This window comes from Psittacula echo, assembly GCF_963264785.1.
Source record: "Psittacula echo genome assembly, chromosome: 4".
In the NCBI taxonomy this organism is placed as follows: domain Eukaryota; kingdom Metazoa; phylum Chordata; class Aves; order Psittaciformes; family Psittacidae; genus Psittacula; species Psittacula echo.
The window spans coordinates 29447559-29498590 of record NC_137738.1 but is presented as its reverse complement, the minus strand read 5'-3'; the positions used below and the strand labels follow the sequence as shown (position 1 = coordinate 29498590).

Here is a 51032-nt window from a genome sequence, read left to right as displayed (position 1 = left end):
CAGTTTTTCATTGTTAATTGCCCTGTTACTGCTCTCTCTCCATTCTTACTCTAGTATATTAGGGAAAAAAAACCCACCAAATGAACCTTCTGGTGTCTCGTAGCCCCTTTGCCTAACGTTAATCGTTCTGGGTTTTAATTGCCTTTTTAATTAAGGCTGCTACAACCCTATTGGTTTAGAGTCTTTCATCATGCTCAGTACTTTTTATCATGCAATGCAGTGCACACTGGTTTGCAGGGACAGCCTCTTATAGAGGCTGTAGGGACAGAACAGAGCATGTAACGCTGTCTGCTCTAAGAACCTGGGCAGGGAATAAGGAGATGTTAGTTAATTTCTTAGCTGCCTCACACTTTGAGTTTAATTTAGTCACCTCATCACTGTCTCAGTGCTCTGCCTGTAAAATATCCTCTCTCTTATCAGCTAGCTGCACAATTTACCCAAAATACTCAGTCTCCTTGTGTCTTGGTTTAATCATCCTACCATTAATCAGCAGGTTCTTTGGCATGTGCCCTCCCTCACACAGGGACAAAACAGCCCTCCCCTGCCTCAGCACTAGCACTTTCAGAATTTGCAGGATGCCAGGATGGCTTCCTTCTCTTGCTGCCCATATCAGCTACCTGCCCTTACCTGAAATCCTTATGTACTGCGCAGAGCCTGAGAACAGATGGAGTGATGTAGATACCTGTCCATACCTAAACCTTCCCCTTCCTCTACACGTTTCTTCATATCCTTTGTGTGACCCATGATGCGACTACAAGCTCTGTGCTGCAGAGAGAAAACCTGTCTTGTCCCTGCTGAGTGTTGCAGTTGTACCACCCTAAGCAAAGCAGTCATACACCATTAATGCCTAGCTAGTCTAGAGAACACCTATTATAGGAGGGTTCAGTGAATCATTGTTACTTCACTGTATGTGACTCATGTCTCTGACCCTGTGTTAACATAAAGTTCAGGTTTGTGTTAATAGGAGTTGTGTTTGAACAGTTGTAAGTGAACTCCCTTGACACTGCAGTCATTAAAAATAACATTATTTCATTTCCAGGAGTGCACAGATTTTAGCTTTCATATCCTAGCCAAATTCTAACTGCATGTTTACTTTTTGCATCTCAAAATTGTTTATGTCATTTTTACAGGCAACTATAGTTTCACTTCCTACCCTAAACCCTATGGGGATGCTCATATGCTGTATATAGAATGGAGTTTTTATTTGGAAAACATGTTGAGAAGAAAAGACAGCGTATAATGTTCAAGTATAAGAGTATTTCTTATTAGTAATTGATATATTCCTCCAACTGTTTCTGAGAGAAACTGGTATTTATAAAATGCTCTGAGTTTCTCTGATGAAATGTGAGCTGCAAGAATAGTCACTGCTTTTAATCACAAATGCACCTGATGTGTCATAATTACTCTGGCTCTAGATACAATAGATTTCACAATTAATTCAAAACCCATAACCAGCTATATGACTACAAAGTAATTAGTTCAGTAAAAGCAAGATGGTCTTCTTGTAAAACAAGTGAATATACTTCATTTATTTCAGCTTCTTCAGGAAAACCTCTCCAGGAAGAAATTCACTACTTAAGTTCTTCACTGGCAGCCAGGAGCTTCTCCACAGTCACTGAGCCAGGAGCTGACTCAAGCACAGCACTCAAGGCATCGGTATCAGATCAGCCCTTCCCACAGTGAACCCCCTGGCAAGGCCCTGAGGAGCAACTGGTCACAAATTGGAGCCCACAGGTTCCCCCTGCTTCATGGGGACAATCCCAGTGAGGAGAAATGGAGCAGCTGCACGGAAGAATTTGAGGAATAATTCATAAATAACTTTAAAAACATTATTAGCATTTCAAAGTTAGTTTCCAGAGAAATCCTACCACTCTGATAGGGCACCCAGCAAGGTTTATGCCTGTGAGTCTAGCTCTCAGAAGATGTTTACCCAACAAAAGTGTCAGGAATCAGACAAGTCCAAAATGCCAACTTTTCAGTGGCTGTTGTTATTCCCTGGAGCCATTCATATTCAGTTTTCTCTGAGCAAGAAATAATCACAGGGTAATGTTACATAAATAACTGTAATATCAGTTCTTTCTCTTTCCCTTAAATGCATACAGGATCAGGTAGGAAGAGTTTCCAAGCCCAGACAAACTTTTTTTCAGGCAGCAGAATACCAGGATACAAAATGTAAGTGAGGTTTATCCATTCATCACAGATAGTTTTTCTGAAGTTGTGTAGACAGTACGTGTTTTATCATATCTTATGCAATCATGCTGTGTAAGAACTTACTGAAAGTAATCACCAAGCTCCCTAGGTTTCTCACTGAGAATCACTACTGAAGTACAAACCTTAAACTTTCCTTACCAAGAAAAAAAAGCGGGATGAGGAATATATCATTATAGGCAAGCTGCTCTCTTACTATAAATTAAGTTTAGCTCTAGGTAGAGCTGTCTATATAGACCCTTATAACAGTCTTCCAGTACCTAAAGGGAGCCTACAAGAAAGCTAAAGGAACTTTTTATAAGGGCCTGTAGGGATAGGACAAGGGGGGATGGCTTTTAACTGAAAGAGGGGAGATTTAGATTAGACCTTAGGAAAAAATTCTTTACTATGAGGAGTGTGAGGCACTGGCACAGGTTGCCCAGAGAAGCTGTGGCTGCCCCATCCTTGGCAGTGTTCAAGGCCAGGTCAGATGGGACTTCGAGCAACCTCGTCCTGTGGAAGGTGTTCCTGCCTGTGGTAGGGGATTGGAACTGGATGAGCTTTAAGGTCCCTTCCAGCACAAACCAGTCTGTGATTTTACGGTTCTATGCTGAACCATAGGCTCAGTGACTATAAAGCGACAGGTGTTCATAGTGCTTTGGCTCATCAGACTTGGTGCTGCAGAGTAGAAATGAAGGAATTGTGCTAGTTTCACAGGGAGACAACATCTAACAATGTACTTGCAGGTCTTACCAGCTCAGGCACGAAGCCGTCTAAAAATCACCATATTGATTCTACACCCAAGTTTAACACCTATATACATGCTGCAGGACTCACAAATCAATCCTTGTGATGTTGTCCAAGATGGCAAACCCAGATGACATATGAAGAGCTTTAGTTCTGGTTTTAAAGCCTATTTCTGAACTGCTGGGACAGATAGATGACAGCAGGACACGTTAAGTAAAATTTTTGAACTCCACAGTTTTGGAGAGAATAGCCAAGTTTATTAATATTTCTTAGAATGTTTAATAACATCCCCAGGCACTTTTAGAAGCTTTTAACATGTGATTATTTTTAGATTCCTGTCAGTGGTTCATTAGTGTCATTAATTTCTTTCTTAACCCTTGAATTTCACAATATTCACATTTACTGATACATGCATACTAAACGTTTTCAGCTATCTCCTTTCTACTTTTTCTTGATAGTGAAAACTTTGCTTTCCAAGTGTTTTTTTTTTTTTTCTTTTCATTAGTTTTTTCTTTGAAAGAGCGTTTTAAAAAAACTGTTCAATACAACAATATTTATTAGAAAATTATAACCCTTGCAGGCTTTTGAAGCACCCTGTAGAGTTTAAAGGAGAGTTGCATCTTCTGGAGAATGAAGTCTCAAGAGTATTGCCAAAGGATATTCATAACAGTTCAGAGGTTTCAATAGTAAATTTTAGTAGAACATGTCTCTAATTCTCTAAAAATTTTAATAAGGCCTCTTGGGACAATCTTAGCTCACTCTGTTGATGGATTTGTGTGCTCCATTTCCTTGAAAATTTATGGTCTGAAGGCTAGATTGTTACATGTCCAAGACCCTTCCCTTTGTATTATTTAGGCAATATTAATTGGCCTTAGCATGAGCATGTAAGCAAAAAAAGGTATCAGGCACTACTTGTGTTTGACAAGACACAAATGATGTATCTAAGAGCACATATGGATGAGGCTTTCAAAGCCAAGGGAAGGAACCACTTCTTTGGTTTCAGTGGGTATAGAGCCAGGCTGTTTCCAGAAGGAAAAGGTTCTTTTCAACTTTTCCACCTTTGAGTGATCTCTCTTTTGGCTGCTTCCTGTCCTTTGCATGTTCTTTGCTCATCTATTTTTAAACAACCAGACAGACACACTATTATAGTTCAATTTGTTCTTCAATTGATTTTTTAGATTGACATATGATTTGCTCCCACTACTGTTTGCAGTGACAGGTCTTTGGAGCCAGGAGCTCTTGATAAAAGAAATTTCGTTGTTTCATTGTCTGGAAGCCAGCAGGGACAGGCAGGCCAGGTCACCTGAGCTCCTTGTGCTGGAAATTATAGCTCTACTTACATGACAATTGTCATGAAAGTCCACTGTATATGTCCTAATTAGATTTGAAATATCTAAACTCACCATTATATGGTACAAAATGTGCTAAAATGGGAGATGCTGCCTCACCTACCTTATGTAAAGGATATTATCTTTTTCTCTTTATACCAGAGTTTGAAGTTAACAGTTTAATTAGGTTAAAGTTTCAAGTACAGACAGAATTCATTTGGGCTGAGGTGTGATTTTTACACTTCATTCCTGACTAACAAGGGGAACTATTTTTTTCTGAAAAAACAGATGTCCTGAAGGGAAAATATTTCCACTGCATTATGTTTCAGTTGGTTTAAACGTAAATCTAGCAGTGGCTGAATCCCTAAAAATGAACAGTATACGGTGGAGAGGGGGTGCAGCTCTGCTCTTCTCAGTGATGGGGCACCCACATCTAAGATACAGGTGGGATAAACCATCTATGTTGATTTTGTTTACTCAAATCAAGTCTGGGTAATGATCTGACCTTGTGCCTCTGTACTGCCCACTGCCTTCATGCCCTGTCACTACCCAGAGAGCAAATTAGTGGCCATATCTGAGCTAATCAAATGTTAGAAGTGGACTGGAAGAAGAGGAAGAAAGGATCATGGAGGCTTCCCAGCACTGTGGCTGTTACTATGGAAGTGCACATCACCAGGAGACATGGTGGGAGAGCTGAAGTTGCCAGGGGATACAACAGCTCCTTCATGTCTCTCTCCTCCTCATCTCTCCACCCTGTTCACACACTGCATGTTGTAGGTGTACCCAGAGGGCATTAAAGCACAGCAATGTCTTACTAACTAGATGAAATATCAGCATGATGTCAACAGCTTCTTTAAGATTCACGTTTTACTTTTCAGTTTCTCTTACAAAAAACAAGCCTCAATTTGGAGACAGCTATCACAAGCGCTCAAGTAGAAAACCGAACCTTGTACAGTGATGGTGTTATTGTGATATTACAGACAATGAAACAAAAAAACCCAACCCAGCATCTGGTGAATTAGCATCTTTCCTGCAAAAGCACAACCATGTAAATATCTTTTATACTAATGATCTTTTTTCTTACTTTCTTCCTTTCTATGGTAAGACCACAGAGCAAAAGAAAAATTACAATTGCTGAAATTCCACTGCTGTTTATATGGAGTAAATAGCACTTCATATATACAAGCATCTTTTGTAAAATATGAAATAGAGACACAGTAAAATTCTGTACTATCCTTAGCTACAGATGAATCATTTTCCTCCCAAATTTACAGTATGCAGCATACATACAGAAAAGCAAATGAGACAGATTATGCTACAGGAACAAGAGGAAACTAGGCAACAGCTACATCAACTATTATATTATGTTTAATAGCTAATATAAACACATACTCTCCTGAAAGCATGCCAGAGGGTCATAATTTTCACAAGAAGACTACACTGAAGCTATACACTACATAAGGACTATAGTCTGCAGAAATGCTAAAACGCACTGGAAGGAGTGACATTTAAGTCTAATTACAGACAGATTTTCAAACTCAGCAGATAATGTAATTTCCTCTGTAGTTTAGTGAAGCTATATTTAAAATAGTTTTCTTGATTATTCTACTTTCATAACCAAAACCATTTCAATATAAAATGATGAAGTGAAAATTCAGTTTTCTGCTTTAATATCAAGCAGAAGAAATACATCTTAGGAAGCTCATTTGAGGGCTAGAGGAGAGTTATTTTCCTGCTGCAAGGCATCGTGCCATTTGTCAACAACTTAAGATACAAAAGAAGTACCCTGGGAGCAACCTTATGAAAGTATATTGCACAATTGCACATAAAATGCTGTGATATATATTTTCATAAATATTTAATGCTTTTAGGATGGTTACATTCAGATTTTCTTTCAATCTGAACTTCCCAGAAGACAGGCAGGATTTATGCAATGCTGTGGTAATAGTACATTTTGTTCTCCTAAGATAATGTCTATCTATCTATCACAAAATATGAATGGGAATGTCTAAGCAGACAGAGCCGCTGGCTAAAAATTCTGGAGTGCCCACCTTCAAGTTTCTTAATTGGTTTAGAGAACTAACCACAAGCCACTTGGCTTTCCTAAGCTGTTACAGGTCCTTCTGTGTAATGCTGTGTGATGTATAATTTCAGGTCTGTCATCCCCTTGCCTGTGGAAAGTCCTACATGGGCCACATATGAGAGAAGGCTGCTTGCCTGCAGCTGGGGTGTCCCTGGGGTATGTTTCATATTTCTATCACAACCTGGACATCACAGTAAGTCACTAAGGGCCAGTTCTGCAAAACGTGTTATCCTGGAAATTAAGAACTTCACACTAGAAGGATTTTTCATCCATTTATATTTAAACTGAAAGCAACTGCTCTTTCTTGCTCCAGAGAGGAGCCTTCAACACTGGAGCAAAGGGAAATGCAGCACCCAGGAGCCTCAGTTCTGAGTGGTGAGAGCCACAGAGGGAGCTTCAAGCCTTCGCCAGGCCTTGCCCAGGAGCCAGCAATACTGCTAAGATGAGCAGGGACTCACACAGACAGGAATTGCCCTTAGTGAAGCCATGCTGGCTGTCACCAACCACCTCCTTGTTTTTCATGTGCCTTAGCATGCCTTCCAGGAGGATCTGCTCCAAGATTTTGCCAGGCACAGAGGTGAGACTGACTGGTCTGTAATTCCCCGGGTCATCCATTTTCCCCTTCTTGAAAATGGGGGTTATATTTGCCTTTTTCCAGTAGTCGGGAACTTCACCTGACTGCCATGATTTTTCAAATATGATGGCCAGTGGCTTAGCAACTTCATTCGCCAGCTCCTTCAGGACCCATGGGTGGATTTCATCAGGTCCCATGGACTTGTGCACATTCAAGATGACCGTCTCCTACTGTGGGCCTAAGGTCTTCATTCTCACAGCCCCTGCATTTGCTTTCCAGGACTTGAGCAGCACAGCTACATTGAGTCATTGAGAACCTCAGCCTCCAAATCAAGGTCAGCCAGTTCTCCTAATAGCTTCCGGAGAGGGCCCACATTATCCCTGGTCTATCTTTTGTTAGAGACATACCTATAGAAGCCCTTCCTGTTATCTTTCGCATCCCTTGCCAGACTAAATTCTAAGTGGCACTTAGCTTTCCTGACCTGATCCCTAGTTTCCTGGACAATATCCCTGTATTCTTCCCAGGCCACCTGTCCTCACTTTCACCTTCTGTAAGCTTCTTTTTTTCCATCTGAGTATTCTTAGCAACTGCTTATCAACCCGTGGAGGCCTCCTGGCCTTCTTGCCCCATTTCCTTCTTTTCGGGACACAATGATCCTGAGCATTGGTTATTGCCATAACAGCAAAAAAACCCCTCGATTTTGGTGGTGAGGGTGGTGGAGGGTGTGTTGCTGTTTTTACTCGCTTCATGCATTTCTCAAAGTACGGGGCAAAAAAACCTGTTAGATTTTTAACTGAGGCTTTTCCTGATAGACCTATGTTTTAAGCCATTTCTTTAACAGACTGCAGCCAGATATTTTTTGTATTTGGTTCTCAGCACACATGCCCTCATGAACATCTGGTAAACATTACAAGAGTGCACAATGCACTCTGTCAGAAGTGGGTGAAACAATAATAGTATTGTATTATATTAAAATTAATATTAAAAATTAATCAACACAGTAGCGTAAAAACTCACAGTAAAGTTGTCTTACTTCACAGAATGTTTTCTCTTGTCCTGTAATGTTTTCTATCTAGGTGTATCGTTTCGGGGAAGGTGTAGAATTTGGCCTTGCTGAAATTGTAAGTTTCTTAAAATATCCCACATGACTCAAGATTTCCAAAGGTATCTTGGGCCAAGTGACAAAACTGTCCTTTTGTACTTCTGATACGTTTGTTAGGTTGATTGAAAGTCAGTGGGTGATAGCAGGATTCAAATTCAGTTATGATTGATGAGTCAGATGACACAGTTGACAAAAAGTAGGACACTGCAGCTTGTATTCCCTCTAAGCAGATAAAAATAAAGGACTAAATTTTCAAAATATTCAGGTCACTGAAGCAGGCTTTGGTATCATTACAGCATGTGCATGTGGCAAGGGTACCCATGGGCTGTTCCAGACGTTGGTTCAGTGAGGCAATGAACTGGACTTCTTAAAATTTAACTCTGCTGAGGCAGAAGGGTTGCATGGAAAATGAACCTGCCCAAGTAGCATGGCTAGGTGGGGGTATCACAAATTAGATGGTTTTGCTTGTTTCCTCGTCTACGAATAGCAACTCCTGCTTACTTCATTGCAGTATTGTGGGCCTTCAGCAATGATGAATAAACACCATGGGTAAGGGTTTCTGGTACAATGTTTTTATAGGGTATAAATACATACATGTGCGTGTTTATATGTGTGTGTGTACACACTATATATGTATAGGGTTTGTGCTGCGCTTCCAGTGAAGAGGTATTAGGCCTCAGAGCTATCAGGACTGGCCACAGAAAGAGATGCATTTGTTCTGCAGGAATGATGAAGGAAGTGTGCCTGTTTCAAGGCTCACTCCCACCATGTGCTAGCTATAAAGCGTGTGCCCAGGGAAGAGGGTTCCCTGGCTTCTCCATCCCACAAGAACAGTTGTAGGAAATTACTGGAGCTTGTGCAGAGTACAGATGAACATTTGTCCTGGGTTCAGCAGTAGCACTCATTTTTTCTCCTTCTTAGGAGAAAAAAAGGAGACTGCTACTGCTGAACCCACGATAACATTAAACTCCTTCAAACTGTAGGATCCATCCAGCACAGGAAATATCAAAGGTCAGATGCAAGGGTTTTTTTCAGGCATAGCCAAGGATCTCTGTTGTATGTATTAGAGACTGGCGATGATCTAACGATCTGTAAGATGGGTCTCTTTTTAGAATTTAAATTCTTTAGGAGTCTATAGACCTGAAAAACAAAGTTGCCGTACATCCTAGCTATCAGCTATGGCTGCAGCAGGAAGGAGAGATTCTTTCCCAGAGCTGCAACCCTGCTTCTTCCAGGTTCCCTTACTTCTTGGGCTGCATCTAGGCAGCATCTGAAAGTCACCCTAAGAACCTGCCTTGTAACACCTGTATGATCCACACACAGGCAGCCACATCCAGCACCAGACTTTCCTGTTGTAGCAAAGTAACTTGCCTGGATGTGATGTGCAGCTGCCACACGGTCTCATATGGGCCAGGATGGTCTCCGGCATCCGGAAGTTCACTGTTACAAATGGCAACAGCTTCAAAAACATCACCAGCCATCTGAGCCCAACTGTCCAATGCAAAGTAAAAGAGCAGTCAGTGTCAGGACCAGGCTCCAGCACACTGACTCAAATGCATGAAGTCCAAGTGCACACACACACTGTTCAGTCTGAACTGATTACACAGGTCAGGAAGGCCTTGGCAAGCAGTGCTGCACTGCATACACACACTGGAGTTGGCAAAATAGAGGCAAAGGGAGCTGAAGCTGAAAACTGTTTTGTCAAGTTAATGTGACCTTTCCATGAATAGGCAAAAGGGTGTGTTAGCTGTCAGTGAAAACGTCACCACTGCTGGTTTACATATACATACCCCACTGTAACACAAGTCCAACCCAGCCTGTTGCATAAAATTGATTCTATGAGTACACAAATTCTAAGGCAATGCAGACTGAATTAAAACAGGCAAAAGGACCTACCAGCAATCCCCAATAGCAGCATCAAACTAAGAGACTGGGGCTGGACCTCAATTCACCAAAACTAGGTATCACACAAATACTGCCTAACTAATGAAAAAAGTAAATACAGAGATGCCATTCAGTGTGTAGCCCTTTCTGGGGCTGTTTGTTTTGAAAGTGACCCAGAGAAAGCTGGTGGGCTTTGCTGGCACTATCATTTCCTGAGTGCCCAAGAAGCAGCACAACGCTCTGAGACAAAACCAAGAGTGGTCCCAGAGGTGGCAAGATCAGGAAGGAGGCTTGGACACCTGCAGCTGTTTGGGTCCACCTCAGCTACTGCATTCTTTTCTCTCTCTCCATAACCATCTCTAACACCAGGCTGTCAAGAAGGGTGAAGAGGTAGTAAAAATTCTACAGGGTGGAAGGAAGGGATACAAAGTATCTTGTGAACTCTTATTTTCAGTACAAATTATTAAGTATCTTAGCTGGTCTTCCTTTTTTCAGCATCTTGAACAAGAGGTTAAAAGGAGTGATTCTGATGGCTGAATGCCACAGGATTTAGGAAGGCAAGGTCATTTTATTTAAAACACTGAATTTTATTTAATGTAACACTCTAATAAGGTCATGTTGACATCCTGTATGCTCTCAGCTATTACATTCCTTCAGCATTAACGCAATCCTACAAATCACGGGTAATTACATTTCTACAAAGATATGGCACAACTTAGAATGTAACAAAGAAAAGTTTGAGGAAGCACACTATATACATAATTATATAAAAACATATATGTATATACGACTGTATTTATGCACATATATGCAGCTCTCATCCTCACTGCACATGTACCTCTGAGAGTGACCAAGTTCCTTTTCATTTCGGGCAATGCCATTGGGTAAACCTGATGGCAAGTGTACATAAAATTACTTTTTCCATGGCATACAATTCTTATCCTATTAAAACAGTTATCTATCAGTTATTCCACTCAGACATTGAGATTGTTGGTTACATATGAATACCTACTGCAGCTCTAAGGAAAATTACATTTATGCTGAACAAGGCATGACTCACTCGAGAAAGAAATTGTGCCTGACCATGCATATAATCTTTCTTCATTTTAAATACTACTACTCCATGATGTAAACATTCCCCTAAATATAGCCCTCAAACCAGACACATTCATTCTTTTGCTACCACAGATCAGTGGTCTTAACCTCTGTGGACAGTGTTGCACCATTAAGTTAATAGCATAAAATGATTTTTTGAGAAAGCCACTAAATCTCAAGCTTTCTCTCCTCATCTCAAGTAGAATGCAGCCAGGCAGGATGTTGGAAATGGCACCAACACAGACTTCACTGACTCTTTCTTCCACAGCAATATTTCTACTGTCACCAGTTTGCTTGGTCATAAATTTTAAAGACCTAAATATGTCTGTAATCCTACTGCATCTCCATCCTCCTGCTACATTAAGATGGGAACGAATCCCCTCTTCAAAGATTACATTTTTCTATAAAGTCAGGCTGTGTTGTTTTGATTTTCATAGCATTCACATTATTTGACCCGAATCTAGATGATTCCCTTTAGCTGAAATAGAACACCTTACCCATCAGAAACAGAGCATATGGCAACCCATCTGACTGCTTCTCAGCTTAACTACATTTGTGTTGGTGTCTGTGAGGATGTGATTCTCATAACTCCACATCCTGCTTGCCCACACAGGGGGCACTACATTCAATCAGAGCCACTAGACTGCCTTATACTAACTTCTGCAAAAGTTCACAAATGGAGTGTTCAGAAACAACAATGTATTTTCTTCTGAAACAGGAAATGTATGGTGGTCCAGCCTTCATTTAACACATACAGCAAATTATGAAGGATTCTACTTCTCAGTTTCATTAAAAAAATATTAACGGGAACAGTTAAATGTGTCAGGATCTTTAATGCAAGTGAATTCAGAGAGTCTTACATTTATGGCTATCTTCCTTCATGTACGTATAATTTAGGACAGATAATTCAGACTTCAGACTTGCTATAACCACTGAATTTATACTCACGCCAAACTTGAAGAAAAATCCTGAAAGACACATCGGTTCCCTATTGATATTCAGCTGTCACGGTGACACAGCTATGATACTATTTCATGTTCTCCGCATATAACTGTTTACTGTCCTGGATCATCCCACTCCTCCCCACCACCACTTCCTCCTCCTCTGTTCACTGTACCATGAGCTCATGCTACAGAGCAGAACAGGTTTGTCTGGACAAGTATTGCTTAGTAACTGATTTTGTTTACCCTGCTTCTCAGGACTTAAGGTTATTCAGCGAAATTGTACTTTTGTTTGAGAGGAGCAACATTTTCTTCTAAGACTGATGTCAAAATGTTTGTTATTTTGCCATGAAACTACTTTTTTTGCAACAAACAAGCAAACAAGAAAAAAACAAAACAAACAAAAAAAAAAAACAACCAAAAACCAAAACTAACCAAACTTACAGTCAACTTGAAACTTTCTGTATATTTGAGTCACTTTCTGGTTTTCTTTTTGGTGATGAAAACATTTTATAGTCTTGATATCAGTAACAGTGTCAAACGTGGGAGTTTCCTCACATCCTCCACTCAGGGTCTAGAGCTCAGTGATCAGAGCAGCAGAGTCCCAGCGTCAAATCTCCTCTTTGCCATATGCTGCTCAGCATATGCCAGTCTCTGGGCACTGTTATGAGCCATTCTTGCTTTTCATTTGAGCTACTGTTTTTTGTCTAATGTCATTTCTATTCACTGAACAAAAGTGGTCCCCCTCTCTGGTCACTGCTGCCACCAGGCTGACATCTTCCTCCAGCCTGCCACCATCTCCTTGTCTTCCCATGTTTGGAGCACTACAGCATTTCACTAGAAATGTGTCAGTAATAAAATATTTTCAGTTAACCAAAAAGCTCAGTGAAGAATAGGCTGCCACAAACACAACACGAAACTTCTTTATTTCAATTTCACCTCTCCTAACAGAAAATGTCAGTGATTCACACAGCTCTGAGAAATGCCTACATTTCTTTTGTATGAGACAGGATTTTCTCAGCCTCTGGACTACACTAGAGAAGCTGCCAGCCCAGTGATTTGATAAGGGAGTTGTCCTGTCTCCCCGGGCAACAGAGTTAGAGAGACTAGTTACTTCCTTTACACTTTTCAAGTACCCCAGCACATAAACATGGTTACTCTCTCAGTTCCACGGATGAATTAGTGTCTGTCTTCTTTTCTACACTTGTAGATAGGCAGCTTGTACTTGCATTTTCTGTAGTTCAGAGGGGAGTTTGGTGCAATAGAGAGCACCAGTAGCTACCAAGAGTGGGTTTCTTTACTCTGCTAACAGCTGGACCTCTCCAGCAGTAAGGAGCCCAGTAATCACTGAAGGTAGCTAGTAGATGAATGATGGCATGATGTGGTACACTTTATTAACTGGATTCACATTTTATTAAGAGGGATGATCACAGTAGAATGAGACAATGCTGGCTAAAATTCACTGTCCAGACGTTTGCTTTGGAATCAAGAATGTGAACGCTTTGGTGACACAGCTGTACTGCTCTGCCATTGTTTCCCCTGGCTCATGCCTCCAAACCTGAGGGGGAAAAATCGAGTTATAAGAGCAGTGCAAGTTCCGTTCAGCAGAGTCCTACTTTTCTCTCTAGCCCAGCAAACCTCCAAGTGTGAAAGACTTCTAAAAATAGAGAATGAGTGATTCATAAAAACGGAAAACTGAAGGCGGCCAGTAAATAAAACTGTCCAGCTGCCCAGCCACAGTTTCCTATCAAGCACTGAAGGGAGGTGTGTTCTGAGGCAAACATTTTCTAACCTTTAAATAAATATTTGGCTTTAAGGTTGTGAAAATATTGTTTTATAGCAAATATATGCCCATTCCCTATCATGAATGTAACTGTACATACCAGATGTTGTCATAAATTAGATAGTATTATGAAACCTATTTTATCTGGCATACCGAGTACATTTGATCAAAATGGAACCCCGTATATCATACATATTGTTTTTAATGGCTTTTATATTATAGATGGAGGTACTCAGTCGTTTGGAATTTGAGGGGACAAGTGATTAAGTAATTGGATGGAATTAACCAAGCATACCCAATTGAGGTTCCTTGACCTCTTTTTCTGTAACGATGCTTAAATGCATGCTGCCTTAGTGTGATGCAATAAAACATTTGTTTGGAATACTCCCTTCAAAAGTGTGCCTGCATTACTTTTTTTTTTTTTTTTTCCAGACAGTATCCATTATTCATTGTCATTGCTATTGATTTAGATTGTCTTTTTCCTACACATCACTGGTTTATAGCAAAAAAAACATTTTAGAAGTACACTGATGCTGATGAAAGGTGCTGAGGGGACATGACATCTTTGCCTATGTCTATCCTCCTGTCAATTAACTTCATGATATACAGCATGGATTTTCTTCAGCTGGTTGTTTCAAGCCCCTCCCCTAATTTCACTGTGCTGCACCTCTGTTCAGTGCTACAATTTATATGTATAAATACTTTGGAACCACTTACCTCGCAACAGTTCAGATGTTCAGCCATGGGGGAAAAGTGTCTTCCTACCAAAATACCTAAGTGGACAGGGTATCCCCTCCTCATATGTGTGATCGAATGTGCATGCAAAAGGTGCGCACGCACACACATGACAGATGTGCATCTGTAGGCCAGAACACACATGTCCCCTTGGCACAGCACTGAGAGTCTGCTTGCTCAGCCTGTCTCATACACACCTCCCACATCCCCCAAGCGCGCTATTTGACCAAGCATTTAAGCAGCTGCTTTTTGCATGCATGAACACATTTATATTTTGATCGTGAAACAAGGGGAATGGGGAGGCGTTAAGCCCCTGGAACAACTCAGCTGTAGCTGACTGCAGGGAATGGGCCAGGGACTGGATGAGCTGTTCTGCCAGGCCAGATCCATCCCACAGCCTAATGTAGCTGTTGTATGAAAGGAAATGTTAACACATTGGTTTTAATTTTCTAGCATGAAAAATTGTTTTGTGCCTTTTGTTTTTCTGTCCTTTTCCCATGATAGTCCCTACAGTGTACCTCACAGCTTAACGTAGGTTATGAGATATGATTTACTGTGTCCGAACTCACTGGCTCAGCCTCAGTAAGTTTCTAATTTACAAGCCACTACTTTGTTTCTGTGATTGTACAAGTTGCCATCAGCTGAGAAGTGAAAGGGAAGTGGCAGAGCCCTGCAGGATGTGGCTGGGGAATCTCCTCTCTCTCTTTTACCCAAGGAAGCTGCCTTTAGTCAATTTAAGGGCCACTTTGGGAAGCTACAATTTTCACTGCTCTTTTTCATGTGGTAGTGGAACTTCTCTGCAGGTTAACTGTATGATTGCTGGCCAGAGTTTGAGATGGATGAAGAAAGAAGCGTTTGAAGTGGAATTGGAGAAGATCACTGGTTTGGACCACACAGGGCTGGCTGGACAGTGCATTTGAATTCATTGTGGACACTGCCCTGAGCACTAAAAAAAAGTAAAGTATCATTAAAAGTAAGTATCTCTAGGAGCCCAGCACAGACGCAAAGACTCATTTAGCCTGGATGAGATTTCTGGTGGCCACCTGGTTCTAACTTTCCTCCCAAACAGGCCTCATTTTGAAGTTATGCCCCAGAGGAACGTGAAGGAATACATTAATGCCTGCCATCAGGATTCCTCCTTAAATGCATTACATCCCAGATCCGAAATTCAGCCCCATACATCACACCACTGCGTCTGTGGTGTTACCTTCTTCTGCTTCACCCAGCACCTTCAGAAATGTGAAAAATAAAAACAAAAGGATCAGTGGAAGGAATTACTGTTCGGGGGTTTCTCTCGGAGGAGGGAGCAGCGAGGCAAGGCAGTCTCCAGACACTTTTGTCTTAAGGGGCAGTCTCTGTCGGCTTCATTGAACGCTAGTTGGGCCCAGTCACGCATGGCTGGGTGACAAGAAACGTAAAGATGAGCGAAAACGCCGTTCTAACGTAGGCGTTGTGGCCGGTCGGTTGGCGGCAGCAGGCTGTCCCTCAGCCGCGGGTACCTGCGCCGCGCGGCCACGTGAGCGCCACATCAGCGCCGCTCCGCGCCTCAAGGCGGCCGCAGAGGCACAGGGCAGCCGGTGGCCGTATCGGCCGCGCTCCCCCCGTGTCCCCCTCAACCCCCCGGCCCAGGGCGCAGCCGGCCCCCGGCTCGGTAAGATGCTGCAGTCGCTGGCGGGCAGCTCCTGCGTGCGTCTGGTGGAGCAGCACCGCTCCGCTTGGTGCTTCGCTCTGCTGGTGCTGGGTTACTTGCTCTACCTGGTGTTCGGCGCCGTGGTGTTCTCTTCGGTGGAGCTGCCCTACGAGGACCTGCTGCGCCAGGAGCTGGGCAAGCTGAAGCAGCGCTTCCTGGAGGAGCACGCCTGCCTCTCGGAGCAGCAGCTGGAGCAGTTCTTGCTGCGGGTGCTGGAGGCCAGCAACTACGGCGTCTCGGTGCTCAGCAACGCCTCGGGCAACTGGAACTGGGACTTCACCTCCTCACTCTTCTTCGCCAGCACCGTCCTCTCCACCACCGGTAAGCGAACGGCAGGCAAACGGAGGCCTTCCGGGGAGGCCCAGACCCCCTCAGGGCCACCGGGGAGGCGATGGGGCTGGTGTGGGGCAGCCTTTCTCAGCAGCGGGGCCTGTGACTGAGGGGTCGGGCCTGCCGCCCCCCTCGCGCCCGAAGGCCGCGGGGATGGTGCGGGGCAGGCGGTTGGATGCTGGAGTACACGTTACTTCCCCAACTCCGTTGTGTGCGGGGAGCATTTTATGTAAGGTGCATCACCCGCATTTTAAACCCACATTGTTCAGTTTTAAGAGCCAGGTTGCCAGCTTCACCCCCTCTCCCCCCGAAAATGTTGGTGCTTTTGAAAATGCCCATCTCTTTCTTTGAACTTCTAAATGCTTTTAGGGGTGTCTTCTCAAGCTCTTGGTCTCCTTTTGTGTTTCTTTCAGCCTCATCTGGGGGACACACTGCTGACCTGGGTGTGATAATGAAGTTTATATTTCAGTTTCATATTGTACTGTCAATTTTGGTTGAATATTTGCACGTCAAAGATTAAAAGATAATGCTTGCTTGTTTTCAAATACAATTTTCACTGGTATTGCAAAAAGCTCAAAACATTCGTTTGGCCAATGTGCAGATGAGGCCCTTCGTGACACGGTTTAGTGGTGGACTTGGTAGTCCTGGGGTAACGGTTAGACATCTTTTCCAACCTAGTTGATGCTATGATTTTTACAGCAGCCTCATGTCACATAAGATTGTAGTGACCAACCTTCTTGTAAAGGATAAGTGAAGGCATTTATGCTGGGAAGCTGGCTGAGGTGATTTGAATGTGGCTCGCTGAAATAAATAGCAAAGGCTTGTCGAATAAGAAAAGCTTTAAAAGAATCACCCTAAAAGTAGTGCACCCAGAGGGCTTTGAATCTTGGCAGTACATTGATACTAAAAAATGCAGTGCTTTTTTTTTTTTTTCCTTTTTTTCCACTGCCCCCAAGTGAACAGGGGACTATTTCTATTATGGGAAATATAATCAGCTGATATCAATAATGAGACTTAATAATTAACTTGCTTGATCTTATTTTGGTGCTTCCTGACTGATTTCAAACAGGCAATGCTTGTCCTAAAAATAGTTGTCATTGAGTGTACAGATCAGGTTGTCTGGTTGTTATAAGGAGGTTGTTGTGGGGTTTGGTTTTTTTTTTTTTTTTCTTTTTAAAGTAAAATAGGGTTGTGTGTGTCCCTGGATCGCCTCCTATCCCCCATCTTAATAACTAGAGTTAAAGTTTACAAGAAGAGAGAAAGTGACATGCTTGTGAAAACTGCATGCTTTCAGTGAATAAATTCCTAAGCATTAATCAATACATAGTAGTAACACTATTGGTAGGAAAAGCATAGAATTGTGATAGTACATCAGCACTTAATTTTTTTTCTTCATTTTCTTTTTCTTTCGGTAAAACTATAAAACACTTTAAGCTTCAGATGCCATGCTGACCTTATGGTACCTGTTTCCATTCATAATCAATTACACTGTCTGGTACTACAAAACGTAAATTATTTTGTCCAGGAGCTTATTTTGCATTAGAATTAATTTTTCTATAAAACAATAACCCACATTTAAAAAAAAAAAATCTAATCCACAATCCCTGCAGTTTATTATTTTTAGATCTGGCAATATTGATTTCAGAGATGAATCAATCAAAAAACCTTCATGATCAGGACAGTGGGATTGGAACTGAGTTGGCAGCATTTTAGTACTGCCTGCTCAGACCCAGATACAGGGTGTTTGGATTCAGTAGTACAGTTCAGGCAAATATCTCTCTTTCCCATTGCACATCTGGTTAAGGGCAAGGCATAATCTGGCCCTGCATGTTTAGCTGATTTGATCACTGAGGCCCTACAAGGAAAATACTGAAAACACAAGGTACCATTGTCCAAATTGAATGCCTGTTAGAAAACTCAAATAGCACACATTAAGGAAGCACAGAGGGCTGAAATGCATGTGTTGCCATTATTTCTGTGAATTCCAGAAACTGAAGTTCATCTAGTTATCATTGATGTAACAGGCCAGGCATCAAATGGTGCATTTCCTTCTGTATCCAATACTCTTTGTGTTGGGCCCCATTTAATAAAATACATGTTTCATGTAGTGGCCTTTAGCTTTACTTGTTTCCTACTTAATATAAATAAGAACTTGTACAAGTATAAATCCAGACCAATATAGTACGTCCAGCACTTGCTCAAATATTTCCTCGAGTGCACGGATTTCTGGCAAGGTGCGTTTTTCCTCCCTAATTTACTCTGCACCTGCACAATAAATCTTTCAACGCTTTTGAAACGGTCATTAAAATGAAAGGTGAGCAAGAAGCAGAACCTGCCTGGTCATCTCAAAGACCTGTTTGGAAGTGCTTGAAGTTCAAAAACCGCTGTATTATTACAAACTATACACCTGAAATGCCCTCTCTTTGCCAAGTACAGTAAGGTCAAATGCAGAAGAGAGAACCCTGGTGCTGGTGGTACCAACTGAGGGTTGCTTTTGTGCATAAGTGAAATTTCAGGGAACACTGGATTTGTTCCTTATGTTCAGCTGACAGTGTTTGTCATTGATCGTGTAAATAAATGCACACCTCCCCTTACACAGAGCATGAGGCTTGTTTCATAGCCTTTTAGTTTTCTATATAAAGTATGCGGGGAAAGTGTTTAATTTTAGCACCCCCACTCCACTTCTTGTTCCCTTCCATCCTCATTATATTATTTGGCTTCTTACTCACTAGAGAAAATCCTTTAATAAAATGGTAAAGCTCATTAAGAATTTGGAAAAAATAATAAAATGGAGGGAGTTTGTGGAATAAACATAGTAAGGCAAATTGTTGTTTGAAAGCAATTTATATTGCTGTACACATGGACTGTCACAGGACTGTCACAAGCTGCCTGAAGGACGGGCAAACAAAGGACAGTGAAATAGACTGTCTGACTGAAATAGGGTGAAGCTTCAGCAGATTATAGCAGTGACTGGCAGCAGGTTTCTCTTCTAACAACTTTATGTCTTCCTATGCAACTTAAGCAGTCATGCAGAAAGCCACATGAGCAGTGTGTAAGAGGAAGCAATTTGGTCATTATTCATTGACAACATAAACACTAAGAATATACAGTTGTGTGCATTAAATAGCATCTGTCTTGGAAACTCTGTAATTATGATCTTATGCAGATCTGTGATCATCAGTTGTCTTGGTGTTAGATGTCATGAGTGATCTTGCTGAAGCAGTTTTTTCTGGTTGATTTTCTTGTGAGGCCATCTGCACAAATATGTGTTTCATTTCTAATAATAAAAATGAAGTAATTTTCTGTGCTTTCTCTCCCAGGTATTGTGTTTTTGCTGTTCTTGGCATGCAGGTAGGCTCTACGATCTTATCCTGTGTTGGTGCAATATGGGCATACTGCATCATGAATTGTAAGCAGGATGGAGTAAAAAAGTAATTGATATTGCTTTGTGTTGAAAGATATGAAGAGTAAAGTGGCTTCCGTTTGTTGAAGGAAAGGAGATGACTATTTAGGACCTTTGCCCCGTATTTTTATTTTTGTTTTTGGAGCCTTCTCTGTATAACGCTATCCAGTGGCATTTTATGCAAAAGGACTGTCAGTCTTATTCTGACTGTCTAGCTTTAAGTATTTTTGCCTCCATCACAAACATCCCTGTGGATTTCATTTAACGCTTGGAAAGCAGAAGGATGCTGAGAAAGAGCTTCTTTATATCATTCTCTGTTGTGACAGAGTTGGCAAGATACACATTACAGGAAAGCTAGGATAGCTTTGTCCTGATCTAGGGATAAGCAGAGCAAGGGTGACAAAAGGTTGCATATTTTATGATGGCAATGCATGTTTTTCATTTTTTGGTTAAGATCAGGCTGGACTCTCATCTGAGCCACATGAGTTAAAACAGTAAAAGAAGGGAGGAGAGCTTTAGTATTCAGCTGCTTCTGAAGCCCGTAATGTGGTTGTATACAAGGTGATTAGTGCGTATCAGTTCTTCTGCAGAATTTAGCCTGTATCAGTTTCTGTATTGGCATTGAGGATGGGTGTATTATGCTGCATTGCAAAGCATGGCACTCAAGATCCATGATGTACTGAATTCAGGTGCTGCATTCTGAAAAGAGTAAGGAACATCTGTGCGGTAGTTGTAGCTAAATACTGACAGTGGCTGTTACCTTGAAACTGCTTGGTAGAAGGACTAGCAAAGAAACAACATGGCCTTCATGGAAAGTTTTGCATTCAAGTTAAATAGCTTATATGGTCCTACTGGCAAATGGCATGAGGAATTAATGTTTTTACTGAATTAATAATTAATTGAATTCATAAGGGCATTCTTTGTTAGGTCTCCTTCTCATAAGCCTTGCTACTGATGAGTTGCAAGTGGAAGTAAACTGTGGCTATATTTATGAAAGCTAACAGGCTGGGAGATTGTGTTGGAGTCAGTAGATCACTACAGAAGAAGGTGCAACCTCTATGAGGAGATCAGGGCGAAAGAAGCCTGTCAGTCTCCATCATTTTTTCCACATCCTTCTGTCAAGAAGTGGACTTTCTTGTTTTTCAGCTCCCTCAGGGGAACAGACCCCATACCCAGTGCATAGTTAGTGTGGAGTACAGATTTTAACAAATCCATGGGAGATTAGGGAATGCTATGAAAGCTTGTGATGTCTTTGTAGCACTCTGTTGTAAGATTCATATGCTGTTACATTAGAGCCCTCAGGTGGAAGAGACTAATTGGGTCTTTCCTACCTTATGGAAGAATGTGAATTTAATACATTTCATAATTCATACCAAATGTATGTCAAGACACCCATTTTAGATTTCTCTGACGCCTCCCATATGAAAGCGTACAAACTTAATGATTGTTTAAACCCAGATCAGTCTCACTAGTAGTCACCTCTGACTCCAGCAGAATACTGAAGCTTCCTTGTACTACTGCTCTGACTGTAGCACTCAGATTATTTAAATAGGTGTGATAAATTACAGCTCTTCATCAGGGTGGGGATGCCAAACTTTGGGAAGGAACTTTGTTTCTCTTTTGAGTGTTGTTTGTTGCTTAGCAATGAAATTGCAGGAAAAGGTAATTTGCTCGGGATGATCTGGGAGACAAAGTGAGGTTGTACTGAGCTGTGCAGCAGAGTGGTTTTTATACTAGAGTTCTTCTAAGAAAAGCAAAGGAAACGAAGAGTAAGGTTGAGAAAGATGCCAGAGGAGAAGGATTGCATTCAATAAGCCAACTGTTTGTGCACTGATTTAGGATGTGAGAAGCCATATTCTTTTCCTCCTCTGGCTGGAGGGGTTTGAAGCCGCAGAGCAGTTGAATGCTACAGCATGTTCTGGGACACGGTAATTGTAGCTGCTGCCTGCTTCCAGATAGATCAGTAGACTGTCGTGGAACCAGGTGTCCCATCTCTCCAATTAAGTAGTATAAACACAAAGTGAAAGAGTAATTGTGTCTGCTGGTGTGTCTGGTTTCCTCTCTTCTTGTGTTTTATACACCACAGAGCAGCTTCACACTTACTGCTGCCATATTCTAGTCTGGCCCCAGGTAAGATGCTGTCCCTGAGGTGTGGGAGGTTTCATTTGAATTCTGCTTAATGCCATTCTCAGCGCAAGGATTTGAACTATGGTTTTCTGTGGTCTTTAGAAAGGGAAGGAAAGATGACTTCCATCTAGGGAAGCTGCAAGAGGAGGTAAGATGAATATGGATAGACTAATACTGAGAAAGTAGATTGGATGCTTACGATCTCCATGTCTAAAAATACAAAAATATGGGAACATTCAATGAAAGAAAAAAAAAAAAAATAGGAAAGAAGGGAATTAACAAGTTTTGTTTTTTTTTAAAAAAAATAAAAATACAACTACAACAAAAAACCCAAACACAAAAAAGCCCCACAAACCAAAAATCTCTTGTATGAATATCTCCGAAATACCTGTATTTGTCAAAAGTACTAGTAGTAAACTTTTTGGGAAGGATATTAGGCTCTCTGCTTTGGCGTGCAAGCCACAATTTAGTTACAAGTTAGAGCCAATAGACTGGTCACATTACCTCTTGTGTGTCCAGGACAAAGAGACAAAGTTCTTGTTTTCTCCACTGTAGTAATGGAGAGCAGATCTGGGTCTGTCCTGTCTTGTGTTCCAGGCAGGGTGGCAGTTCTGGATTTTTCATGAGATTACAGCAGTCAGCTGTGCCAAACTCCTGCTTGTACTTGCTGAAACAAAGGGTAGCAAGAGTAGCTCTAATCCAATGTTTATGCTTTATGGGCCAATGAGTAGTAAAAACCATCCCCTGGCAGAAAGCAGAGAAGCTATGGAGTAGCATGACTGTACTACTGTTTGGAGCAGTGCTGGCTGCTGACGGATGGGGTGTCTCTTACAAGCTCTGTCTCCGCTGTGTATCCTGCTGTTCCACCTGCCTTGCTAAATTACCAGTGATGAGGAGCCAACCCAGCGGCTTTTGACAGGTGAAGGACTACAATGGCTGCCTCTGTAATCCTTGTATGTCAGGTCCAGGGCCATTCCTCCTCTGCTGAAATACCTGGGAGGGGGGGAGGGAGGAAGTATTCACAAACAAATCCATTGAACTTCGTATGATACACAGAGTGTAACTGGGGTCAGGGCTGAGTTACTGGTGTTCTACCCTGGGCTTCTTAACTGACTCATTTTTGTAAATGTCACCTTTGCTATTTCTTTGGGGGTTTTTTTGGCTGAATTTAGCTATGTTAAAATTATTTGCTGTTTGTCATAGATGGATTATGTGGCCTCCCATTGCTGTATTATTATTTCTAATTAGTACTCCATTTGGCTGTATTTTGTTCTCTGATATTTACATCTTTATTGAAAGGAGAAGAGTAATCTCCAAAAAAATTGCCTTTCATTAAAAAGTTTCTGTTTGTAATCCTTTTGCAAAGCTGGAATTTTTATTACCATTCTACTGACACCTCAAAATCAAATCCTAAGCTAAAAGTTATGTACACTTTCAGAGGGGGACTTCTAAAATTAACAATCAATTCCTGCAGTTCCTGAATATTGCTGAGCAGGATTTTCATTTTATGTGGATGTAGTTTAAAGTAAGTCTCCTTTAAAGTCTGTAGTTTCTCCTGTTTCATTTACTTGTTGGCTGGTTCTTGTTCTTTCTTTAACTGTCCCACTGTGTCATCGTTTTAATAATCTGTGGGATTTTTGGGCAGAAGAACATCATCATCTACGGAGAAATGTCTACTTTAGCCATTGCTCCAGGTTAATTATTAAGTAGGCCGCAAGCTGCTAAACCATATGAAGACCAGGACATTTCTTGGCATATGCAGAAGTGGAATTTTAGCAATTTGAGAAAAAATAGGATACATATGAGAGTTCTGATGCCTTCAGGATTAAAGAATAGCAATAGGAAGTTTCTTGGGAATTAGCTACCTCAATTCGTACTCTCTTTGGATCTAACTCAGTTGCTTGAAAGTTATGATCTTTGTACAAAATTTTACCAAAGTCCTGGAGTAGTTACTGATGGTGACCCAGAAGACCCTAAGATAATGTGTCAGTTTGCTTTTTCACTTAAGAACCTAGCTGAAACCTTAAAGAGGTTGTTTTTCTTATGAGGACAAATCAGTGATGTAGTAGTCCTGGTTAGGACTAGGTCTGAAAGGAATGAACGGAGCAAAGCTTTTCAGGTGACTTTTCAGAGAAGTATCAGAGGGGTTTTTGCAAGAACATATGGATTTCATCTTTCCTGGGAAGAAAAAAGATACACATTCATCTCCGAAAACAGAGTGTGAACACTTCCTTGAAGGAAAAGCACATACGAATCTAAGTGATACACCAGCTGTCACCAGACCCCAGACATTTACTAGCTGATGCTTCCTAGGTAGTACCATAGTCTCTACTCTGAACTGATTCTGTGCCAGTGGCTTAAGCAGTTTCACAGCATCTTTGAGGAACTGGAGGAATGCAGATACAGAAGCAAGGAGATCACTTAAGCAGTATTCCCTGACAGTAGGTGAGGGAGGAGGTTGGGCTTGGAAAACAAGTTTTGCCAGTGGAACAAGCCAACCCGGTAGTCTGTGGAGTACTGTACTGCTTGTGTTCCAGAAAGTGAGGCTGTGCCCTCTGGCAAAGTTGCATACTATTTTCCAGTAGGAACTTCAACAGCAGTTTTCCATCTTTCTCCTGAAAATTGTGAGTCCAAATTGTTATGCTCACAGGCTTTCTCTATCTTTTTGCTGTCCTCTAATACAAAGTGAAAACTTCTGGAGTAGCCAGAATTTCTGTACAGAATGTTTTCAAGCATAATTTAATGCCATTGCAAATGCAGCTATTGAGAGATCTGGTATCATGAGAATGGGGTTTTGTCACCTCTTTTGCTCCTTGTGTGTTTCGTGTTCCACACACTGAATGTATTTTCTGAAGGAATCTTTTTCTCAACTTTACTGAAAATATTTTATGTAGAGGTCAAATATTCTTCATTCAGTGTTTACAGTAAAGGCACTGCATTTAGTTGGTATAACTGTATGCCATTAAAATAGCAAAGAAGTTACACATTTACTTCAGTGTGTTTCCTGCAGTGCTGGTAAAAGCTGTGTACCAAGCTTTTCATATAGAAATACGCAGTGAGACTAAAAGGATAAACACGTGCTCTGTTAGGGAAAGAATAATAGTCTGCCCTACAGAAAACTGTACAATTATAAAGCCTGCTGGGAATTCCATCACAAGTGCACATCTGCTTTTGCATCTTTTCTGTAGTAATGTGCCTAAAGGTGACTCACGAGTATCCTGAAGCTAAGCTAAACACAGAATTGTAGGGAAAAGTCTCATGCATCCAAGGGAAAAGGAAGCAGCCAGCTCAACAAGGATTGTAAAATTTACTGTTGTTTCAGAAAGTTCTTTTCCATTTTTTTTTTCTTACACACAGGGATTAAATACAAACTAAACCTATAATTATTTTAAAATGTGAGAAGATTTCTCTGCATTAAGAGGCAAAAGTAATCCTTCTGAAGATTTCAGATAATGGCAGCTCTGGCTGGAATGGGGCTTATGCATGGTTTTTTTTTTTTTATTTTAAAGCCTGTACTGTGTTGACTCTTACACTTAGCTTTTTACTTTCTTCATTACTTTAAACCTACACAGCATGCTATGAACTCATAGTTTGCTCAGTTGAGCTTTTAAAATGTGATTGGCAGGCTTAGAAATTGCAACACGTGGTAGTAGTGCTAAAGTCCAGAGGAAAGCTGGAGTAGGTATTCTGTTTTGTTTACAATATAGTTTGAAAATGGATTTATTACTTTAGAGTCATTGAATGCAAAGGCAAGGCAAAAATTCTGATTTTGCCTCCTCCCCAACAGAATGGAATTGTACTATACATGACTTTAAAGAAAGTTGTAGAGAATAAAAACCCACGTGTTCAGAAAGTAGCAAAGTGGTCAGAGATCTATTGAAAAATCAAATAGCTTGGATGTTTAACTCTTGGGGACTTCATTGTACAATCCTAAATATAATCACTTCATGAAAATTTTAGTGAAAATTGCTCATTGTGTTTAAGGTTAATGTAAGAAGGCCATGAAATCTCTACTCTGTGTTATTTAAGTAGCTTTTTACTCTTTGCAGCTGTCTGTTGTACAAGAATGGCATAGACCTTTCCCTTTGAAGCCTACAGCCTAAAGGAAATCAGAAAACCCTAAAGCAAACCAGAGAACTTCCATCTCATATGAAGAGTTCTGGAAGCTCTAGGCTGTGTAATTTACTAATGGGCAATTAAATGTTAAACATTTCACAGCATGTCTTGTTACTTATTTTCATGGCTATATTTTTATTTAGTATTGGAATGCTGACTCAGCAGTATAGCAAAAATGACTAGCAGAGCAAAAATGCCCAGCATAGCAAAAATGCCCAAAGATATATCATTGTGTTACTATTTGAAAGTCTTAGCTACTGTAAACTCTGAGTGATGCACAAAAATAAATGCAAAATGCTGTAAATCTTATGAATGATTAATAGTTCTCAACAAAGCTCTCTTATGTGAGGGTAAGAGATAGTTTAATTTACCTGTGTGCATTTGCATGTCTGTTGAGAAATCCAGGCCCTCAGTCTGTCCACTGCTGCAAACAGTAACAAACCATGGGCCATGATGTCGCACTGTGTGAATTGACAATTCATGTCGATAACAAAAGAATAAATATAAGGGCAGATGCCTGCCTCTAGTTCATGATTAAAGTTGTTATGCATTTACATTCTGCATAGCTATAGTGAAAAGATAAATCTTGATCTTTCAGTTATATCTTTTAGCACAGCTATTTGTACTAAGTGAAGCCAGCTGAATGTTCAGGTCAAGTGGAATTTTGTATACTGCTTCAAGGAAAATGGCATTTACACTAAAAGTTATTGGTAGACATGAAGCTCATCCAAAGCAAAAGATAAAAACTCTCTTAACATCTCAAACAGAAGTTTGAGTTCCCGGTTTTAGCCTTGCATTATACCACAATCTTATCACCATTTCCATTACAACTTCTAATCTTTCATGTTTCTGAACCACCTTTTATCAGTAGATCCTGCACCATGTGCATACCATGTGCTTTACTGATTAGAGCACTTCTGTTATGTTCTGCATCTTGTGAGAATAGAGTCATATTTCCGTATGTATTTTGCAAAAGGATGAGCTAAGACAAAGAGGAAAAACAGTTGTAAAAGATCACGTAAGAGGTATTAGCATGGTTGAGATTAGGAGCTTGTGAATTTTGTCTTTCAGATCTTTACTTCTGCTGCTAGGCCACATTCCCATACAGTAAGCTGATTTCCTATCCTGTGGATGTACTTCAGCTTTTTTGCTTTAGTAATAGTTTTTTGCTTAGTTATATTAAAGGAAATTGCAGCTACTTGAATAGGAACTCACAGAAGCGGTATCGAAGTGTGCAGTACACTTTTCTGTATCTTTCCTTTGGTGGAGAAACGTTGTACTCCCTTCTATGAAGTTGTTCAGTTGTGTATTGTGTGCAGAAAACAAGCTAAACATCAGTTAATGCAGCCCACATGACTTACCAAATGTGTGAGTAACTTTTATGGGAAGAAAGTTTGCTCAGGTTGATGTAAAGCAAAATGGGATGAGTGTACTTAACAGCTTTGCCAGTGGAAGGAAGATGTCTTGGACTCCAGCTTCCCACCCTACGATCCAAACTTGTTCTCTGTGCTTGGACTGTTGCCCACTGGACCACAACAGTAAGCCAAGTCATTTTGTCTGACTGGAAGAAACATATTCACTTTCTGTAAGATTAGTTTGCTCTAAGTTATTGCAGTCAGGTAAACTACAACCAATGCAAGAGGGGATAGACCCACTTGGAGAAAAGGATCTTCTTTCTCAGCAGTGGCTCAGGTGTTACATTAGACATTTCATGTAACAACTTGGTGAAAGCACAGAAAGGGTCAGAAATGCATGGCCAAATTAACAGCAGATGTAAGAAAGGAACTGGTAACCTAAGAATGTGTTTCCTGTAATGATAATGTATCTGACAGTTGCTGACTGCCCCTTGAAAAGCAGCATTATTCCAAGCAAGATTAAACTGACAGCTAGCAAAACTGAAAGAACTTTACAAGACTCTTCTTTGTTAATACAGATGCCACCACTAAAATACTTCTGTCTGATATACCTCAGGTACATGGATCTCAAGGAGAACTTTATTTTTTCCCACTGGGTAGCTATTGTTATGTGATAAATTGCATTGTCTTTGCAACTAGTATGAAAGTAATGCAGTCATGCTGTTGTGTTTAGTTTCTGTAACTAGTTTACAAATTCCGATCACTGACAATTACAAGAAACTGGATGCTTTCGTAGGGCCAGACACTTGCAAAGAAATTTCTCCCTTGAAAAGATGAAACTATCAATTTACACATTGCTCTTCAATGCTAGGCCTTTATTTTGGAATTACCAACTGTTATACATTCCCCCTTCATTTATGCTAAGGTCTGAGAGATCCCGCTTACAGCATCCTGCTTTCCTTAGAGAGTCACAGGTTGCATCAATCCAGCCTTTTTCATGTTCGCCAAAGTTTGCAAATGCAAGCGTTGGCAGGAAGGTGCTGAACATGGGAAACCTTTGTAGGATTTGGTCTTCAGCCTGGGTGATAGCTAGGTGTTTCTAATATGTGTGCTACCTGAACGTAATGGGATTTAAGGACATGGGACTTAAAAATCACTGGTCAGTTTTGATGTTTTTTACTGACATGGTGGGTCCAGGATTCTGATTTGGCAGTTGAAGTATTTTTTGTGAATTGTACTACTGATTTAATGTTGCCTGCTTTCTGTATATGCAGGGCTAACTTATTCTGTCCCTGAGATGTCAGAATGACATATTTTCACTAGGAAAATTATCCCATAGTTGTAGGAATGTCTGGAAACAGCAAATACCACATCAAGAGACATTCTCTAACCAACTGGAGAGGCTTGCAGTGTCAAAACAAATGGCTGTTAATCTAAACAGGCAATATAGTTTTTTATAAACCATGCATCATTTAAATTGTTTTGTCTGTGTCTTCACATTGCTGGTTAAATGTCTTGTATCTGTAGATTGCCTTTCTAAATGCTACATTACTATTTATTTCTAAATAACCTCTTCTAAATAGGCAAAAAAGTCTGCATTTCATCCTCTTATGAACATAAATGGTATGTGCAACTACAGTGCTGTTCTTTTCCTTTCCCTTTATTTATTGGTGGGACATACAGTAGTGGTTATCCTTGGTATCCTGATTCCAGCAGAACTAATCAATGTTATGGTTACCACAGCTAGTGTTTGCTATGTGGATGTCCTAAACATGTGAATGATTCAATAGGACTAATGTATCTATAAAATTTGCTTATGATTCAGTAAGCTGGTTCTCATAACAGTTGAAGTATTTCCCTATTGGGCCTTGTAAGTTAAGGTTTTATTTTGAGCATGAAACTGTGAGTATATTCAGCTAGACTATATTCAGATGGCAGAGTGCCATCAAGCATCACATTTTGGACTGTGATTTAAAGTCCAGAATAAACCATCTTACCTGAAAAAAGTATCTCACTTTAGGTCTTGTGTAAGTATTGTCTCAATTTCTCCTTGTTATTATTTTCAAGTTAGAAATGAATACTCCAGGTGGAATATACTGCATGTGAAAGTGCAGACTGATGCACTGAGCTCTGTGGGGTTTTGTTAAGTTGCTTTAGTAATTTTTTGCTATTTGTGTTAAATTGATTGCCTTCTATTTTGTTTTATGTGCTGTTGAATTCTTTGTGTTTCTGAGAAATAGCTATTAAAACAGAAAACAGAAATAGGATTCATTTGTATGCAAATGCATTATGATTGTCTGATTGATTTACTGAAATATCTCATGAAGGTAGGTAAGGACTGTGTCTTCTTCTGCCAAACAAGAGAGCTGATGCTAGTAATTTCCCAGAGTTCCGCATGTAAAATCAATAACTAGATTAGAAGTATAAATTCCTATTCCACTGCTGTATCTAGTAGATAACATTTTCTTCCATGTGAGGTTGCATTTTAATGCAAAGATGCTGCTTAGAGATTTGATTTTAACGCCACAGCATGAAATGGCCTAATTTTTTAATACTGTATGATAATTCCTTACTGCCAACAATACTAGTTTCATTCACTGTTTTCATGTTCTGTTCTTTCTGATGGTGCAATAAAGCAATTTTTGTTTCAGAAGTAGAGGTGGGAAGCATACTAATTTGCAGCTGGTTCTTTCTTTTTGTTCCCAGATGGTAGGAAGAACAACTGTGGCTCATTTCAGTGCAAGAAATGGTAACTTAGTGAGACTAGATAGGTATTCTTCACTAATTTGATACTTACTGCAGTGCTTTAATGTTGTTCATCTGCAACACATTCAAAGTTTTTGACATATCCCAGTGTGCAGTGGGATAGTAACAGATGCAAATTACCAATTTTTAAAAACCTCTTCCCAGTGAACTGCACCAGGCTTCAAGCAGAATATCATACTGCACAGGTGCTGGGCTCAGCAGCAGCTGGCACATCCCTGTGGTACACCATGCATAAACAAGGTCTTTCAAGTGCAAGGCTCAAGTAGTTGGTAGAACTTTAAAACCTGTTACAAGAAAATTAGAGGGGATGGGGAAAGGAAAGGTTGCAGTGTGAAATGAAACCATGGTTCCAGACCTTTTCCAGAAAGAAAAAAACATCTCCTACCAGTCTCTTCAGAAGCTGTGTATCTTCTCAGCTTTATTGCCAGTTAGATGTTAAATGTGTTTTGGCTTCTAAAATGAGTTTTCGTTCCAGGTAGACACTGCCATATCTAAAGACAAAATGTGGAAGTATTAGTGTTGTGTAAGACATATCCCCTCTATGCTGCAGACAAGGTGAAAGTCTTGTCATGTTTTTTACCACATTAACATGAGAAATTAAAAGATCACTGTCACGGACAAGCTACTGGCTAACTGTAGTTGGCAGCATTGTTTTCTCTTTCCTGGTGTTGCTTCAAAAACATTGTCCTTGTTAAGATTTATTTTTTTCTACTTTGAGTATTTCAGGATGTAATTTCCAGGAAGAACTGCAAAAATGCTTGTATGCCTTTCAATACTTTGAAGTTGGTGTTGAAGTTCTTAATGAACTGTTTCTTTGACTATATGTTAATCTTGGTGATCAATGGCCTTAAAAATCCGTTATTGTGGGAATGCTGCTGCACGTGTGCTGCTGAGCTTAACAGTGCAAAACCCCTTAATAAAAGACCTGCACAAAACCTCATCGTATTTTCTAACATTTTTGAGGACTGCAAACATTCATAATAAAGTAGTGTGGTGGTGGGGCTTCTACTTGATACAGATTTTTGACCATCTGTTGCCTAGCAGGCAAGTAAACCAATAAAAGAATAATTGGAATTTTCCTGGCTGAATTCTGAGAAGAGCCCTCAGGAAATCTCACCTTACTTTTGACCTGTTGGTTGCATTTTATTCAGCAGACTTTCATAATTTTCTTTTTTTCTCTATGGAAAAATGAATATGAGATAACAGGAAAAATAACTGTTGAAACAACATATAGGTTTCTTATGCTAAATCTTTGCTAGAAGTAGGTCTAAAGATGTGATCGGGTTTTTGGATATGTATTTCTAGAAATGTGCTGTTATTGAGACATCTGTGGGGGGAAAAATATCCCAACACCAGATGGATCCTGCTTTGATTGCATTTTAGCCTTTTCAGGGTCTTAAATCCAGGATAGCACTAAGCAGAACCAATTTCTAGTATAAAGACTTTGGGTTTAAAAATAAAAACCCTGTCAAATTTAAGAAAACAAAGTAAAAAACCCAAACCCAAACAACAAACCCAGAAATGCCTGTCTGTCTCTTGATAGAGGTAAAGCCTGAATGCTTTTACCACAGAGATTTAGCAGGCCTGTGTCTGCAGAAAGCGCTCACAGTATCACACAGTATCACAGTATCACAGTATGTTAGAGATTGGAAGGGACCTCAAAAGATCATCTAGTCCAATCCCCCTGCCAGAGCAGGAACACCTAAATAAGGTTACATAGGAATGTGTCCAGGCGGGTTTTGAATGTCTCCAGAGAAGGAGACTCCACAACCTCCCTGGGCAGCCTGTTCCAATGTTCTGTCACCCTCACTGAGAAGAAGTTTCTTCTCAAGTTTAAGTGGAACCTCTTGTGTTCCAGTTTGTACCCATTACCCCTTGTCTTATCATAGTTTGCCACTGAGAAGAGCCTGGCTCCATCCTCATGACACTCCCCCTTTATATATTTATATACACTAATAAGGTCACCCCGCAGTCTCCTCTTCTCCAAACTATAGAGACCCAGCTCCCTCAGCCTTTCCTCATAAGGGAGATGCTCCAGTCCCCTAATCATCTTAGTTGCCCTGCGCTGGACTCTCTCCAGCAGGTCCCTGTCCTTCTTGAACTGAGGGGCCCAGAACTGGACACAATATTCCAGATGCGGTCTCACCAGGGCAGAGTAGAGGGGAAGGAGGACCTCTCTCGACCTACTGACCACCCCCCTTCTAATACACCCCAGGATGCCATTGGCCTTCTTGGCCACAAGGGCACAGTGTTGGCTCATGGTCATCCTGCCATCCACTAGGACCCCCAGGTCCCTCTCCCCTACACTACTCTCTAACAGGTTGTTCCCCAACCTATATTGGAACCTGGGGTTGTTCCTGCCCAGATGCAGGACTCTACACTTTCCCTTGTTATATTTCATCAAGTTTCTCCCTGCCCAACTCTCCAGCCTGTCCAGGTCCCGCTGGATGGCAGCACAGCCTTCTGGCGTGTCAGCCACTCCTCCCATCTTAGTGTCATCAGCAAACTTGCTGACAGTACACTCAATTCCCTCATCTAAATCATTGATGAATATATTAAATAATACTGGTCCCAATACTGACCCTTGAGGCACTCCACCAGATACAGGCCTCCAACTAGACTCCGCCCCATAGACTACAACTCTCTGGCTTCTGTCCTTCAGCCAGTTTGCAGTCCACCTCACTACCTGATCATCCAGGCCACACTTCCTCAATTTAGCTATGAGGATGCTGTGGGAGACTGTGTCAAATGCTTTGCTGAAGTCAAGGTAGACCACGTCCACCGCTCTGCCATCATCCATCCACAATGTTATTTCCTCATAAAAGGCTATGAGGTTGGTCAAGCATGACTTCCCCTTGGTAAAGCCATGTTGACTGCCCCTCATAACCCTCTTATCCTTGACATGCCTTAAGATGGCATCAAGGATAAGGTGTTCCATCACTTTCCCAGGGATGGAGGTGAGGCTGACCGGTCTATAGTTACCCGGGTCCTCCTTCTTGCCTTTTTTGAAGACTGGAGTGACATTTGCTTTCCTCCAGTCCTCAGGCACCTCTCCCGTTTCCCAAGACTTGGTAAAGATGATGGAGAGTGGTCTAGCAATGACTTCCGCCAGTTCCCTCAGCACCCGCGGGTGCATCCCATCTGGACCCATGGATTTATGGATGTCCAGATTGCTCAACTGGTCCCTAACCCATTCCTCGTCGACTAAGGCAAACTGCTCCCTTGACCTGACTTCATCTGAGGTCTCAGGAGTACAGGGCTCTTCAGGACTGCCTCCGGCAGAGTAGACAGAGACAAAGAAGGCATTCAATAACTCTGCCATCTCTGTATCTTCTGTCACCAGGGCACCCATCCCGTTCACCAGTGGGCCAACCTTGCCTCTGGTGTTAGTTTTATCAGCTATGTATTTGAAAAAGCTCCTTCTGCTGTCCTTGACCCCTCTTGCCAGATTTAATTCTAAGGAGGCCTTAGCCATCCTAGCTGCCTTCCTACATCCTCTAGCAGCAGCCTTATACTCCTCCCGAGTGGCCAGCCCCTCCTTCCATGACCTGTAAACTCTCCTCTTCCACTTGAGCATACCCAGCAGTTCCTTATTTAGCCACGCAGGTCTCCTGGCCCTCTTCCTTGACTTCCTACGTGTCGGGATGCTCTGCTCTTGAGCTCGGAATAAGCAATTCTTGAATGTCAACCAACTATCCTGAGCCCCTTTACCTTCAAGCAGCCTTGCCCATGGGATTTCCCCTAGCAATTGCTTGAATAGGCCAAAGTTTGCCCTGCTAAAGTCCAGGGTTGCAATTCTACTTGCTATTGTACTGGTCCTACCACACAAGATCCTGAATTCCACCATCTCGTGGTCGCATATATATTCTTTGTTCCTGCACTCAGCACTGTGTGAAGTATATGGCAGGGCATAAAGTCTTTTTTTAATGACATGTCACTTCAAAAAACATGGCTGAAGTTGTCAGGGCTCTGTGGGAGCACAGGTCTAGCCCACAAGATCCTCATGTCAGGATGAAGGTTTAGCATGTCACAAGAAAAAGGAGTTTCTTAATGGACACTTTGATGGGAGCTGTGTGGCTTACAGCTAAGGTTTGAAAACTCAGCTCTCATAGGATAAGTGGGAAAGCTTTGCCAGCTGAGTGTGTGGAGAACTGTCTTCCTGTAGATAGCATGTCCTGTCTAAAGGCTTATTTAGTAGTCCTCAAATGGAATATGTGCCTTTACCTGGAGTCCTGCCACCCTTGTCTCACGCATGGCAGGTCCCGTTATGGTGATAAGCAATGCGTGCTTTCACGTAGTCTGTGGTGGAAGGGTCTAACTGTTGATGATGATCTTGGGTTGATGATCTCTGTTTTACTCGTACATCATGTATCCAGGCAAGATTAGCAAGATCTGGTGTCAGGCAGTATGACGTCAAAGAATGCTATCATTTTCCACTTAAAGTTACTATTTTTGGGTTGTATTTCTCTCTGATACTTTTGTTGAGAAGAGATAGTGTTTCACCAAACAATAATCATCTCCGATGTGGGAGGGACATGCTAATTTCTGTACTTACTCTTTACATTTGGCTCCTGTGCAGTGGATTCCATCTATTGTTACACTGCTCTAGTACAACTCATCCTCCTATTCTGCAGTATCTGTACTGAGCACTTCCTTATAACCCCCCCATAGGGATCTTAACTGCTGGCATAGGAATGACTTCATCGTTAGCATCACGGCAATACAGTTGGAATGTTTTTCACTTCATTAAATAGTAACTGTGGGTAAATACTGTTTAAAACAGCAGTTGCTGGCCTGCTAGCCATTCCATATGCCCATCAGACTGTAGTCTTTGCATCTGGTGTGCATTGCCTTGCATGGTGGTGTAAACAAGACATGGGTGAACTTTCTGATGAAAGGAAGCATAAAATGTCTGGATCGGAATTAGAAAGTATTTCTTTGATTTGGCCCAGGGTTATATCTAGTTTCCCTTTACTTCATGGAACATCCTTGCATGTTCTCAAGTGACCTGTACTTCAGGTAGCCTCATAGAGTGTTAATAATGTTGTCATTCATATTATTGAGTCCTGACAGCAATTCAGAAACTGTAAGTGAAAGTCTTTCCTACAAAAAATCTGGAGCCCTTCAGAGAAGTGAAAATGCTTCACATATTGGGAACCGTGCTTTTAAGGCACTCTAGCATTGCCCTGCTGAACACAAGTGCAGGAGCTAATGCTTGAGAAGTGCTGTTAACTTCAGCTTCAAACTCTGAAGTATGCCAGCTTTCCTGGCCCTACATTAGTGTTTTGGTTCAGATGAAGAGTGCACTGCTGAAATAAATCTTCAGGTTATTCCCACTTCCCACTTTTGGTTCAAACTTGTGGAGCAGTTTGGAGTGTGCAGCCTGGAATTCTTTTCAGTTCAACAACCTGAAACAGTCACTCTATAAGAGCAGTGGAACACACCTCAACTATGACTGGGCATCCAGTCTTTGCGATCAAAGTAGAGCAAATCTGAAATAAACCCTAGCTTCCCTAAATATAATGATGAATTTAGGTCCGTACTACGAAGTATGCCACTCTACAGATCCACATCTAATATTCTGCAATAGTAATGTAAACAAGGTGACAATGCAATTCTATTAATTTTGTTTTCTTCTTTTTTTCCTGTTGCTATATTTTGCATTCCAATAGTCAGAATAATACGTTCTGGACAGGATTTGCAGATACTTGATCCTTTAAGTAATATGATCAAATGTTGCTTTTTTTCATTACATTCACATGAGATTTTTAGAATAAGATCTCATCTCCTGTTGAAACCAAACTATTTGGATGTTTTAAAGGACTAGGTTTGCCGACAAGCCCAACGAGAGAAAAACGTTTTCTTCATCATGATATCTTGTAATTTCTCCTGTTGCCTCTGTGGGACATGAAGAGTGTCAAAAATGATCACATTGTATAAAATGGAAAGTCATGTTCTTTAAATATCCAATTTACAAGGGTCCAAAAAATGACAACAGAAATGAAATGACAACAGGGTACTTGCACTGCTCTATGTTTTGTCACTCAAATTTGATTGAAAAATGTTTTTAACATGCATTTTTATGAGACTGTTTGTGGGTCACGAGAGCAGCTAACTTCAAGAATATGGGTTTTTTTTCTAGTTTGAAAAGACATGTCTATATTTTCATCTCGACGTGAAAGAAAACATTTCTAAGTCATATGAAAGTATGTCAGAATTGAAGAAAGGAATAGAAGATTTGTGCTTTGTTGTAATTTTTGCTGGATATTAAAGGTGACAGTGTACCTCCTGCTGCATAGTTGAATAAAAAATGGGATTGGAAAGACTTACCCAGTCCACAACATCAATATTCCAGCCTCCTGTATCTCACATTTATATATAAAAGTGTGCAGCAACCTTAATATAGTACAGGGTACAGAAATATCTCCTCAAACAGATAATTCTCCAGCATCAGCAGCTAGGTTGGAACAAAAAGGTACAGAGCTACTGAAGAGAGTCCAGCAAAGGGCTACTAAGGTGATGAAGGAACTGGAGTGTCTCTCCTGTGAGGGGTGGGAGAGACTGGGACTGTTCAGCCTGGAGAAGAGAAGGCTTGGGGGGGAGCTCATCAGTGTATATGAATATTTGAAAGGGTGGGTTTAGTAGAGGTGATGCAGGTGGTGTATGGATGCTGTTGTGCCACACACTGTCCAGTATCATCTCATTCTTTTCCACCTTTCCATTTGTGTTCACTGGCTGCCTTGCATTTTATACTGAAGTTGTATGTTTTGAGGACAAGGAAATATGTTATCCTGGTTTGATAGCACAGTAAGTATACGATAACTAAAAAGAAAACAAACAATTTGATAGTTTGGTTCTAAATATTTATTGATGTATTAAGTTTTAAATTATTATTACATTATTACTTACATTAGTTCTTAAATACTGATTTTTTTGTATATATTTTTATATGGGTAATTATTTATTTCTATAGAAGTGCTTTTCCACCAGAAGTGCCACCTGAACATAGGTCTAGGTCAGTAACAGCTTTTGCTTGCTTTTCATGTGGGGATCCCAAATGGAGTTGAGATTGGGTTTACTGCAAGAAGGGGATAACTTTTCGGAGTGCTAAGAATGTACTCAGTAGGAAATTAGAATCATTACTCCTGCTTCCAGTATGAGATGTTTGTTTTGTTTCTTTATTTATGATTAACAGTCGCCATGCTTTCTGAATGTGGATGTGTTACATGTCAGCATGTAGCTATATCCACTGTCACACCAGTTATTTAAGGCTGCCCCGGATCGTGTTAGTCATAACAGGAACTAAATATCAGTGTTTTGCCTGCACTGATACAAATCCTTGGACAGTTTAAACAATACCAGATATAAGACCATAAAGCAGGCTGATTATCTCAATATATTCACATAAATAGCGTGGAGATATCTGTTGTCCTCATACAAACATTTTGCCCGGTTTCATTCTTCAGTGCTCCTTTTTCCCAGCATAGGCGGATGCAGTTTCTAGCTTGGTTTATTTGGGCAGGTGAAATACTGCTTCCTGTGCAGGACCAGATGTGGCAGGCTTTATATGCTTTGCAAGATGTAAATGTTCTGATGTGCAGCTGTTCTGGTAGAAATTGGTTTTTAAACCGTTTTTAACATGGCAGCCAAAATATCCATGCCATTGGCTTGATTCTTGGGTTCAGATGTTGCTGACAGCCAGCCAAATTACTTATACAACCTTATTACTAAACTAAGTTCAAAGCCATTTTAGCCTTTCTTGGTGGAGCAGGTGACATTTGTGAGCTGATCATAAGAACCTGGTCCTTTACAAGGCAACTCCAAATACAGCTAGTAGGACACTGACTATGAGAAATTAGCAGTCTTTGGCTTTGAGAACTAGTGGCAGCAAAGGACAGTCTGAGAAGGAACTGAAACCATGTACCATTAGTAGATACTTGCAAATCAGTGTGCTGGAATCTCTGCTGGGTTTTGTTTGTTTAGGGGAGGAAGTCCCCACTAGTTATTTGCAAATATCTGGTAGGGCAGATACTAGAAATTGGCAAAACAAAACAATTCTATTCTGAGAAGTGATTATGTGAGAAATCATTATAGCAAAAAACTAGTACTCATGGTTAATTTAATTGTCTAAATATGTTTCTACAACTTCTATTCTAGTGAGGTTTGAGGGACATATTATTATTGAAGGGAGCTGGAATAGCACCATACTAAATCACCTCAGCTGGAAGTTTAAATCACCCTTATTGGTGCTGTGTGAGAATGAACCTAATGAATAGGTTATTTAGTGGTAAAACTGGTTTAAGAGGTTTCTGCCACACCCTTCATCACCTCCCTCAGTATGTGCTGTGCTGTAAGCTTTCATTATTGAAATGAACTAGGTCTCCAACAAATCTGCTCCTCATCACTTTCCCTCTTTGTTGTTGTTGCTTTGTTTGTTTTTTGTTTGGGTTGGTGTTTGTTTGTTTGTTTGTTTGTTTTTTTAAACCCAGATGATTTCATCAGTTCAGTTTACAGTTGCCTCTTCCTTCCTCCTTTCCAATGCACACAAACCCAGTTCCACTAGCTCAACTGAGGAGGTAGCAAAATGTAACATCAGAATGTACTTCCCCGACTTAAAAGTGCCTGACAGTGGGTTTTTTTCCTCCTCCTTTATGCCATATAGGGAAGCTTATCTCAGCTTGGCTGGAATTCAAAGTTCTCAGGTCTGTTTAACAAAACTGTGTGGGTGAACTTTTAATTTGCACCCCTTTTTAACTTATAACTGTTTTAATATCTGTTTTTAATGGTATTGCTGTGTCTCAGACCTCTGACTGAGTTCTGAAAAGTCTTTTCTAGCAGCACAGTGCAACTGTGTTGCACATTTTTAGCTATGGACCAGTTTGTATGTCTGTCTACAGTCCTTTACGTTCCTTTTTCTCTCTGCTGTAGGGAAGAAACGCGTATGTGCAACAGTGTGCTAACAGGCTGGTTTAACTACCTGCCTATCAGCTACTTTAAAACTGGTCCTTCCCAGAGCACACCCTAGAAGCAGAAATAGCAAAATACCTTTTCTGAAATCATTTGATTCTGAGCAGATGCTTTGGCATGTGTAGGCATCCTGCATTATATAGCATATATTTTTATACTTGTCTTATTGTATGATAGGTGACCTTTTGCCTGCAAATGTGTGGCCTGGTCAGCTGCTATACTTGACATAAACTTCCTAATCAGCTACTTCAATCATAATGTTGTTAGTCTGAACTCTATATGGCAAGTTTCCAATTACTTTGGTTGCTGCTATGCTCTTCCTTGCAGTAGGAAAAAGTACTGAGACTTCCTTGTGATCTCTTACGACACGGATCTACCATCACCTGACAGTTCCTTTTTATCTTAAAAGATCATAGACCAGTTATGAAGAGGGATGTATGTCACTGTTAAACACGGCAGAAAATGTCAAAGGTTTATAAAAATAAATGTATAAATTATGTAATTATTGTCATTGACCTTCACTGTTGTCATCATCATATACCACTGAGTCATGTTACTCTTGGGGTGAATGAAAGATTTTTGCATGACTTTAATACATAGCACATGATTCACTTCATCTGTGGGGCATTTTGAGATTATGAGCAGCCTTAAAGGGCTGGCTTCTCTTCAGAGACACTGACTCGAACCAGCAAAGAGATCAGCAGCTTGTCATGTTATGCTGCTGCACTGGGGTTGTGTGACTCTGCCATCTGAATGGGTTTGTTGGGGAAGACACTGGGTGTGCTGAAGATAACCCCTTCCACACCCTGAAAAGCTTGGTGGTGCCGCATAGGGCTGATGGTGTTGTAACAAGGTCATCTGGGGCTAGGGGGACCAGAGGGAGCAATGGCTTGACAAAATCTGTGAGAGAGGGAGAACAGCATGTGGCAGGAGAAAACTGACAACACAAAACCATTGACTGTTTAATTCATGAAGGGACAGAAGTGAGCTTTAATGCTGTGGATGGTGGTTCACCTTCATGGGACCAGCCCATGAGAACAATCATAGACAGCAAATACTGTGGGAGTTGAGCAGATACTCAGCTGAGGGGCAAGAGAAGGAGCCAGTACTGCAGCCTGCGTACTTCCGGGCTTCATCACCATAGTGTAAGAGAGGCTGTCTGTGGGGAAACTTTTCCAGTGCCATGGCATCTCTGATTGTCTGTTACCTCACCTGATGCCTGATCCACTTACACATTCAAACATTCAGTCTTCAAAGGAGCCTCTGGGAACTTCTGTGTGGAAGTCCAGGCTGGATTATCAGAACACAGAACTGTGGCACCTCTGCACTGTGGCACTAAATGCTCAATTCAGGGTCCCAAAATACTTGTAAGGCCACTGTCTCTTAACAGAGAAGACCAATTAATGAGCTACAGGAAGGACGGAACTATGAAGAGACAAAGCAGCAACGATATCAAACTTCTTATATTGGTCAAAGCAGTATCTGAGAAAAGATGAAAGGAGAGAACACCCTGTGCCAACAAGTACCAAGCTAACACAGGGTGGAAGACTATTGTGAAATACTAGTATGCAATGCTGGGTTTGACATAGGCTGTTATGAGTTGAACATTGTTGTAAGTTCCCTAGAGACTCTGAAAAACAGTGTGATGGTATATAAAAATGGAGGGAGAAAAGATATCTTACCTGGAATACAATGATCAGTTCTGCATATTTCTCTACAAAGTGATCAAACAGGAACAATTAGACACAGGTAAGACAGAAGAGAAAATAAGTAAAGGAACTTGCACAACAGGAATACAAACCACTGAAAAGTACAGAGAAGTCATGACGAGGCCTTTTTAGAAAAGCATAAGAGCAAAAGACTAACTTGAAGGACAGCAAATGGAAGAGTAGATATTTTATTGAACACATAATTGACTTATATAACTTGCAGCAACAAGATCAATGTAAAAAGATTTAAGCATTTTAAGTTTATTTTTTAAATAAGCACTTTTGTAGACTATGATGACAATCAAAATGACGTCAGAACAGATAAAGACATTTTTGTATATATATATGTAAACTAATGGCAGTAGAAGTCCTCCAAGTCATAAGAGAGTAAATTACTTTGAAGGAAAAAATCCCCATGTAAAAACAGAACTGAAACTCAACTGTCTAGATCTTGTGGGGTTTTGCTCTTTCTATGATCAATCAAACATGGTCTGTCTTGACACACTGAGCTAGGTGGAGCATTGATCTTACTTAATTTGGCAAATCCTGCATGTGGTGTTGGTTTTTTTTCCCGTGAGCTTTTCTTAAGGAATGGTGCCACTAAGCAATGAATAGACAATACAAGGGATTATATGTGAGTAATATCCTTTTATCTCTGGTGTTGCTTTGCTTCTGAGTCTGGGCAGGTTGTCTGAGGGTCTGATTTTTCAAAGGTCAGTGCTTTTAACTTGGCGATTGTTATCTGATATTTGCATTATACATATGAAAATACAGCATTCAGTAAATCTTGTCTGTCTTCATAATCAGTAATACAGTTATCAGATATGCTACATGGACAATTTAATTCTAGTCACCTATAGCAAGTCTCCTTGGTAGAATAAAGAAATATCTTCATAAGTGGTCTTTTTGTGAGCATCCTTTTTTCCTGACAAAGAGAGTATCAGAATTGCAGTTGTAATGCATTTGAATGTTGCAGTTTCCACTGCAAAAGGCAAATTGGCATACTTTTTATTACCAATCATTTATGTAGAAGTAGCGCTTGCTAGGCACTTTATGGAGAGATTATAGAAGGGAATTTCCCTGAAGAGGTTACAGTGCAAAGAAGCTACAAACTGGTTCAGGAGCAGAGATGGGAGGCAATAGAGCGCAAGTGTCTGAAAGTGGACACGGAATATCTCCTGCCTCAGATCTGTAATTTCCTCTTTTTTAATATACGGCTATGTTGAGCTTTTTTACTGACTTGCACAGTGATGACTAAGATTATAGGGGTTGTTAGGAAAAGTCACATAAAAGCAATTTCATATGGGGGGAAAAATGGATCTTTTTCCTCCTCACTTGCCATAGCCTTATAAATTGTGACTTCTTTAGCTCAAGCTTTTCAGTATGATCATTCCTAATTGATTACTTTTCCATTGCTTTTGGAAAATGTCGTTGTCTTGCTGCTGCTGGTGGTTGAGTGGATTTTCAGTTGGAAACTGTTAATGCTCTTTAGTACTATAGTTCTGTAACTGTTAGCAGCTGAGGAGCAGATACATAATCTTCTCAGCTATCCCTGAAGTGAACTTGCAAGAGACTTTCTAAGTCTGCAAGCTCGGTTTCTGTTTGTCAGGTATAGGCTCATTATACTGCATCATCCATAAAGTTCCCAAGCTTCATCTAGCTACATTTGAAATATAGCTGGGTTCTTTCCCCAGTACTGAAAGTGGATGGCTGCTCCAGAACTCTTCTCTGAAGCTTAAAAGCCTTTTGCTAATTTCCAAACTAAATTTATTCATGCTATATCAAAGCTATTTGTTTGTGTGGCAATATTATTCTTCATCTAAAGCATTTTTTTTCCCTTGGTAGTACTTGTATGCTGATGCATTAACAGGGAGATACTGTATCACTTTTCAGCCTCCATTCAGCTGTGCCAAGGAAGCCACCACTTTTATCTTCCTCTCATAAAATAGTCTTTATTCCCCTGATGGTTTCTATAACCTTTCTCTGCTCTACTTCCAGTGTAATTCTTTAAATATAGCTATCAGAATGAGGTAGATAGTCCAGGTGAGATCTGATCTGCATATTACTCAAGTAACACACCTATAGTTTTGCTTAAAGAAGACACCTTGATGTGAAGAAGCATTGCAATTGCCCTTTTTTCCTTTGTGTTGTATGGGTCAGTTTTAGATAACCTGTGATCTACTCAAAGCACACATCCTTCTTCTCTTCCAAACTTGGAGTTGGTAGTTGCAAAATGCTTTCAGGAACACTAAGCAAGTGGGGCTGGCCCTCTTTATGGATGGGAAGATAAGGAAAGATAGAAAACAGAATAGGAGAAAATGGTTAGTTCTTGGAAGGAGGGGAATGTCACAAGGCTTCTTCCTTGGAGGCGGATGTTGGAGCTTGTGCAATTCAACAAACTCATAAATGACCTGGAAGAGGGAGGTAGCAAAGTTTACTAAAGACACAAAATTATTTAAGGCAGTAAGGGTGAGCTGCAGGGCAACAGGGCAATAAAATGGCACTTGAAAATGAGTGTGGATAAAATGTTAAGTCATGCTGACAGCAAAGCCAGTCCTAGTTTCATGTATGAAGTGGTGAGCTCTGCACTTATGAAGTGGGATCCCTGCATACTTCTGAGGGGCAAGATTCTGGGCAAAGAAAGCGTCTGGTCAGTGGCAGTCAGAAATGCCAGTCAAAAGTCCGGCATTATTAGGGATGGAGTAGAACACAAGAAATTTCTGCAGCTTCATAAATCTGATTCAGCTGCATCTGGTGAGCCCTGTGCGGTTGTGTTTCTCTTATCTCAAAGCAAATAAAGCAAGCAGAAGGTGAACAAGAAAAAAAGCCATTAATTAGTACACTGTTATGTGGTTCAAAAGACTGAGCTTGGGTAAATTATTCATAATGTCATTAAAATTCAAATAAAACTGAATTTTCCTGTTGAGTTAGCTAACATGGAGAAACTGTGCCTCGTGTTTCCTTTCTAAGACTTTGTATGTCATAGTGATAAGACATTTTGCTCGCCTTTCCTTGTCTGGAAGTGTCTGTATGCATCTTAAATAAAAAGAACATTGCCTTTTCTTACTCCACTGGAAAACTTAAAAGAGTAATACTTCTACTATAAAATTCATTAATGTAGAGGAGAAATCTCTTGTGTTCTTGTAAAACCTGAAGGCGCTTGCAGAGCAGCTGGTTTCACAGGGGAGCAGGCAGGGGGTTCCCAGGAGACTTTGGGGAATATCTGCTTGGCCCAGTTTTGCACTGAGCAGACTAGGTGAGTGCGGAGTGACCCCAGTTCAGAGAGTAGAAGGAGCATAACCCTGTGTGTATTGGGCTCTGCCTGTGCTCCTCAAGATAACTAGTTGCAGTAGCTCTGGAAAATGCCTTGCTGTACAGCACGAACCTAACCTGAATGAGCTGGCAGATTTCGGGCTGCAGAATTGCTAGGGCCTGTCTGCACTTGCTTGGTTTGATATCAGTGTATAGAGTGCCCAAACTAGATGTCAAGAGATTTCCTCTTCTTTGCTGCAATGAAAACAAAATACTTTTTTGGTTGGCAAGCAGAAGAAAGCATTCCTGGTTTATGCTGGATTTACTGTTCTTTTTTGTGCCTATGATTTACATTTAGAACCAGGCTGACTGGCAGGGTGTGCTTTGGCAGAATAGCTGCTTGTGCTGGGTACAAGATATATTGCACACTTTTGTGGAATTGAGATTGCTGGCCATTATCAGCCTGTACACTAGTAGATGCATTCCTGCACTCCGCACAGATCACTATTGACACCTCTGGTGTGTAAATGGCTAGTCATTTACAAAATCCAGCCACAGTGGTTAGATCCCAGGAGTTTTGCTGTGAAGATATTTGTTCTGCTTTTAGATATCTTTGTTGGGTCATCATCTAAACACCCTGCAGAAGCATGGAAGTATGTAACGTGGATGCTGATTGTAATACTTCAATGTAATTTAAAAGATTTTCACGTAAGGTTGCTACAAAGTAAAAGTAGGAAATTTTTGCTGAAGTATGGATTTTTCTACCTAACAAGGTGGGTAAAAAAAGCTACATAATTTTGTAAAACTAAACAAAAAAGTTAGCAGGAAAACCCAGAATAAAACACAGATTTTCTGTCATAGGCTCCCACTTCTGACTAGGCATTAATTCCTTCTCCAAAATAAGCGTTTATACAACTACTGTCATAATTTTGAAATATAAATTTATTTATTTATTTATTTACTTTCTTATTGCTTGTATTTAGGCTTTGTTTGCCTGCTTAAAGCAAATCTTTGAATGGCATTTGTGAAGAGTAGCAGAATTCAGAATTAGCAATAGTGAAGCATTTATGAGAGGGAAGGGGGGGTTTCTCACACAGTATAGCCAATATCAAATTGGTATGTTAGCTGCCAACTTCAGCTCAACCTGTGCCTCTTCTGCTTTCTTCCAGGTTATGGACACACAGTGCCTTTATCTGATGGAGGAAAGGCCTTCTGCATCATCTACTCAGTCATCGGGATCCCATTTACTCTGCTTTTCCTGACAGCAGTGGTACAGCGCATAATTGTATACGTCACCAGGCGGCCTGTCCTGTATTTCCACATTCGCTGGGGCTTCTCCAAGCAGATTGTTGCAATCATCCATGCTATAGTCCTTGGGTTCATCACTGTCTCGTGCTTCTTCTTAATCCCAGCAGCAATATTTTCTGTTCTGGAAGACGACTGGAATTTTTTGGAATCCTTTTACTTTTGTTTCATTTCCCTGAGCACTATTGGCCTTGGAGACTATGTGCCAGGAGAAGGCTACAATCAAAAATTCCGGGAGCTGTATAAAATTGGAATTACATGTAAGTGTCAAACTAACCAGCTAAATAAAAGGTATGTTATAATAATAATTAAAAAAAAAAAATTGAGACTTTCCCTCTCCATTCTGTGGATGATGATTTTGTGAGTTGTCAGCTAGCAAAGTGGGCACTTGTAGGTAGTTGCACAAGGAGAAAACCTTTAAATAGGGTTAGTTTTCTTAGTTAAGAAAGAAAAAGCTAAGGCCAGAATTCCATTGTGCTAAACCATAGCTAATTCGTCTTTTATTACTACTAGAAAAAAATTCTTACATTATTGTTATGAAAATGGTTATGAGCATCTTGGGCTAAAATTTCAGTGCATCACAGACCCAGGAAGATGACCTCATAAGGTGAGATGAGAGGTGGACAGACATGAATTGAGGAGCAGTAGGAAATGGGCAGAATAGCAAAGTTTCTGACTCTAGTTGTAACAGAAGGTAGCTGGAGCTGGCACTGGTACATACCAGCTGTCAGAGACAAGTAGACAAAGATGATCACAAAGCAAGACCACAAGTGTTATGTTTATATTGTTTCATTACATTTGACACAGAGGAAAGGCATATTGATCAGTGATTTTATCAAAGTAGAGCTAAGAAAATTAACTTTGTGTTGGCATTCTGAATTAATGTATGCTGAGGGCAGTATTCTCCAGTGACAGTGCTTTGAAGCATCCCAGCTTCTGATACAGCTTCAGTCTGCGCAGTCCTGGCTCATCAGACGCACCACCTAAAATTGCTGAATGACCAAACCAAACCCTTCCTGTCAGGTCCCCTTCTTAGGCTGGTGTGCATTTGTCTCTGCTTCTGTACAATCTTAACCTAGGTAAAATGTTCGTGAACTTGGTTTTGTCTTTTATCTAAAGAGAGATTGGACCTTCACCTTTTCTATTCTGTGAAGCCGGACTTTGAACTAGCCAACAGAACGCTTTATTCTCCTGCCTTCATTGCTGGAGATTTCCCCTTCTACCCATTGTGTTTAACTTACCAGCAGTACCTTTTAATCACTACCTTATTGATCAGCAGAGTATATATGGGGATGCTAAATAATGAAGTGAATGGAGAAAGTCACACATAGTAATGGCCTTGTAAATATTCTAGCCATTCTGAAGACTCAAAGTCAGAAGAAAAATTATGGCTCAGATTATCCTTTTTCAAAATTTAGAACACTTAGGAAATAAATTTCAGGAAATACTAAAAGGAAAAAGAAGCATGTATTTGGAGAGGGAAAAAAAAAAAGCACAGCAGGCTATTAACCATATGAAACTCCATTTCCAAAAGTCTCCATCTATGAGAGCTATTGCTTTTAAAAATCAGTCGGTACGGCACCAAAGGCATCAGTAATACAATTCAAGTAACACTTCCAGGTTTGGATAGTTTATGCATATTAGTAAAACACTGCAAATGATCTTCAAGGTGTTATCAGATACAGCAACTTCATCAGGTTTTTAAAATAGCATTAATTTTATGGGGTTTTTATTTTCATTTTACTGAGTTTGTACACATTTCTGGTTGCTTTGTTCTCCCATTCATTTCAGGGTGTTGGATACCTTCTTATAATTTCCAACGAAAAGAATTCAAAAGTTTTCATGAAATATAAATGATTTGTCCTGCTAAACTGGTACAAACAACAAATAACCGTATTTAGCTGCTGCATTGTTCCTTCTATTTGTAACATGTAGGGATATTAAGGGAAAATCTTTTGAAGAGCACTTAATCATGAAAGGTAGTAAATAAGTGGGGGAGCATGCATGTGGTAAATTTTAGTATTCCGTTTCATTTAATGTCTTTACCCTTGTACAGTTGTAACAAAACTTAAAGCCACTAGTGTTACTTTTGGGGGTTTTTGTGTGGGTTCTTATTGATTGTAGAATGAAAGTTGAAAAATAGGATTTGACAATCTAAAGTGCATTACAGAGCTCTGAAACTGGGTCATAAAGGAAATTAACATACTGTTTGGAGATGACAGGGATGGGAAAAGTTAGGGGGTTAAAACATTCCAGCCCCACTTAATTTGCTAATAATTGAAACACTTTTTCTTTTTTCTTTCTGTTTTTTTTTGCACTTAGGTTATCTGTTGCTGGGCCTTATTGCAATGTTGGTGGTTCTTGAGACTTTCTGTGAACTCCATGAGCTCAAAAAGTTTAGGAAGTTGTTTTATGTGAAGAAGGACAAGGAAGAGGACCAAGTGAATATAATAGAACATGACCAGCTCTCCTTCTCTTCCATCTCAGACCAAGCAGCCTCCATGAAGGACGATCAGAAGGCGAACGAGCCCTTTGTGACTTCCCAGTCCCCAACTTCCAATGACAGCTCTCTAAACAATTAATATGGGGTATCCAAACCGTTGTTTGGTGCATTTATGCTACTTACCATAAGAAATAGAATGCCTCATATTTTTTTTCTGAAAATATAAAAGCTGGAAGACTGTGCTGCTTTAACAAGGACTCATCATTTCTGACATAGAAAAGAGTTCTGGGAAAAATGTGGGAGCCACCCTGGGAATAGGGAAAAAATGTAGGATGTGGCTGGGAACATTAGGCCATTTTGCTTGAGGGATAAGGAGTTAGGTGTACTGCTTTCAGAGGTGCCAGAGAAAGGTTTGCACAAGCACCTTCATCCAACATCTTTAGGAGAGTAGGCCTTCACTGACATCCAACTCATTTAATTGCACACCCCATCTTGCAGCTGGGGGACAGAGCAGATTTTGGGATGTGCACTTTCGATTATCCAAAGTGTAGTCACAGATTTAATCCAAACACCAAATATCTTAATCTGGAAAACATTTTCAGAGTAGTATCTATAGATCTCCTGGAGGTGGGAGTATCTTGATCATCCCTCTATTACCCAGTAACTTGCAGGTGCAGATAATAATTCTAGGAATGAGAATACAAGGCTCTGGTCCCTCCTTTGCCCATGCCATTTACATTCAAATTTCCTACCTTGTTAAAAGGTCACCTAATCACAAGAAAAATGTTGTCCTGAAGAGAGTGTGCCTTGAGTCTTCCATGCTGTTTGTATGAAATACTTTTGTAAACTCTGAGAGATATCAAGACCAGTTCAAAGTGCTGGGTGAGATGGGGTTGCAGGTAAGGGAGACAGCTGCATTTCAGTCCTCTGTTCTCTGAAATGGGCAGGAGTACATTTTTAGCTATGTGGAATGGGATGAAAAAGAGTCAGCATGTGTCACAGTTGGCATAGTCATGTCCTTGTTGGCATAGTCATGTCCTTATGCCATTCTCCTAGTAGATGATTGAAATCTATTCTGCAGAAGGACTCAACGCTGTTTCTTCCACAGTCTAACCCAGCGTGTACTCTTTGCTGAGCTGATAGGTAAATGGAGGAACAGAAATAGTGTCACCTTTGAACATAGCCCTTTTTCTTCTTTTGCTTTTCTAACTAGTACTAAAGCACTTTAGAGGAAAAGGGAATGCTTCAGGGCAAAACAATTTTTCAGTTTTTCATATGGCAAGAAAAAAGGAAAAATGTCACATTTGGTTCAGATGGAACCGAATTTTTTTCCCCTTGGGAAAAGTCACTAAAAAGTCAAGATCTCGCTCAACTTCCAAAGCTGGAACCTCTTTGGCTGTAACAAGAGAGGCATTTTAGTCCAGCTACCAGTCACTGTGCTGAATGCAGGGACCTCAGAGAGAATTTCAGTGAGCAGGAGATGAGACTTAAGTGGTTGTAATACTCTCTCTTCTGGCCTTAAGTATCTACAATATGGGAGTCTTGTTAATGCTTTGCAATGAACAAAAGATCTGGAGCACAAATAGCCATATTAGAACAGCCTCCCACATAGGTGTAGTGTAGAGGAGAGCCTTTTCTCTGCAATGCGAGCATGCCAGATTGCGTGTAATTTGGCTTTTAGTGTTTAGAGCTGAATATTTTACTGTACAAGAAAAAAAAAATCGGTGTGTCCAGATTTAGCGCACATGGAAAAAATACTTGAAATTAAATAACCCAGAATATACTGTGTTTGAGCTTAATTATAGCTTGCATCAAACAGATTTTATATCTTTACTGGAAAAACTTACTTTGTGGTTAAATCAGCTGAAAGTCTTCAATTAAAAATTATATTTATAGAAAACCAGAGCTAAAGGTTTTGGTTGTTTTGGGTTTTATAGATTAAGTGAGAGAGCATACTGTCCTTGCATGTTCCCAGGAAAGTGGCTATTTTTATACTGCTTAAGTGAACACAATTCTATTTATAATGAATGTTAACCAATATATATGTACATATATACATAAATATATTTATATACTGTACATATATCATAAATCACCAGAGTTTAACAGACTTAGGAATGGCATTCTAGATTTTTTTTTTTTCCCTAGGCATCTCTTTATGCAGTCAATAATTGAAAATTATGGCATTAAAATGACACATAAAGTTAAGAGTACTGTGCTACAAGAAACATTTGTACTGATTTTTTCCAGTGGAATTTTATTGACTGTTTTCAGTACCTTAAAATTCAAGATTTCTTTTTATTTCAGTGTAATATTAAGCTCTAAAGGATATGCACAGTTGCTAAATATACAAAGTTAATTTTGCAGTGTGTACACAATTGCAAAATGTAGACACATGAAATGAAAGCACAGAATTCAAAGCAGAAGCGATAAACTAAGCAGTATACTGTGATGTAGGTGAGTATTTGTTATTTTAAACTTAAATAAAAAGTCTGGCTTTTGCCTGCCTGCCCCATGAAGTGGAGATTGTTTTCTTCAGTGGTGTGTGTGTGCACATACTGTAGAAAAATCCTTCCTGTGTTTGTCAAGATTGTGCATCCTTTAGTTAGCCCTCCTCTGCTCAAGGTGGGACCATTAATGCCAGAGTGTGTTAGCTACCCTTGATATTAATTGTAGCTTAGTACTATGTTGATTATTCCTATAGAAAAAATGGCATTCCAAAGTGTTTGGTTTTGTTTCAGATGCTGACTGATTATAGCAAATAAAAAATAGTGGCATGACGTTTATCTTGTCTTTATGAGCTAACTACTCCAATATTGGAGGAAATCTGAAAAACTGTCATTGCAGCTTATCAGTACTACTGATGAAAGGAATGGCCTTCATTTCCTACAGCTTTTAAATCTTCATGTGAAGACAACACACAAGATCTGAATAGTTAAAACTGCAATCCAGATTAGAAGGAGGAAGATTATTGTGCAGGAACCATGGTACAATGTGTGTATCTTTCCTAGAAGCAAACCGTAAAGAGGGTGCATATAAACCCAAATGGAGCACAAGGTCATAATACAATGGTGCTGAAACAGAAGTTGCAAGAGGAGTTTGAAATGTGA

General features: G+C 40.4%; 1 protein-coding gene across 1 annotated transcript; it reads left to right on the top strand.

The window, feature by feature from the left end:
* Positions 1-16115: 16115 nt before the first annotated feature.
* KCNK1 (potassium two pore domain channel subfamily K member 1) lies at positions 16116-48118 on the top strand (the record flags this gene model as incomplete). Its single annotated transcript, XM_080616887.1, has 3 exons — positions 16116-16470; positions 45344-45739; positions 47802-48118. 3 exons carry the CDS (start codon positions 16116-16118, stop codon positions 48059-48061), a joined length of 1011 nt encoding a protein of 336 aa, XP_080473013.1. The 3' UTR covers positions 48062-48118.
* Positions 48119-51032: the final 2914 nt, after the last annotated feature.